The sequence below is a fragment of the Mus caroli genome, unplaced genomic scaffold, assembly GCF_978045245.1.
Source record: "Mus caroli unplaced genomic scaffold, Mus_caroli_1 scaffold_7, whole genome shotgun sequence".
Classification (NCBI taxonomy): domain Eukaryota; kingdom Metazoa; phylum Chordata; class Mammalia; order Rodentia; family Muridae; genus Mus; species Mus caroli.
Window position 1 is genome coordinate 106,950,752 of NW_028227262.1, and position 72,089 is coordinate 107,022,840.

General features: G+C 40.3%; 4 protein-coding genes and 1 pseudogene across 4 annotated transcripts; 4 read left to right on the forward strand and 1 right to left on the reverse strand.

The window, feature by feature from the left end:
• The first annotated feature begins 8,841 nt into the window (after positions 1-8,841).
• LOC110296912 (olfactory receptor 2F1-like) lies at positions 8,842-9,780 on the forward strand. The gene has a single exon (XM_021165717.2). It carries the CDS (start codon positions 8,842-8,844, stop codon positions 9,778-9,780), a length of 939 nt encoding a protein of 312 aa, XP_021021376.1.
• A 21,345-nt stretch (positions 9,781-31,125) lies between these two features.
• Positions 31,126-32,067, forward strand: LOC147004000 (olfactory receptor 2F1-like). The gene has a single exon (XM_085839699.1). It carries the CDS (start codon positions 31,126-31,128, stop codon positions 32,065-32,067), a length of 942 nt encoding a protein of 313 aa, XP_085695825.1.
• A 10,172-nt stretch (positions 32,068-42,239) lies between these two features.
• Positions 42,240-43,181, forward strand: LOC110296914 (olfactory receptor 2F1-like). Its single transcript, XM_021165720.2, has one exon. The coding sequence runs from the start codon at positions 42,240-42,242 to the stop codon at positions 43,179-43,181; it is 942 nt and encodes a 313-aa protein (XP_021021379.2).
• Positions 43,182-52,831: 9,650 nt separating this feature from the next.
• On the forward strand, positions 52,832-53,060 carry LOC110297127 (cyclin-dependent kinases regulatory subunit 1 pseudogene; annotated as a pseudogene).
• Positions 53,061-61,337: 8,277 nt separating this feature from the next.
• Positions 61,338-62,264, reverse strand: LOC110295549 (taste receptor type 2 member 41). The gene has a single exon (XM_021164038.2). The coding sequence runs from the start codon at positions 62,262-62,264 to the stop codon at positions 61,338-61,340; it is 927 nt and encodes a 308-aa protein (XP_021019697.1).
• Positions 62,265-72,089: the final 9,825 nt, after the last annotated feature.

Here is a 72,089-nt window from a genome sequence, read left to right on the forward strand (position 1 = left end):
TGTGTTGTAATATGTATAGGGCTATATGGGTTCATACATACTGTCTGTACACATAAGTAGGGCTGTATGGGCCCAGTAGGCTCTACTGCCATCTGCCTTATTCCCTTGAGATGAGATTTTCTAACTAGAGTGGTTCTCAAAAAGCTCCAACAATCCTCCTGCCTCAATTCTATTATAGCACTGGGGTTACAGGCTTTTGTATGGCATGCTCATATTTTTTATGTGGGTTATATGGATCTGAACTAAAGTCCATATGATTGCATAAAAAGCACATTTACCTGTTGATCTATTTCTACAGTTCCAAGAATGTTAATTTTAATTTGTACTCAGAATTTAAATACATGTTTATTGTGGACAATTTTTAAACAATGATAAGCAAAAGAAGATGGAAATTATTCTTTTAGAAACATTATACTCTTAGAAGCCAGCGATAACCCACAAATACTTTCTGGACTTCCTTCCAATTCTGTTGCGGCCTGCCCGCAGTCCACAACACGAACGGTTCAACTGAGAATGGCAGTTCAGGCTGAAAAGAGAGGAATCTAGACGGGGCGGAAGAAACAATGGAGCTAAGACAACATCTTGATCAAAGCTCAATTTTACTATTTCCAGACACTCAGTTATAAAGGAAGGGGGAGGGAACCCAATATCCCGCCAAGTAACTCAGGGTCCAGTAGCAGGACGAACACGTGTGTGCCTCCAGGCAGCAAAGGCAGGTTCCAGCAGTGGGCGTGGCAGGACGAATGAGCCGGTAGCTCCACCCTTGAGCAAGCAGGTTCCAGGCTGGGGGAAGGGAGGCCACACAATTCTTTTTTGATGTATCATTCTTTTGTTAGCATAATGCTTTTTTTATAACCTCATACAGGGGCACAATGTAGCTTGACCTATTCACCCACCTCTGGTTTCTCCCTAAATTCTTCCCAGATTCCACCCATGCCCCACCCCTTCCTAACTTTATGTCCTCTGCTTTTTTGGTAACTCATCAAACAAAAAAACATTTAAATTATATGATAGTAGAATGTAATCCGAAAAATGGTACCCAACAGCTCTTCTCTTTCAGTTTTGGTATGAACTATAGCTGCCCATATCAAGCCTACTTCTGGAAGGTCCACTTCTCAGACATTCTTTTCTCATACACTTTTGATTCCTTCCAACTGTTTTTCACCTTTGCTCTCCCTCTCAGTGGAAATTCCTATCAGAATATTCCTCCATGGACCTTAAGGTTGAGAAGCCTTCCAGGATCTGATAATTAGGCAAGTGGCAGAGAGAACAAAGGTGAACTTCAGATTGTCCAAGAGGCGAGAGCATGAAGTCAAATGACTGTCCCATAGCCTATTGTCATTATAGGGATAAATCATAACTAAATATCAGGACATCTTCATCTGCCTAGCAATGGTCAAATAATATAAAAATTGTTCTGTCATAGAAAATATTATCTTCCCAATTGATAAATAATACATTTTTATTGAATCATATTTGTAATTTTGATAATAAAAATCTTATCATGGGTTTGTTATTCTTTCACAGGACCTGAGTTTGATTACCAGTACCTATGTTAGGTATCTCATGACTACCTATATTTCTAGTTCCAGGGGGGATATAAAGCTCTCCTCTGGACGCTAAAGTGCAGGCATATGTGCATTTGCATAAGCTATGTAAATGCACATATGCCTGCACAGACACACACATGTGCATATAATTTAAATTATTATATTTACACTTAGAAATTGTAAAAATGACAAAATCTAGAAGAGGAAACTTCTATGATGTGTAAATACACAAAGGAAACAACAATACAATAGATAGATAAGACAGGAACTCACCAAGAATGCTTTGGGGAATAAATGAGTCTGAACATGAGATTTCTCAATAGCTCGATGCCATGGAAATAACTGCTCAACTATGTGATGTGCACAGACAATTCTCTTGTCACCCCCATGAGTTATTGGATATAAAAGAAAAGGAAATTGTATCTTTTTCCTCTAGGACAGAGTCTAGCTTCTACAATTTAATTTCTTTTTCCTTTCCTTTTTCCAATTACTATAACCCTTTTCAAAACCTTTTTAAATTAATTTTTTAAAGTTATCAGAAAAGTACTAAATGTCATTGAGGCAGTTTCAATATGTGTGCCACTATATTCTGTTCTGATTATCAGTCACCCAAGGCTCCTGCCCCAAAATAGTCATTCCTTAAGCTTTTATGATACATATATTTGATTACCCTCTCTCTCTTTCTTTCCCCCATTAAGATCCTTTCCTCTATTCTCATGATTCTTTTTCTAGTTTTATGACCTACTCAGAGACACTTATAAGTAATATTTACACATGTACATACGAATACACAGAAGTACATAGAATGAAACATGTAGCACTTGTGTTTCTCAGTTTGGCTTATTTAATTAACAAAGTGTTTTCCAGTTTCACTTATTTTTCTGCAAATGCCATGATTTTATCTTTCTTTATGGCTGACTAAAATTCTATCATTTATATGTGCCTCTTTATCCTTTCAATTGCTGAGGGACATTTAGTTTGGTTCTGTATCTTAGTTATTGTACGTAGACCATCAATAAGCAGAGGAGCAAGTATTGCTGTGGTCTTTTAAGTTATATTCCTTCAAGTATACTACCAAAAGTAGAAGATAGCTGGTTGCCCTGATAAGTTATATTTTCAGGCTTTTAAGAGAACTCCACACTGATTTCCATACAGGCTACATGAAGCTTTTACTTCGAATAGCAGTGTTTAAGGGCTCTTCTTTCTCCGAAAGATTTGTCAGAATTTATTTTTTGTTTATGTTTGTTTCATTTGTTTTTATAATAGCATTCAGACTGGGGCAGGACAGAATGTCAAAGTAGTTTTAATTTTCATGACTTTGATTACTAATGATGTTGATCACTTTTGCAGTATCTGTTGCCATTTGAATTTCTCCTTGGAAAACTGTTAATTCTGTTAATTAGCTCATTTATTGATTGGAAGATTTATTTCATTGATGCTTAATTGTTGTAGCTAGCTACATACCCTATAGAGTTGCATATCCTATATGTAACAGACTTAGTTGCCTGTTAGACAGACTGTTAGACTGTTAGACTGTTAAACAGTGAGCAAAGGTTTCCAAACAGTCTGTCAGCTCTTCCCCCTGCAGATTGTTTCCCATGCTATACAGAAGATTTTAATTTCTTTCCATCCCATTTGTCAGTTCTTTGGGTCATTTCCTGTACTGTCCATGTCCTTTTGGAAAGTCCCTGCCTGTGCCTAGTCTTGAAGGGTTTTACTATGTATCTATCTAGCAATTTCAGATATTATATTAAGTTTCAATAGCTTTCAATCCCTGTAAATCAGGCTACAGAGACAAATATCCCTGTCTCCTGACCATAGGAAAAGTGCCCAGCAATGCAGCAGCCTTGGAAGGTAGTGAAAATTTCAAAAGTCAGAGAAGGTCTCTTTAGCCTAGGAACTGGAACAATTAAAAGTTCATGTAAACTACTTTCAGCATGTTCATTCCACCGGGAACTTAGAAGACAGAAGTGGGATTGTAGAGAAATAGCTAGGGGAAGAATAGATATTTTTTTAAAGTAAATAATTGCCCTCTAGAGATCTATAAACTCTGAAAAGTCATCACCTTAGACTGACAAAGAAAACCTCCATACCCAAGAAGAGAAAACACTGTGTTCCAAGGACTTGCAAAGGACCGTGCCACCTGCCCAACCAAAGTGAGTCTTGCACATGAAGCTAGCACTCTGCCTCAGTGGTTCCCGACAGCGAGGGTTTAGAGAGGGTGGTGATAGTGCTTACCAGTTGCAGCTATGGAGGCATTTTGAATTCCTCCAGTGACTTACTGATAAAACTCATTGATTTCTGGCCACTAAAGACTCCTTCTAGGTCTGATACCCAACAATTAACAAAATGTTCTGTGCAGTCAGGCATTTACAGAATGGAATAGTATAAATCAAAAGTTACTGCCTAGTCTTGAAGCATCTGTCCAATGTTGGAGTGAGCAGGGATGGAGGAGATATAGGGTTGGTAGAAGACCCAAAGGCAGATGTAGAGCCCTCCCTCTCTAAAATGCAAAGTGGTGAACCATCTCAGCGTTCAGGAGAATAATTCCTATACAATGGAGGAAAGTTTAATTCTTTATCTGATAGGACAATTGTTGCTATAATGGAGTTTTTACCCTGGATTTTATCAAGATTGGACTTTGGATGAAAATTTGTATTATGGAAGATTGTAAGCTTTGGCTTAACCCAACAGTTTTGTTCTATCTAATCGCATAGCCACATCATTTCCTTGGTTCCTGGTTTTAAAACTCATCGCCGTAAACAGTTGTATGCTCATTCTGAATACTTCAATAGGAAGCCCTGTGTCATTAATATTGCCTGATCTTATGATTTCATTAGGTGTGCATAGAAGGCAGGAAGACAAAATCCTTTATTTATATTTTTTGTTGCTTAGACTATAATTTATATGTCTTAACTTATGATAAACCGTTAGGACTACAAGATATTTTAATGCTCACTAAACCTAACACTTTGACTCTGCAGATGAATGGCACATACTTCACATACAGCAGCTAACCAGAGGATGTGTAAATGGAATTTAATGCATGCTGCAAGGATGTCTTACCATACCGTAACCTCAAACATATCTTCAAAGAAACAGAAATATTAGCTGTTTCTTTACTTCTACCTTATATACTGTCTAAAGTATTTGTGCTCCTATATAAAATACATCTACTGCTTGCTGGTATAGGCAGTCTGTCTTCAGTTAGTGCGATGCTACTAAAGCTTCCTGTGTAAGAGAGGAGTTTAACAACTCACTCTCTCTAGCTCCCCTGCCAGGGTGAATTTGTAGAGCATGAGTCCTCTTTTGATGGTACCTGGAGCTCATGTTCCTCCCACTGACAAGGATCTACCAAGCCCTAACCAACTGCTTATGACATTGAGAAAAGTGGAATGAAACTCTTCTCTAATTGTCCAAAAAATGTTTACTATAAGGTCATCCAACAAGGGAAAAAAAAAGTTTAATTTTGGTCTGAAACAGATATCAGGATGTTACAGGAATAAGAAGATGAGGGGTTTCTGCTGTGTGCAATGGGCACTGTGTGTGGATGGACTAATATAATTTCTGAAATGTATTGCAGCAGGAATTCTGTAATTAGGCTTAGGCACTACAGTTTATTGCAGATTGTCTTGAGGCCACATTCTGTTAACTTTCTGGCCTTAAAAGCACTTGTTCCTATCGTCACTTGTCTTCATATTGGTGGACAGAATTGGCCTCAGTAGACTTTCTGTAGTGTAAGGATCGCATCCTTTAAGATTTTACTGATATGTAGCAGAAGATGGCCTAATCGGCCATCATTGGGAAGAGAGGCCCCTTGGTCTTACAAACTTTATATGCCCCAGTACAGGGGAATGCCAGGGCCAAGAAGTGGGAGTGGGTGGGTAGGGGAGCAGGGTGGGGGGAGGGTATAGGGGACTTTCAGGATAGCATCTAAAATGTAGATGAAGAAAATATCTAATAAAAAATTGGAAAAAAGAGATTTTACTGAATACTCTGCTGAAACAAATTGATATTCATTAGTTCATCTAATATATATGCAAAAACTCAGAGGAAATATGTCATCATCCACACATTTCAGATGAAGAATCTGAAGTTATGCAGGTCAAGTGATTCATTCATGAAGCAGGTAGACTGCAACTCAGATTTTCTAACTGTTCATTCAAAGTTCTGACTATTGCCCAAAACATATATCTATTGGTATCTCAGGATACATTCCTAGGTTTGCCATCTAACATGCCCAGGAGTCTCCTTCCATGAGTCATGTCTGGCCAAAGACACTCCTGTCTGTCAGGCAGCCTGCCTTTATCTTGGTCCCTAGATGGATCTAAGACAGAGACGGATGATCTCTCCCTGGCCCTTGGATTCCCTGTACATAAGATGGAGGAAATTCTGACTCCTGACTCCATGGTTCCTTTCATCTCTACACTTTTGACCACATTTGGGGGGAATCTGAATCACTCATACCAATCTGAAAGTGAAAATTCTGTCTGTAAGCAATAAGCAGCCTAGGATTGGTAACAAGTCCAAATTGAGGCACTCCCTCTGCTGACTCAGAGAGCAAGCTCTGTGGACTGTCACAGGCCACCTGGACAGTGCTTAGAATCCCAACAAGCATCTCCCTAGGAATCCCAACAGCATCTCCCTAGGTTCTGACCCTATTCCTTAACTTCTACCACTGAGAATCTAACGCCACCCTTCATGGTTTCCATAGAGATACCTTTTGCCAGAGGTAGGTTCTTGTTGAGAATGGAAATAAGATTAAAGAGGATAATGGGGTCACGGGTCAAGAACGTTATATATGTAAGTAAAACTGGAAAATAATGAAGAATACACTCTGGATCAGCCAGGGTGGGGAGGCCAGGGTCCTGTTCTATCTATCACTCTATTCTCCCACTCCAACAATTAGGTAGGGCTCCAGCACCTGTTAGTAGATAGGGAGATCAGGATGGAATTATGTTCTTCAGAACTCTTATATTTGAAGCTGTGTCTCTGTTCTGGATGCCGTGATGTCAATACACTGAATGTCCTCTGTTTTGTTACAGTGGTTTACATACACTGAAGTCATTGATCTCCACAGAATATTCCAAGGTCCAATTTTTAAATTTTCTTATTTTATTCTGTGAAACCACTGATGGTTGAAAATGCACACTTTATATCAAAAGAAAGTATACAGGTGAGTTGAAAAAAAATGGATTAAGCTTTCTTCAAATCCCCTTTTCCTTCCCCCACAGCCACCCATATTTCTACTCAAACGTTTCCATCCCTAGTACTCATCTGCTCTACTTCTACATCACCTGTGCCCTACCATCCCACCTCCTTTAATGCATCCTCCATGAATACCCACTTTCTATCATCCTGGCATCTACAGGTAGTTAAATACATGAAACTAAAGATTCAAAACTAATATACACAAAAGAGGGATGACATCGAGGGGGGCTGTGTGACCTCACTCAATATATTTTTTAACTTCATCCATTTATCTGAAAGTTTACAATTTTAGTTTTCTTAGAAGCTAAATATCATTTCACTGTGTACATGTACCACATTGTCATTATCCATTCATTTGTTAATAGATATCTAGGCTGATTCTATTTCCTAAACATTATAAATTAAGCAACAATAAGCATAGTGTTTTGTCCCAACTCAAGCAAATAATCCCTCCATCAATGCTCATGCAGGGAATCCTAATTAAATTCAGGAGGGCACATACACACAGTAAGATGCATGAAAGTAGGAGGCAGAGGGATTTGGAAAGAAAACAAAAGGTGTTGGTAGGTATGAAGAAAGGCAAGAAAGGAGAGTAAGGAGGGATATTTGATTAACAAATGTTATATATGTGAATGAAATTTAAAAAGAGGAAAAGAATAAATGATGTATAGATCTGGCAAGATAAATACTTGAGAGAAAGAAATACACCTAAAGATTGGAATTTCAAAACTATATGATGACACTGACTTATACAAGGAACAATTAATCACCATAAAGGACAATGACACAGAACAAACTCAGCTGAGAAAGGAGAATTCACAATAGTGGAAAGGTGAAGACTGTTCCAAACCCTTCATGCTCAGTATGAATATGAATGCCACTGTTCACCAAAAACTCTCAGCAACTACTTTTTCATTGCTAATTTAAAGATCCTTAAAAATGCACTATATAGGTTGCATGTCATTGAGATATAAGGAATATTCATCAAAATTAAAATTTAAATGACTAAGATCTAACCTTGTATTTATCCATAGTACTTAGCAAAACTATACTTATTTTCAACTTTTTAAATTAACTTCTCTATTCCTAAATTTTAAGATCGAAGAGAGAAAGTCCCATATCTCCATCTTTGTGCTCACAGACAAGTACAAAATGCCCTGCACTCATCCTGGAACGATCAGCTCCTTAATGGATGTTCATCTCAGGGACATAAGCCTCCTCGAAACAGATACATGAATTGAAGAATATGTGAGAGGATTCTGTGCAAGGCCATGTCCTAGACTTTCAAGAAGCATGAATAACAATAGAATTGAGATGTTGGAAATGATGCTAACAATCATGAAGGCATCCTTATTCTTCCCATAAGTTTGATAGGAAGGCGTGACCAGTGCTATACCACATTGTACAACCTGCCTTTCTGTCATGTTTACTTTCAATACTACTTTCCCCATGCCCAGCCTTCCTCCCCACCCCACCCCCGGGTGTTAATTTTACCTTACTGTTGCTTTATATCAGTGATACTTTATTTTTTCTTTTCCTCCACCCCTATTATGGATCATATTTCCTTCTACAGTGATTAATTACTTTTAACTGTTATGGCACAAGATGCTAGATATAAATTAATGGACAAATCAAGGATGTTAACATTCAGAAACCTATACTTTAGTATTAGAAGCCAAGTCTCCCTTCCTCCTTTAGTTATCTGCTTGTTTGTTTGAGAAAGATTCAATAACGACTACTGGCTTCAAACCCCCTTTTGGAGCTCAGACCATTCTTGATTTCTGATCCACCTGTCTCCAACTCTCACATGATAAGATTACTGGGAAATGCCACCATGCCTATCTGTAGGTTCTTCCCCGTCAAACCCCCTCTCCACTTTTTATTCTTTTTTTTTTTCAGGAGAATAAATTCAGTTTCTTCATTATTCCCTCCCCTAACCACCAAGGTTAAAGAAATAGACGATGTCCCAGCTCTAGTTCCAGTCTTAGCCTAGGACTTAGTGCAAAAAGTAAAAGATATTTTAACTTGCCTGTCCTTGATTCTATTTCCTGTACTTCTGGCTAACTGACCCAACTGCACCATGAGAGAAAACATGACCTGGGTAAGTGAGTTTATCCTTATGGGTTTAACAAGTGACAAAAACATCCAAGCTGGACTCTTTGTCCTCTTTGGGGTCACCTACCTGCTGACTCTGCTGGGCAATGGGCTCATTGTCCTACTGATTACACTCGACCCACGACTCCACCTGCCCATGTATTTCTTCCTCTGTCACCTGTCAGTGGTGGACATCTGCTACACCTCCAGTGGGGTTCCCCAGATGCTGGCACACTTCCTCATGGAGAAAAAGACCATCTCTTTTGCCCTATGTGGGACCCAGCTCTTTTTTGCTCTGACTCTTGGGGGAACTGAGTTTCTGTTGCTGGCTGCCATGGCCTATGACCGCTATGTGGCTGTCTGTAATCCATTACGGTACACAGTGGTGATGAGCCCAAGGCTCTGCATGGGTCTAGCAGGTGTCTCTTGGTTTGTGGGTGTAGTTAATTCTGCTGTGGAGACAGCAGTCACCATGCGCCTTCCCACCTGTGGGCACAATGTGCTCAACCATGTGGCCTGTGAGACACTGACACTGGTCAGACTGGCCTGCGTGGACATCACCCTCAACCAAGTGGTGATACTGGCTTCTAGTGTGGTGGTGCTGATGATACCCTGCTCCCTGGTCTCTCTGTCCTATGCCCACATTGTGGCTGCCATCATGAAGATCCGTTCTACCCAGGGACGCCGCAAAGCCTTTGAGACCTGTGCCTCCCACCTGACTGTGGTCTCCATGTCTTATGGGATGGCCCTCTTCACCTACCTGCAGCCCGCCTCCACAGCCTCTGCTGAGCAGGACAAGGTGGTAGTGATCTTCTATGCTTTGGTCACTCCCATGCTGAATCCTCTCATCTACAGTCTGAGGAACAAGGATGTGAAGGCTGCTTTCAGGCGAATTCTGATGAAGAACTTTGAGTCAAAGAATTAGAAGAAAATTTTCAAAAGGAGAGGTGCCCTGTGGAAGATTGTGAACACATTTAATTGGTGAGTCATGTATACAGCCCATACACCAATGCCTGTCACTAAAGTTACTTTCCCAACGCTAGTCAGTATTGAACTATGTGCCACTCATATATCCTGCCTTTAAGTGTCCCTGCGTATGTGTGTAAGCGAATAGTTATCAGGACCTAAATCTACATGATACTCCTTTGAGATAATAGGGAGCAGAATTTAACCTCTAGTCTTTATTGTGGCCTCTGCTTTAGTTAAAAAAAAAAAAAAAACAGAGACATTAAGATGTAAATGCCATGTATAAAGTTAAATGAAATGTGTATATTTTCTTAACTGAAAGGAAGAGAAAAACAATATAACAATGTGTATGAACCAGAAAGAAAGGTTAGTTCAGACATCAGAGTAATGCACATTACTTTATCAACATTCTACTTCTGAGATAGCAAGATGGAATAGTGAGTTAAGGTAATTGTGATCAATGATGATGATCTGTGTTTGGTATCCAATACTCCCATGATGAAAGAAAAGATCTGACTCAGAAGTTATCCTCTGACATATACACATTTACCATGGCACACTTGTACCAGCCCTAATATGCATTCAGAGGACACACCTGAACACAAGGCTATATACTACACATAATCAGAGGTCAGCCAAGGTATTAAACAAGACAAGAATTCTGTTTCTCCACCAGAAGCAATTTAACAAATACCAAAATGAGTGAGTTCCAATCAGAGATAGTAAAACGAAACAGTGATGATCTGTTATTAACATTTTACAACAACTTTTAAAAACCATTAATTATTTAAAAAAATAATTAAAAATAACAGATCTCTCATTTGTGTTTTCAACAAAACCAAGAAATACTTCAGCTTAATTTTAGGACAGTTCAAACTTTTACTCCCTGCATTGGGAACAGTTTGAGTAAAGGAGCAAGATAGAGCCAAACAGATATTAAGTTTCTAGTGAAACTTTTGTTTCAGTGACATTCAGCATTCCCACAAGGTCATACAAACTCACATCTTTCCATCTTTAGACCATTCTTATCATACCCACAACAAAACACAATTGCAACAAGGCAGTCACGCTTTCTACCAGCTCCTAAAAATCCACTGCAGTGTTTTTCCATCTATGAACCAGTCAACTTTGAGTCTTTTCAATAAACACAGCAGTAAAGGTGATTCCCAACTAATTGGATCTGAATTTTTCACTTAATGTGTTTTGTGTGCTCTATCACTGTGGTAATTTGGGTTGTTTTACTTCTTTCAGGCTGAATCAGAAACAAACTCACAGCTGGAAAAGACAACTCAGCTGCTACAGGCTAAAGCTCACAAGAAAAATGACAAACATAAACACAAGTAATGTCAGCCATCAGATTCTTGACACGGGTCAAGAAAAGACAGTCTATTTAGCAAATGCTGCTGGCAAAATTGGATACACATGAAGAAAACTGAAACTAGATTCTTATCACTCACCCCTTGCAGCATCAATCCAATGAAACAAAAACTTTAATGTAAGATTCAAAATTTTGAAACTTTTCTAAGAAACAGAGAGAGCATTTCATGACAGAATTTGACTTATTGACTCAACCTCCAGTATACTAGCCACCCCAGCTGCTCTCTTCAGTCCGATCCCTGCATTATCTTGTGGTAGTCAGAATCCTCAACCAACCCACAGGCTGAACACCATACACCAAAACCTTTCCTCACCTTACCCATAAGTTCAACTTATCTTCTGTAGCTCCCCATGAAGTACTGGGACCCATCTCTCCTGTCCTATGAGTGACATCACAGTTAATGTCATTTGAAAATAAAACCATATGGTCCAAATACAGCTCTAGTTCTATTCTAATCTTTAATGTAATGTGTAATGCTGGTTCTACCACTTCTACTCTCTAAGCCACACCCAATCCATTTTTTTTAATGGAAAAGAGGTTGAAATGGTTTCCCAAGTTTCTGCCAGTTTTTAAAAAGATCTCTACAATTCTCATATTGTCCTCATCAATAAAATTAGTTTTGGTGATTACACTGGGCACTCAAGAGTCACTTCTGTGACTGAAGCTTACTGAAATAAATAAATAAATTATGATATCGGGAAAGCCATGGTGTTGTGGATGGGCCTGGTGCTGTTGTTGTGAACCGACCCCCTAATGAATGAAGGAGCCAATCACTGGGCGAGTAGGAGGGACATCTGGGTTGGACAGAGGAAGAGGGGAAGCAGAAGAGAGTTAGGTCTTTTTGGACATGAGGACAAGATATAATTATGAGTGTCTCCCTGTTTCAATGGCGGATACATTAGGATTCACCACCAGAGGGTTTAGATTTAATAAGGCTTACAACTTAGGATTTTAGTTGTTGAGCCCAGCGATTGAGTTGCTACTGTTTCTAAACTAAGTTTGTGTTGTATTTTCCTTCACTTGAAGGTTCGTCTGGGTTCAAGAGAATAAAGTATGGTAGGTAGCAAAGCATGGGTTTGCCTGAGGTGCACCACAAAGGATTTTGAAGTATTGGGTGTGGTAGCGACCTTCCAGTGGGAACCTAGCAAGCTAGGTGGAGATGTTACTAGAGCTCCTAGCCAGAGAGTCTCCACGAGATAAGAACAGGCCAGTCAGACCACCAGAGCTGAGAGTAGCAGGGCACTAGCACAGGACCATGCCAGTTAGTTTTCATAACATTTCCCGCAACACCATGGCCCCAGAAACTCAGCAGCTGATGTATGGAACCTGTTTCTAGTCTTAACCATTACTACAGAGGAAGAAGAGGGACCCAAAGTAAGATCAACTACTCTGTCCTACATCACTCACGCCTACTATAATCCTATTTTCTAACCCAGCATGCATGAATAATGTGGGTTGGAGAGTATCCGTACTATATATAGTTGCATATATAAGAATAAAGTTATAAATACATGATGAGTCCCATTAGTGTTTCTCATTATATGTTTAGGGCTAACCCCTTTTGATTGGACAATCTATCAAACAGCCCATTGATGAAAGAGACAGGTTTTTTTTCTCCTCTTAGCAGCCATTAATTGGCTATGGCTCTTCACCTAGAGGTTGTGAGATTGCCACATCAAAATTGACATGTCAGCTGAGGTTCTTATTATATGGTTGTCAAAAAGAGGCCTGAAAATTGACAACACCAGTTGGCATACCAACATGTTTTAACTACACCTATTCCTCCTTTGATACATTCTTTTTTTTTTCAATAAAAGGTATTCATGAACAATATAATGAATGTTATAATACATTCTAATTATTCTCACCCTTCTCTTATCTTCTTCCCACCCTGTTCAAACTCCTTTTTTCCCAAAACATCTTTCTCACATTCATGTCTTCAAGGGGTTTTTTGAGGGGAGCCATTGAGTGACAGGGGGCAACCTGTGTAGTCATAAGCTTAGAACTATCCACTGAGGCCTGATGGGCTTACCATTGATTACTGAAGACCATGACTACCTCTCACCCAGATTCTATCAATAACCAGTAGTTCAGTGGGTGGGAAAAGGGAAGCACTGATTCCTCCCTCATCAATGAAACGTTATTGTCAGGCACAATTTTGTTCAGGCCCAGGCCAAGGTACAGTACAGCAAAATACAGCTGTTGTGAGTTAATGCTTGCAATTGTTATGCTGTGCCCTGAAGTTGTACACTTCTTTTAGCCCTTCAGAAGTCAGTCTGTCTCACAAAGATAATTTACTAGTGCTGGGTATGAAAACAGTAGGCTGGGCTGGTGAGATGGCTCAGTAGGTAAGAGCACCTGATTGCTCTTCCAAAGGTCCGAAGTTCAAATCCCAGCAAACACATGGTGGCTCACAACCACCCCATAATGAGATCTGATGCCCTCTTCTGGTGCATCTGAAGACAGCTACAGTGTACTTACATATAATAAATAAATAAATCATTAAAAAAAAGAAAACAGTAGGCTAATTTCTTAATATTACTGTATCATTACATAAGGATAGACCATATCAACAGATATTTTTTATATCATTTGGATACATATTTGATAATATCTGCCTTTGTCTTGGCTCTAGATGATAATATGTATTGATAATCATAGGAATACAAAAAATAAATTATGATCACATTACCCAGAAATAACCTGTGGATTCTTCCTAGAAACACTACTTTTCAACATTTGAGCATTCTCAAGTCATCCAATTGTTTGGACACATTTTTGACTATTTTCAGACCTACATATTTCATGGAGTTATATGTCATCTATCATCACAATTTATCAAAAACTAGACAAGGTGCATTGTTATGAGCAAGAAAGCATTTTAATTATATCCAGTCATATTTATTCTGGAAAATGGTACCTAATAATTCCCATATATATTTGGTAGAGTCCCATCAATTCTTGCAAGGGATGTATTTTGAAGTCCAAATTCTCAGCATCACTCTTCTTTCCTTTTCTCTCCTATGATATTGTCTAATTTATTTTTTTATTTTTACCTTTCCTCTTTGGCTTCACTACTATTCTTTTTTTTTCACTGTTTTTTTTTTATTACATATTTTCCTCAATTACATTTCCAATGCTATCCCAAAAGTCCCCCATACCACCCCCCACTTCCCTACCCTCCCATTCCCATTCTTTTGGCCCTGGCATTCCCCTATATTGGGGCATATAAAGTTTGCAAGTCCAATGGGCCTCTCTTTCCAGTGATGGCCGACTAGGCCATCTTTCGATACATATGCAGCTAGAGACAAGAGCTCCGGGGTACTGGTTAGTTCATCATGTTGTTCCAACTATAGGGTTGCAGATCCCTTTAGCTCCTTGGGTACTTTCTCTAGCTTCTCCATTGGGAGCCCTGTGATCCATCCAATAGCTGACTGTGAGCATCCACTCCTGTGTTTGCTAGGCCCCTGCATAGTCTCACAAGAGACAGCTATCTTTGGGTCCTTTCAGCAAAATCTTGCTAGTGTATGCAATGGTGTCAGCGTTTAGAAGCTGATTATGGGATGGATCCCTGGATACGGCAGTCTCTAGATGGTCCATCCTTTCATCACAGCTCCGAACTTTGTCTCTGTAACTCCTTCCCTGGGTGTTTTGTTCCCAATTCTAAGAAGGGGCACAGTGTCCACATTTTGGTCTTCATTCTTCTTGAGTTTCATGCGTTTAGCAAATTGTATCTTATATCTTGGGTATCCTAAGTTTTGGGCTAATATCCACTTATCAGTGAATACATATTGTGTGAGTTCCTTTGTGATTGTGTTATCTCACTCAAGATGATGCCCTCCAGGTCCATCCATTTGGCTAGGAATTTCATAAATTCATTCTTTTTAATAGCTGAGTAGTACTCCATTGTGTAAATGTACCATAATTTCTGTATCCATTCCTCTGTTGAGGGACATCTGGGTTCTTTCCAACTTCTGGCTATTATAAATAGGGCTGCTATGAACATAGTGGAGCATGTGTCCTTCTTACCGGTTGGGACATCTTCTGGATATATGCCCAGAAGAGGTATTGCTGGATCCTCCGGTAGTAATATGTCCAATTTTCTGAGGAACCGCCAGACTGATTTCCAGAGTGGTTGTATAAGCTTGCAATCCCACCAACAATGGAGGAGTGTTCCTCTTTCTCCACATCCTCGCCAGCATCTGCTGTCACCTGAATTTTTGATCTTAGCCATTCTGACTGGTGTGAGGTGGAATCTCAGGGTTGTTTTGATTTGCATTTCCCTGATGATTAAGGATGTTGAACATTTTTTCAGGTGCTTCTCTGCCATTTGGTATTCTTCAGGTGAGAATTCTTTGTTCAATTCTGAGCCCCATTTTTTAATGGGGTTATTTGACTTTCTGGAGTCCACCTTCTTGAGTTCCTTATATATATTGGATATTAGACCCTTATCTGATTTAGGATAGGTAAAGATCCTTTCCCAATCTGTTGGTGGTTTTTTTGTCTTATTGATGGTGTCTTTTGCCTTGCAGAAGCTTTGCAGTTTCATGAGGTCCCACTTGTCAATTCTCGATCTTACAGCACAAGCCATTGCTGTTCTATTCAAGAATTTTTCCCCTGTGCCCATATCTTCAAGGCTTTTCCCCACTTTCTCCTCTATAAGTTTCAGTGTCTCTGGTTTTATGTGAAGTTCCTTGATCCACTTAGACTTGACCTTAGTACAAGGAGATAGGAATGGATCGATTCGCATTCTTCTACATGATAACAACCAGTTGTGCCAGCACCATTTGTTGAAAATGCTGTCTTTCTTCCACTGGATGTTTTTAGCTCCCTTGTCGAAGATCAAGTGACCGTAGGTGTGTGGGTTCATTTCTGGGTCTTCAATTCTATTCCATTGGTCTATTTGTCTGTCACTATACCAGTACCATGCAGTTTTTTTATCACAATTGCTCTGTAGTAAAGCTTTAGGTCTGGCATGGTGATTCCACCAGAGGTTCTTTTATCCTTGAGAAGAGTTTTTGCTATCCTAGGTTTTTTGTTATTCCAGATGAATTTGCAGATTGCACTTTCTAATTCGTTGAAGAATTGAGTTGGAATTTTGATGGGGATTGCATTGAATCTGTAGATTGCTTTTGGCAAGATAGACATTTTTACAATGTTGATCCTGCCAATCCATGAGCATGGGAGATCTTTCCATCTTCTGAGATCTTCTAGAATTTCTTTCTTCAGAGACTTGAAGTTCTTATTATACAGATCTTTCACTTCCTTAGTTAGAGTCACGCCAAGATATTTTATATTATTTGTGACTATTGAGAAGGGTGTTGTTTCCCTAATTTCTTTCTCAGCCTGTTTATTCTTTGTGTAGAGAAAGGCCATTGATTTGTTTGAGTTAATTTTATATCCAGCTACTTCACCGAAGCTGTTTATCAGGTTTAGGAGTTCTGTGGTGGAATTTTTAGGGTCACTTATATATACTATCATATCATCTGCAAAAAGTGATATTTTGACTTCATCTTTTCCAATTTGTATCCCTTTGATCTCCTTTTGTTGTCGAATTGCTCTGGCTAGGACTTCAAGTACTATGTTGAATAGGTATGGAGAAAGTGGACAGCCTTGTCTAGTCCCTGATTTTAGAGGGATTGCTTCAAGCTTCTGACCATTTACTTTGATGTTGGCTACTGGTTTGCTGTATATTGCTTTTATCATGTTTAGGTATGGGCCTTGAATTCCTGATCTTTCCAAGACTTTTATCATGAATGGGTGTTGGATCTTGTCAAATGCTTTTTCTGCATCTAACGAGATGACCATGTGGTTTTTGTCTTTGAGTTTGTTTATATACTAGATTACGTTGATGGATTTCCGTATATTGAACCATCCCTGCATCCCTGGGATGAAACCTACTTGGTCAGGATGGATGATTGTTTTGATGTGTTCTTGGATTCGGTTAGCAAGAACTTTATTGAGGATTTTTGCATCAATATTCATAAGGGATATTGGTCTGAAGTTTTCTATCTTTGTTGGGTCTTTTTGTGGTTTAGGTATCAGAGTAATTGTGGCTTCATAGAAGGAGTTGGGTAGAGTACCTTCTGTTTTTATTTTGTGGAATAGTTTGTGAAGAACTGGGATTAGATCTTCTTTGAAGGTCTGATAGAACTCTGCACAAAACCCATCTGGTCCTGGGCTTTTTTTGGTTGGGAGACTATTAATGACTGCTTCTATTTCTTTGGGGGATATAGGGTTGTTTAGATCATTAACCTGATCTTGGTTCAACTTTGGTACCTGGTATCTGTCTAGGAACTTCTCCATTTCATCCAGGTTCTCCAGTTTTGTTGAGTATAGCCTTTGGTAGAAGGATCTGATGGTGTTTTGGATGTCTTCAGGATCTGTTGTTATGTCTCCTTTTTCATTTCTGATTTTGTTAATTAAAATACTTTCCCTGTGCCCTCTAGTTAGTCTGGCTAAGGGTTTATCTATCTTGTTGATTTTCTCAAAGAACCAGCTCCTTGATTGGTTGATTCTTTGAATAGTTCTTCTTGTTTCCACTTGATTGATTTCGCCCCTGAGTTTGATTATTTCCTGCCGTCTACTCCTCTTGGGTGAATTTGCTTCCTTGTGTCCTAGTGCTTTTAGGTGTGTTGTCAAGCTGCTAATGTGTGCTCTCTCTAGTATCTTTTTGGAGGCACTCAGAGCTATGAGTTTTCCTCTTAGAAATGCTTTCATTGCGTCCCATAAGTTTGGGTATGTTGTGGCTTCATTTTCATTGAACTCTAAAAAGTCCTTGATTTCTTTCTTTATTCCTTCCTTGACCAAGGTATCATTGAGAAGAGTGTTGTTCAGTTTCCACGTGAAGGTTGGCTTTCTATTATTTATTTTGTTATTGATGATCAGCCTTAGTCCATGGTGATCTGATAGGATGCATGGGACAATTTCAATGTTTTTGTATCTGTTGAGTCCTGTTTTGTGCCCAATTACGTGGTCAATTTTGGAGAAGGTACCATGAGGTGCTGAGAAGAAGGTGTATCCTTTTGTTTTAGGGTAAAATGTTCTGTAGATATCTGCCAGATCCATTTGATCCATAACTTCTGTTAGTTTCACTGTGTCCCTGTTTAGTTTCTGTTTCCATGATCTGTCCATTGGTGAAAGTGGTGTGTTGAAGTCTCCCACTATTATTGTATGAGGTGCAATGTGTGCTTTGAGATTTACTAAAGTTTCTTTAATGAATGAGGCTGCCTTTGTATTTGGAGCATAGATATTCAGGATTGATAGCTCCTCTTGGAGGATTTTACCTTTGATGAGTATGAAGTGCCCCTCCCTGTCTTTTTTGATGACTTTGGGTTGGAAGTCAATCTTATCTGATATTAGAATGGCTACTCCAGCTTGTTTCTTCAGACCATTTGCTTGGAAAATTGTTTTCCAGCCTTTCATTCTGAGGTAGTGTCTATCTTTTTCTCTGAGATGAGTTTCTTGTAAGCAGCAAAATGTTGGGTCTTGTTTGTGTAGCCAGTTTGTTAGTCTATGTCTTTTTTCGGGGAGTTGAGTCCATTGATATTAAGAGATATTAAGGAAAAGTAATTGTTGTTTCCTGTTATTTTTGTTGTTAAAGTTGGCATTCTGTTCTTGTGGCTGTCTTCTTTTAGGTTTGTTGAGGGATTACCTTCTTGTTGTTTCTAGGGCGTGGTTCCTGTCCTTGTATTGGTTTTTTTCTGTTATTATCCTTTGAAGGGCTGGATTCGTGGAGAGATAATGTGTGAATTTGGTTTTGTCGTGGAATACTTTGGTTTCTCCATCTATGTTAATTGAGAGTTTGGCTGGGTATAGTAGCCTGGGCTGGAATTTGTGTTCTTTTAGTGTCTGTATAACATCCGTCCAGGATCTTCTGGCTTTCATAGTCTCTGGTGAAAAATCTGGTGTAATTCTGATAGGCTTGCCTTTATATGTTACTTGGCCTTTTTCTCTTACTGCTTTTAGTATTCTATCTTTATTTAGTGCATTTGTTGTTCTGATTATTATGTGTCGGGAGGTATTTCTTTTCTGGTCCAGCCTATTTGGAGTTCTGTAGGCTTCTTGTATGTTCATGGGCATCTCTTTCTTTAGATTTGGGAAGTTTTCTTCTATAATTTTGTTGAAGATGTTTGCTGGTCCTTTGAGTTGAAAATCTTCATTCTCATCCACTCCTATTATCCGTAGGTTTGGTCTTCTCATTGTGTCCTGTATTTCCTGGATGTTTTGAGTTAGGATCTTTTTGCATTTTACATTTTCCTTGATTGTTGTGCCCAAGTTCTCTATGGAATCTTCTGCACCTGAGATTCTCTCTTCCATCTCTTGTATTCTGTTGCTGATGCTGGCATCTATGGTTCCAGATTTCTTTCCTAGGGTTTCTATCTCCAGTGTTGCCTCATTTTGGGTTTTCTTTATTGTGTCTACTTCCCTTTTTAGGTCTAGTATGGTTTTGTTCATTTCCATCATCTGATTGGATGTGTTTTCCTGTTTCTCTTTAAGGACTTCTACCAGTTTGGTTGTGTTTTCCTGTTTTTCTTTAAGGACTTGTAACTCTTTAGCCATGTTCTCCTGTAGTTCTTTAAAGTCCTTCTTGATAACCTCTACCATCATCATGAGATATGCTTTTAAATCCAGGTCTAGTTTTTCAGGTGTGTTGGGGTGCCCTGGACTGGGTGAAGTGGGAGTGCTGGGTCCTGATGATGGTGAGTGGTCTTGGTTTCTGTTAGTAAGATTCTTACCTTTACCTCTCGCCATCTGGTAATCTCTGGAGTTGTTATAGTTGTCTCTGTTCAGAGGTTGTTCTTCTGGTGATTCTGAGTATCCTCTGTCAGCAGACCTGGGAGACAGGCTCTCTCCTCTGAGTTTCAGTGGTTAGAGCACTCCCTGCTGACAAGCTTTCCTCTTAAAGGGAAGGTGTACAGATATCTGGCGTTTGGACCTCCTCCTGGCTGAAGAAGAAGGCGGAAAACAGGACCTTTCCCAGATGCTGTGTTGCTTTGGCAGGTCACAGAAGCTGTAGGCTTCTGTGGTACACACTCTCAGCTGTGCAGACTAAGTTCCTAAGTTCAGTGGAGTCCTGGATCCAAGATGTGCTCCCTGCTCCTGAGGCAGAGGGCTCCTGTGAAGGGCAGACCACTGTCTTCCAACTAGGAAGGTGCCAGATGTCTGTGGCCCCAAAAGGGTGCTGCCTCAGCGGCTCTGTGGCTCCCGCCTGTCCCAGAAGCTGTCTGCCTCTGTGGTCCTCAGTCTTACCTGTACAGACTAAGTTTGGCGGAGTCCCGGAGCCAAGATGGCGCTCCCTGCAGGGCAGGTCACTGTCCTCCGGCTGGGAGGGTGCCGGATGTCTGCGGCCCCAAAAGGGTGCTGCCTCAGCGGCTCTGTGGCTCCCGCCTGTCCCAGAAGCTGTCTGCCTCTGTGGTCCTCACTCTAACCTGTACAGACTAAGTTCGGCGGAGTCCCGGAGCCAAGATGGCGCTCCCTGCAGGGCAGGTCACTGTCCTCCGGCTGGGAGTGTGCTGGATGTCTGCGGCCCCAAAAGGGTGCTGCCTCAGCAGCTCTGTGGCTCCCGCCTGTCCCAGAAGCCATGTGCCCCCGTGGTCCCCACTCTGACCTGTACAGACTAAGCTCGGCGGAGTCCCGGAGCCAAGATGGCGCTCCCTGCAGGGCAGGTCACTGTCCTCCGACTGGGAGGGTGCCGGATGTCTGTGGCCCCAAAAGGGTGCTGCCTCAGCAGCTCTGTGGCTCCCGCCTGTCCCAGAAGCTGTCTGCCTCTGTGGTCCTCACTCTGACCTGTACAGACTAAGTTCGGCGGAGTCCCGGAGCCAAGATGGCGCTCTCTGCAGGGCAGGTCACTGTCCTCCGGCTGGGAGGGTGCCGGAAGTCTGCGGCACCAAAAGGGTGCTGCCTCAGCGGCTCTGTGGCTCCCGCCTGTCCCAGAAGCTGTCTGCCTCTGTGGTCCTCACTCTGACCTGTACAGACTAAGTTCAGCGGAGTCCCGGAGCCAAGATGGCGCTCCCTGCAGGGCAGGTCACTGTCCTCCAGCTGGGAGGGTGCCGGATGTCTGCAGCCCCAAAAGGGTGCTGCCTCAGCGGCTCTGTGGCTCCCGCCTGTCCCAGAAGCTGTCTGCCTCTGTGGTCCTCACTCTGACCTGTACAGACTAAGTTCAGCCGAGTCCCGGAGCCAAGATGGCGCTCCCTGCAGGGCAGGTCACTGTCCTCCGGCTCTTCACTACTATTCTGAATTAGAATTACTGTACACCTTGAAGCTGGGAAACCTTACAGTCCTCTGGGGTCCTAAATTGAACTGAGCTGTAAAGGGAGCATGGATGAGCCTGAGATTGTCTGAAGGAGAATAAGAAAAATGAAAGTATTCAGGTCTCTTATCACTAAAGGGATGGTTATGCATACAAGAAAAGCATTATCTTTGTGTGCAATCTCAGCAGACAGTCCCATGGTTTCCAGAGGAGAGAAGTCTCCACTCACAGGCACTCTATCTAACATGCCAAGGAACTTAGGAGCACCAATGAGTAAAACAAAACATCTGCTCCAACACCACTGAGAGTAACTGGGACCAACAGATTCCAGGAACACAGGAACCCTGTCCTAGCAGTGGCTCAGGATCCTTCCGGTTCACACCACTATAACTTGGGCAAAATCCAGAACACAATGAAAAGACCAAACCCAAGAATAATAGGTATAGAAGAGTGATAAGATTTTCAACTTAAAGGGTCAGTGAATATCTTCAACAAAATTATAGAAGAAAACTTCCCTAACCTCAAGAAAGAGATGCCCATGAACATACAAGAAGCCTACAGAACTCCAAATAGATTGGACCAGAAAAGAAAGGACTCCCGACACATAATAATCAAAACCCCAAATGCACAATACAAAGAAAGAATATTAAAAGAATGAAGGGAAAAAGGTCAAGTAGCATATAAAGGCAGACCTATCAGAATTACACTAGACTTCTCACCAGAAATGATGAAAGCCAGAAGATCTCTGGCACATGTCATACAGACCCTCAGAGAACCCAAATGCCAGTCCAGGCTACTATACCCAGAAAAACTCTCAATTACCATAGATGCTGTAAACCAAGGTATTCCATGACAAAAGTAAATTTGCAAAATATCTTTCCAGGGATCCAGCCCTTCAAAGGATAATAAAGGGAATACTCCAACAAGGAGGGAAACTATGCTCTAGAAAAAGCAAGAAAGTAATCTTTCAACAAACCTAAAAGAAGATAGCAACATGAAAAGAATTGTAACTCTAACAACAAAAAAAATCAAGTAGCAATTACTTTTCCTTAATATCAATGGACTCAATTCCCCAATAAAAAGACATAGTCTAACAGACTGGTTATATAAACAAGACCCAACATTTTTCTCCATACAGGAAACCCACCTCAGTGACAAAGACAGACACTACTTCAGTGTCAAAGGCTGAAAAACAAATTTCCAAGCAAATGGTCCCAAGAAACAAGCTGGAGTAGCCATTCTAATATCAAATAAAATTAACTTTCAATCTAAAGTTATAAAAAAAAGATAAGGAGGAACACTTCATACTCATCAAAGGTAAAATACACCAAGATGAATGCTCAATTCTAAACATCTATGCTCCAAATGCAAGAGCATCCACATTAATAAAAGAAACTTTACTAAAGCTTAAAGCACACATTGCACCACTCACAATAATAGTGGGAGACTTTATACCGCATTCTCATCAATGAAAAGACATTGAAACCAACAGAAGTTATGAAACTAGTGGATTTAGTATATATCTATAGAACATTCTCTCCTAAAACGAAAGGATTTACTTTCTTCTCATGTACCTTCACCTCATGAACCTTCTCCAAACTTGGCCATATAATTGGTCACAAAACAGGCCTCGAGAGATACAAGAAGATGGAAATAATCCCATGAATCCTATCAGATCACCACAGACTAAGGCTGATCTTCAATAACAACATAAATAATAAAAACTCACATACACATGAAAGCTGAACAACACTCTACTCAATAATAGCTTAGACAAGGAAGGAATAAAGAAACCAAAGACTTTTTAGAGTTTAATGAAAATGAAGCCACAACATACCCAAACTTATGGGACACAATGAAAGCACTCCTAAGAGGAAAACTCAAAGCTCTGAGTTCCTTTAAAAAGAAACTGGACAGAGCATACACTAGCAGCCTGACAGCACACCTGACAGCTCTCACCAAAAAAAAAGCAAATTCACCCAAGAGGAGTAGATGGCAAGAAATAATCAAACTCATGGATGAAATCAATCAAGTGAAAACAAACAAACAAACAAAAACTATACAAGTAATGAACCAAACGAGGAGCTGATTCCTTGAGAAAATCAACAAAATAGAAAAACCCTTAGCCAGACTAACTAGAGGGCCCAGAGACAGTATCTTAATTAACAAAATCAGAAGTGAAAAGGGAGACATAACAGCAGAAACTAAGGAAATCCAAAACACCATCAGATCCTACCAGAAAAGGCTATACTCAACAAAACTGGAAAACCTGGATGAAATGGACAATTTTCTAGACAGATACCAGGTACCAAAGTTAAATCAGGATCAGATTAATGATCTAAAAAGTCCCATATGCCCTAAAAAAGAAATAGAAACATTCATTAATAGTCTCCCAACCAAAAAAAAAAAAAAAGCCCAAACCAGATGGGTTTAGTGCACAGTTCTATCAGACCTTCCAAGAAGACCTAATTTCACTGCTCCTCAAACTATTCCACCACATAGAAACAGAAGGTACTCTACCCAATTCATTCTATGAAGCTACAATCTGATACCTAAACCACAGAAAGACCCAACAAAGAAAGAGAACTACAGACCAATATCCCTTATAAATATTGTTGCAAAAATACTCAATAAAATTCTCACAAACTGAATCCAAGAACACATTAAAACGATCATCCATCATGATCAAGTAGGCTTCATCCCAGAGATGCAGGGATGGTTCAATATACAGACATCCGTTAACATAATCCACTATATAAACAAACTCAAAGAAAAAAAAATATGATCACCTCATTAAATGCTGAGAAAGCATTTGACAAAATCTAACACCCCTTCAAGTAAAAGTCTTGGAAAGATCAGGAATTCAAGGCCCATACCTAAACATAATAAAAGCAATATACAGCAAAAGCTTACTATCCAACAGCAAACTAAATGGAGAGACACTTGAAGCAATCCCACTAAAGTCAGGGACTAGACAAAGCTGTCCTCTTTCTCCGTACCTATTAAATACAGTACTTGAAGTCCTAGCCAGAGAAATTACACAACAAAAGTAGATCATAGAATACAAATTGGATAAGAAAAAGTCAAAATATCACTATTTGCAGATAATACGATAGTATACTTCAGTGACCCAAAAAATTCCACCACAGATATCCTAAACCTGATAAACAACTTCAGTGAAGTAGCTGGATATAAATTAACTCAAACAAATCAGTAGACTTGCTTTACACAAAGGATAAACAGGCTGAGAAAAAAATGAGAGAAACAACACCCTTCACAATAGTCACAAATAATATAAAATACATTAGTGTGACTCTAACTAAGAAAGTGAAAGATCTGTATAATAAGAACTTCAAGTCTCTGAAGAAAGAAATCAAAGAAGATCTCAGAAGATGGAAAGATCTCCCATGACCATGGATTGGCAAGATTAATACAGTCATAATGGCCATCTTACCAAAAGTAATCTAAAGATTCAATGAAATCCCCATCAAAATTCCAACTCAATTATTCACAGTTAGAAAGGGCAATTTGAAAATTCATCTGGAATAACAAAAAGCCTAGGATAGCAAAAACTATTCTCAACAATAAAAGAAACTCTGGTGGAATCACCATTCCTGACCTCAAGCTGTACTACAGAGAAATTATGATAAAAACTGCATGGTATTGGTACAGTGACAGGCAGGTAGATCAATGGAATAGAATTGAAGACTCAGAAATGAACTCACACACCTATGGTCACTTGAACTTTGATAAAGGAACTAGAACCACCCACTAGAAAAAAAGACAGCATCTTCAACAATTGGTGTTGGCTCACCTGGCGGTTATCATGTAGAAGAATACAAATTGACCCATTCTTATCTCCTTGTACAAAACTCAAGTCCAAGTGAATCAAGGACCCACATAAAACCAGATACACTAACCACTGGGGAAATCAGTTTGGCAGTTCCTCAGAAAATTGGACATAGTACTACCAGAAGATTCAGCAGTACCACTCCTGGGCATATACTCAGAAGATGCTCCAACTGGTAATAAGGACACATGCTCCACTATGCTCATAGCAGCCTTATTTATAATAGCCAGAAGCTGGAAAGAACCCAGATGTCCCTCAACAGAGGGATGGATACAGAAAATGTGGTACATTTACACAATGGAGTACTACTCAGCTATAAAAAACAGTGAGTTTATGAAATTCTTAGGCAAATGGATGTATCTGGAGGATATCATCCTGAGTGAGGTAACCCAGTCACAAAAGAACACACATGATGTACACTCACTAATAAGTGGATATTAGCCCAGAAGCTCAGAATATCCAAGAAACAATTTGCAAAACACATGAAACTCAAGAAGAAAGAAGATCAAAGTGTGGATATTTAGATCCTTCTTAGGTGGAGCAATATACTCATGGAAGGAGTTACAGAGACAATGTGTGGAGCAGAGACTGAAGGAATGACCATCCAGAGACTGCCCAACCTGGGGATCCATACTATAAAGAACCACCAAACCCAGACACTATTGTAGATGCCAAGAATGCTTGCTGGTAGGAGCCTGATATAGCTGGCCCCTGAGAGGCAGAAGGAAATGCTCACAGCCATCCAGTGGATTGAGCACAGGTTTCCCAATGAAGGAGCTAGAGAAAGTACCCAAGGAGTTGAAGAGGTTTACATCTTCATAGGACGAACAACAAAATGAACTAACCAGTACCTCCAGAGCTCCCAGGGGCTAAACCATAAACCAAAGAGTACACATGGTGGGACTTATGGATCCAGCTACATATGTAGCAGAGGATGGTCTAGTCAGTGATCAATGGGAGGAGAGGCCCTTGGTCCTATGTAGGCCCTATGCCCCAGTGTAAGGGAATGCCAGGGCCAGGAAGCAGGAGTGGGTTGGGGAGAAGGGGGAGGGGGAAGGGAATACGGTGAGGGGACTTTCAGAAGGAGACCAGGAAAGGAAATAACATTTGAAATGTAAATAAAGAAAATATCTAATAAAAAATTATTTAAAGAAAAAAAAAAACATCAGCACCAAGGAGACTGAGATCATTTTAGTGACTATGACCTTGGGACTTGTCAATAGCTCTTCAGTCCTTGGTCATGGCAGTTCTACTGTGTTGCTCATACTTCCAACATCATAGTAGCCAACTTGGAGTTTGAAGGAGGAAGGAAGGAGATATTTTTTGTCATCTTCCTATAGAGCATAGCAAGTGTCTCAAATTTCCTTAATCCTTTTTTTTTTTTCAATTTATCTCTCAAGGTCAGGGAATCAGTTCCTTGCTCCAGATTCCTGCCAAAAGTCTAAAATGAGCCATAGACAATCTCATTACCCAGAAACTACAAGGACAATTAAAAGTTGAGTTAAGATACTTTCAAAATGTGGATCCCACAGAGAACTTTAAAAGGGGAGCCAGGTAACAGAGATGTAACTGGAGGAAGGGTGTAAAAGAACACGCCAAAAGTAAATAATTGCCCTCTGGAGATTCCCAAGCCCTGAAAGTTATCAGCCCAGACTGACAAAGTAAAACCTCCATGCCTAAGAAGACAAATAATAATAATAATAATAAGTTCTTTAAGGACTTTGTTTGAGAGGAGCCACATGCCCACCCAGTTGAATCCTTTACATGAGGTGAGTACTCTGCTGCAGTGACTTACCCACTGGGAAAGTTCTGAGGCGGTGGTAAAATTTTGGAAGCATCCAGGACAGCTATTGTAGCCTCTACTATATTTTTCTTACTGAATGCAGCTGGATGTTTTAAATTGTGACTTTTTATGTAAGTCATTCCTTAAAATCTCCCTTTGCTGTTAGTCATTCAATATGCAATTCAACTACAATGCTCTAAATACCATAGATAAACATTCCTATAACAAAATATTGGAGCCCAAATGCTATTTTCTTGCCCTTGAAATATCTGTACTGTTACGATAAACAGAAATGAAGAAAGGATGGGGTTGATAGCACATCCGAAGGATGATGTGAAACTCAGCATTATCCAAAAGGAAAGAAGGTAAATATTCTAAACTGTCCAATGTCAAATGCATAGTAATTAAGGAACTAAAGTAGGTTTAATCCTAATCTGGTTTTTAAAAAGTTAGTAAATATCACAATGTAAAAATGATTTAAAAAAAAATACTTCGGAAAGAGGCTCATGTATCATAGGACAAGTGTTTTTATTCTTAGCTCAACAGATTTCCCAGTATTAATTATATGTCCCTTTATCCATTATACCTTTGGTCTTTAAGACAAGAAATGTCATTTACTGAACTCTGTCCCCAAACTAACAAAAATAACAGTTTTTGTGTGACCTAAATGTTATGACAAGAAACTTAGAGATCCTCCATCTCCATTTTACATATATTTTTCATTTTATTTATTTATGTGGACACACACATGAAAATGGCATGCAAAGGAATGTCAGAGCACAATTTGCAAGAGTTTGTTCTCTCCTTCTATCTTGTGGGTTCCAAGGCTTAAATTCAGGTTGTCAAGCATGATGGCAGGATTCTTCACCCACTGAGACATCCCACTAGCTCTGACATTTATTTCTTGCCAGAATTTTCCTATGTATACATATGGTGATGAAACGCCAGAGTAGTGTTTTTCCTAATATGATGTTTTAAACTACCATACAAGTTTTTAATTTAATTTATCACAAACTATAAAGAATCATAATGTTTACCAAATCTAGTATGCTAATCACAAAGATGGAAAAAGGCTTAGCTACAGAAATATTGCAATTCACCCTATGAAACAAAGACTAGATTTTATATAGGCAGAAAGTTCGTCCCATTGTTCTGCCATTCTTGTTATTGCTCTGAATTTTGAGAAGGAAACATTAGTTATTTATCTACTTCAACTTTATAATTTCCATGTTTCTACTGCCTGAGGACACACCAGGACTTGTCTTCAGTTACTGAGGGCTTGTTGGGACTTTTCTCTGATAAGAGCATAGTGACACAATCTTTCCGTAATTTTTGCAAGTATAAGTTTCTGGAAACAGAGAGGTCAACTTAGGACCCTGATAATTTCTACTCCTGTGACTGGTCGGTCCTACCAAGTATATGATATGTGTTTATCAAATATAAAAAGGTGAAATTAAATTTTCTAAATATCTGAATAAGGTCATTGATCAAAGAAAGAGTTGGTCTTTGTATAAAACCAAGATTAAATATTACTAAAATAAGTAGGTGGTAAGTTCATACAGCAATGATACTGACAGTGACTATATATACATTTGACCTAGGTTTCTGAAATATCTTGTACACAACTAAGTCTAATCATTGGGAGATATTATACATGACCTGTTGCTCCTCCCCCATTCTATTAACTTTCTGATCTTCTGTAGTTCCCACTGTCACTTGTCCTTATACTACTGAGTAAAGTTACCTAATGATATGAACTCTCTTGAGTGCAGGAACAATGACCAGTAAGGATTTACAGAATACTTTTTCAAAATGTATTTGTGTTTACTGGTTCATCTGACCTTACGTGACAGACTTTGCAGAAAGCTGCATTTGTTTATTGTCGCTCACATGACTCCAATGAGGAAAATAGGGATACAAACACCAAGAAGCTTATAACAGAGCAGGTTCCTTGCTCAAATAGGCAAGCTGGAGCTGAGATTCCCTGTCTCACTGTGAGAGCATTCCCTGCTCTTGAAGGCAAGATGACAGTCTGAACCCATCATCCATGGTCCACAAGCATCCTCCCCCTTGAACTTTATCTGTCAACAACCCCCTGTGTCTCTCAATAATAAGCTTCAAAATAAATAAGATCATGAGGACAAGGCTTCAGACTGGTTCTCAGGTGGATTTGAGACCTGCGCAGGTGACTTCACCTTACCGCTTGCATTCTTTAGGTAGAAAATAAGAGGGAGAAGTAATTCCTTCAATTTCTAGCAGGGTTCATTGCTTTCTGGATGAAATATAAAACCTTCACACAGGGTACAGATGAGGATTCTTTCTACAGTCACAAGTGACCTGGGAATGGTAGCAAGACCAAACAGAACTACTCCCTCTGAAAACTCAGAGGAAGGGACCTGTACTATTACAGTGCTCTGAATACCAGATAGCACCTCTCTAAGCCTGACCCTATCCCTTAACCTTCACTGGGAACCCAAAGCCACTTTCTAACTTCATGGTTCCCACTGTGATGCTTTCTGGTCACTGCAGAGTCAGAACCAAAGGGAGGCCAGAGCTGTCTGCAACACCAAGCAACATTCTACTCTCCCCATCCAACAATTAGATGGCACTCTAGCCTCTGTTTCCACCATGGGGAAATTAAAGCAGAATTATGCTTTTCAGAACTTTCATGTTTGATGCTGTGGCTCTGCTCTAGTTGTATTAATGATAATTTACAATATTTATATTGTTTAGCTATACATGCACAAACTGGCTCATTGACTTCCAAGGAATACATCAAGGTCCAATATTTTTTATTTCCTTGTTAATTCTGTAGAAACACTGATGTTCAAAGCACAGAGTCTTAGTATTGAAAGGTAAGTTTTCTTAAAGATAGGATGAAGGCATGAAGCCTGCTATAGTTAATAAATGAATTATTTACCCACTAAGAAGAAGCAAACTTAGAGATTATACTGCCAATGAGTAATCTGAGGGCATTTAATTGGATTTTCTCAAGAACCAGTCAGCTACCATGGACTGTTGAGAGTCTAATGCAAATTCATATGAGAAAGGAGAATCCCCACAGTGAGAGGATTGAGATCTTCCTCATTACTTCACGCTTGGTGTCAATATGTCTGCCTCCTTTGCTCACCAAAAACTCATACTTTCTTAAATATCTAAATAAAGGCTGAATTTTAATTATTATCTAATTACTGACCTTGTTCCTTTCATAGAATTTAACACAATTTAATTAATGTGTGTAATTTTCAATTATACTTTGTGTCCGTGATTACATTATATGAATGAAGATGAGGGGACTTGTGATTCTGTCTTGTGTATCACACAGAGAGGGACCCCTACAATACTCCTAGCACACAGAATATATCCATCTCAAAGAGACACACATCCTAAAGCCTGATGGTTACAGGGAGGAGTATGTAGGAGGATTCTCTTCTACACTGTCACTTACACTGGAGTTTATTGGGAACAAGAATAGCAGCAGAATGGATGCTTTCAGAATGTTTCAAAGGAATGCTGAAGTATCCATCTCAGGCCCAGTGGCACCCAAAAGACTTTAGCTGCTACTGTCTGATAGGGAAGAATCTGCTTTTCATTCCAATTTTCCCATTGTAATTAAAACCTTTCCTTTTTCATGCGTTCCTTACTGAGTTTTGTTGTTGTTACTGTTGTTTGCCCTCACTTTCATTTTAAATCTTGTATTATTCTCCTTTTTCCATCATTCATTTTATTTGTTCTCAGTCCTACATTGGCAGACTACCCCTTATATTGTTTCAATTGAAGAATGCTAGAAATTTTTTAAGGTAAATTGAGAGTGGAGAGTTGGCCTTCGCAATCTCATGTATTTGTGTCAGTGGCCAAATCTTCCTTTCTCCATTGTTTTGGATATGTCCTTCCCTAATCACCTAGTTTAAAGCACCAGGCTGTGTCCCAAGTACAACTGCAATCCTAGCCTAGGATTCAGTGCATAGCTTATGCTGACACCTGTACTTGCCCTCTCTGACCTCTCTTCCTCTACTCCTGGCCAGCAGTCCCAACTGCTCCATGAAGAGAGACAATGCAACCTGGGTAAGTGAGTTTATCCTCATGGGTCTCTCCAGTGACAAACACATCCAAGCTGGACTCTTTGTCCTCTTTGGGGTCATCTACCTGCTGACTCTGCTGGGCAATGGGCTCATCGTCCTGCTGATTGCACTCGACCCACGACTCCACCTGCCCATGTATTTCTTCCTCTGTCACCTGTCAGTGGTGGACATCTGCTACACCTCCAGTGGGGTCCCCCAGATGCTGGCACACTTCCTCATGGAGAAAAAGACCATCTCTTTTGCCTTATGTGGGACCCAGCTCTTTTTTGCTCTGACTCTTGGGGGAACTGAGTTTCTGTTGCTGGCTGCCATGGCCTATGACCGCTATGTGGCTGTCTGTAATCCATTACGGTACACAGTGGTGATGAGCCCAAGGCTCTGCATGGGTCTAGCAGGTGTCTCTTGGTTTGTGGGTGTAGTTAATTCTGCTGTGGAGACAGCAGTCACCATGCGCCTTCCCACCTGTGGGCACAATGTGCTCAACCATGTGGCCTGTGAGACACTGGCACTGGTCAGACTGGCCTGTGTGGACATCACCCTCAACCAAGTGGTGATACTGGCTTCTAGTGTGGTGGTGCTGCTGGTACCCTGCTCCCTGGTCTCTCTGTCCTATGCCCACATTGTGGGTGCCATCATGAAGATCCGTTCTACCCAGGGACGCCGCAAAGCCTTTGAGACTTGTGCCTCCCACCTGACTGTGGTCTCCATGTCTTATGGGATGGCCCTCTTCACCTATATGCAGCCCCGCTCCACAGCCTCTGCTGAGCAGGACAAATTGGTTGTGCTATTCTATGCTGTGGTCACTCCCATGCTGAATCCTCTCATCTACAGTCTGAGGAACAAGGATGTGAAGGCTGCTTTCAGTCGAGTTCTGATGAAGAACATTGAGTCCAAGAATTAGGAGAACATTTTCAAAAGGAAAGTACCCTTCCGAAATTTACAGACCCATTTAATGGGAAGATTTGGTTGGACCACATACCATTGTCTGTCACTTCCTTTAATTTTCTAATCCTGGCCACCACTTGCGTATGAGCCAGTCATATAACCTGCCCTTAAGTGTGCCTGTGTATGTGTGTATGGGAATAATTATCTGGACCTAAATCTATATGATGTTCCTTTGAGTTAATAGGAAGCAGAATTTTACCTCTAGCCTTTATTTTAGTTTCTGCTTAAATCAAAGAACAAATTACAGCAACTTTAAGATGTCGATACCATCCAGAAGGTTAAGCGAAGTGTGTTCATTTTCTTAACTGAAAGGAAAAGTGAAAACAGAATAGCGGTGTGCTTGAATCAGAAAGGACATACACATAAGTCATTTTCTTAATACTCTATTTCTGATGCAAGACAACTTAGCGGGTTAAGGAACTTGCCATCAAGCCTGATGACCTGTGTTTGAACCACAGGAACCACATGATGAAAGGAAAGGTCTGACTCACAAGTTATTCTCTGACTTCCACATGTCTACCATGGCACAATCTCACCTTCCCCAACACACAGAATGAATGAATGAATGAATGAATGAATGAACAAACAATCCAAGTCAACTTTCTTCCTAAAATCTGTAAATATGTATTTAACTTTTCTTCAGTCTATAGGAAAAGAAATATCTACAAATTTCAGACTTGTCTATGCCCAAGCAATTAAATAGATGTTAAGCCAGAAATACAAAAGCTGAATTGGGAGTAGAAGTCAGTCAAGCACATGCTGGACAAGCATGAGAATCTGTTTAATGCCAAGAACTGATATCAAATGATTAGTGTGGTGCCTTAAGAGATGGCTCAGAAGTTAAAACCACTTGCTGCTCTCCCAGAGGACCTGGCTTTGGTTCCAAAGCATCCACAAGGCAGCTGACGGCTTTCTGTAACTCAAGTTCCAGGGGATCTCAGACTCTACTCAGGCATTTGTGGGCACCAGGTACACATGAGGTACACATACTTACATAAAGGCAAAATACCCATACACATAAAATAAAATTAAAATAAACAATTTATTTTAAAGTCATTGTGTTAGAACACCCTAGTAATTGTGTGAGCTGGCTAAGCAGGTTATTCAAATAGGCTAACAACCAAGGTTGTCCTCTAGTTTTCATACACTTGCACATGTCTTCACACACAGTGCATGTACATGCACGCACGCACGCGCGCACACACACACACACATACTTATATACACTAAGAGAAGTGCTCAAGTTATATGGTCCACCTTTGTAGTAGGAAAGACACATGGGATCTAAGGCTGGTGACATCAGGATTCCTGCAGATATGGGCATGTGCAAGTCACACAGGCATCACTTTCCTTCTTTTTCCAAATTTCGGGGAGGACAAACGGCTGTTCAGCAAGTCACATATTAGAGATCTCAGACAAATGTCTAACAATGGTGTCTAATCATATACTCTTGCTAACCCTCAGGTATACATTCCTAACACACACTTGACCACAAGGCTACACATAATAAGAAGTGAGTTTACATACAAAGCGAGGGAAGAACTCTGTTTCTCTATCAGAAAGAATTTAACGACCACCAAGATGAGTGAGTTCCAATCACCTGAGATGATTAAACAAAACAGTGATGATCTGATCCTAACAAAATGTCTAAAATAACTTTTACAAACCATAATTAAATATCATTTAACAAAGCAAAAAAGATCTCTTGTTTACCTTTCAAACAAAACTAAAGAAACCCTGCAGCATAATTTTAGAACAATTCAAACTTTTACTCCATGCATGGCAAACAGGTTGAGTGAAGGAGCAAGATAGAACAGAGCAGATATTAAGTTTCTAGTGAAACTTGTTTCAGTGACACTCAGCCTCTCCACAATGTCATAAAACCTCACATATTTCACACCCACAAAAAAAAAAATACCATTGTAACAAGTCACCCAATCATTCTAGCTTCTGAAAACCACTGTGGTGCTTTCTGTCTATGGACCTGTCAGCTATGGGTATTTCAAAGAAATGCAGTCCTAAAGGATGGGCACTGTTATATCTGGATTTCTCAATTAGGATAATGTCTTCTATGCTCAATCTCTGTGGTAATACGAGTTGTTTTACTTCTTTCTGGCTGAATGAAAACAAATACATGCTGGAAAAGAAAGTTCATCTGCTAAAAGCTAAGGCTCGAAACAAAAATAACAAAAATAGACCCATGTAATGTGACCGATCAGATTCTTGATACAGGTCAAAAGAGGACAGGCAGCCTCTTTAGCAAGTCCTGCTTGGAAATTTGGAAACACATGTAGAAAACCAAAACTAGATTCTTATTTAATTACCCACTCCAATATTAATCCAAAATGGATCAATAACCTAAATGTAAGATCCAAAATTTTGTAACTTTTCTAAGAAACAGAGAGAGCATTTCATGATTGAAGTTGACTTGTTGACTCAACCTCCAGTACATTAGCCATCCCATGCTGTTCTTCAACCTGACTCCTGCATTGTCTTGTGGTAGTCAGAATCCTCAACCAGCCCATAGGCTGAACACCATAAACCTAAACCTTTCCTCATCTTACCCATAAGTTCAACGTATCTTCTGCTGCTCCCCATGAAGTACTGGGACCCATCTCTCCTGCCCTATGAATGACAGCACATTGGGTATCATTTGAAAATCAGATCATATGGACCAGAGAAAGTTCTAGTTCTGTTCTAATCGAGAATTTAATGTTGGTCCCACCACTTCTACTCTCTAAGCTACACCCAATCTCCTTGAAAAGAGGTTGAAATGGTTTCCCAAGTTTCTTCCAGCTTTTTAAAAACATCTCTGCAATTCTCATATTGTTCTTCTCATTGATAGAAAAGGTTTTAATGACTTTACTGTGCACTCAGGAGGCACCTTTGTAACTGAAGCTTGCTGAAAAAAAATTTTGGTATGGGAAAGTCCATGAGCCTAAAAAGTCAGCAGCTGATGTGTGGAACCTGTTTCTAGTCTTACCATTACTACAGAGGAAGAAGAGGGACCTAAATTAATATCAACTATTCTGTCCTACATCACTCACACCTACTATAATCCTATCCTCTAGCCCTGCATGTATGAATAATGTGTGCTGGGGAATATCCATGCTATATATTGTTGCATATATAAATATAAATTTATAAATACAATGTGCTGAGTCCCATTAGTATTGCTCATGGTGTATTTAGGGCTTTTGATTGGACAGTCTATCAGAGGGCCCATTCCTGGAAGAGACACTTTCTTCCTCTCTCAGCAGCCATTAATTGCCTATAGCTCTTCATCTAAGGGCTTGTGAGATTGTCCTGATCCACACTGACATGTCAACTGATGTTGTCATTTTATTGTTACCAAAACAAGACTTGAAATTTGACAGCACTAGTTGGCATGGCAATATGTGATTCAATCGCAATTACATCCTTTCCCCTCTCAATAATTTTTTCTCAATAAGTTTGTTCTTGGAAATTTTATGATACATACTAATTATCCCACCCTTCCCTTGTCTTCTTCTCACCCTGCTCAATCTCCTTTTTCTCTACAAATGCTTTTCTCACATTCATGTCTTCATGGGTTATTTTTTGAACCATTGAGTCCCAAGGAAGGCATCTGAAAAGTGGAAATTTCTGGTTTCTTTGGACACTCAGTGTGTCATATGATATTTTTCTGGAAACTGTCATATGAAAAGATGTTCTGTTGAGGCAGACATGTGGGAGGATGTTTTGCTGAGAATGCACATGTGGTATTTCTCTGGAAGCTGCCTGAAAAAAAGGAGCATGCGATGTTTTGCTAGAGCAGAAACTGGAGAAAACATGTGATGTTTGGAAAGTGTATAAATACAATTCAACAGATAGTGGATGACATTGTAGCATTGTTTTGCCATGTCACTCTTTGCTGGTCTTTGTTGGGTTTTTCTGATGCTGGTCTTCACTGGCAACCCTGTGGCATTGGTTTGCCTTGCCTTCTTCACTGATCATCATTCATTGTGACTTCATAAAATCAAACACAACAGTGAAATTCTTGTGAGATTCCAGCAAAGTCTTGCCACTTTTGCAGGCTCAGGCCTATTGAAAGAGCCTTGCTGCTTCTTCTGACTTATGGATGATGTTTACAAGTGGATCAAGCTACCACTGCTGATTCATGTGAATTAAACTGCTGATATCCTGATAACCAAGATTAGAACTGCCCCAAAACTATTTCTGAACAGGTCCACATACCCTTTTGCCTTATTAACATTTTCTTTCCAGTATCTCTTGTGGGTATTGGGTTAGAAGAGAGGTTAAAGCATTTAAGAACCCTTATTAAAGCAGGTTGAGAAAAATCTTAACCTACACATTTGTGCAGTCATGAATTTAGAAATATTCACTGGGAGCCTGATGGGCTTACCAATGATTGCTAAAGACCATGACTATCCCACATGCAGAATCTATCAGTTACCAATATTTCAATGGGTAGGGAAAGGATCCCATCAATCCCTCTCTCATCAATGTGTAGGTATTGTCAGGCCAAATTTCACTGAAGCTCAGGACCAGCCTCAGTGCAGGCAACTCTAGCTGTTGTGCATTGATATTTGCAATAGTTCTGTTGCACACAGCATATGCATATTTGTCCTAGCCATTTAAAAGCCACTTAATTTCACACAGATAATTTACTAGTGCTGGATATGAAAACAGTAGGTTAATTTCTTAATATCACTGTATCACTATATGAGGATAGGCCATATCTTAGAATTTTTCATCTCATTTTGGCAAATATTTGATAATATTTTCCTTTATCTTGGTTCATATTTGATAATATTTTTCTTTATCTTGGTTCTAGACATTTATAAGTATTGATAATCAAGGAAGTACAAAGTTAAGACATCACTACTTTTCAACATTTGGAAGCATTCTACAGTCATCCACTTGTTTGGACACATTTTCCACCATTTTCTGACCTACATGTTTCATGGAGTTACATATCATCTGTCATTAAAATGTATCATAAAGTACATAAGGTGCACTTATGGACAAGAAAGCATTTTAATTATATTCTGTCATATTTATTCTAGAAAATGGTACCTAATAGTTCTCATTTATCTTTGGTAGAGTCCCATCAGTTCTTGCAAGGGATGTATTTTGAAGTCTATATTCTCAGCATCACTCTCTTTCCTCTTCTCCCCCCATGATATTGTTCAATTCTTTTTTATTTTTGCCTTTCCTCTTTGTCTTTGCTACTATTCTGAATTAGAATTGCCATAGACCTTGAAGCTTCGAAGTCTTACAGTCCACTGGGGTCCTAATTTGAACTGAAGGGTAAAGTGAACAGAGATGAGCCTGAGATTGTTTGAAGGAGAAGTCAAATAACAGTTCAGGTCTGTTATCACTAAAGTAATGATCATGCATATCAGAAAAATATTATCAGTATAAAGGACACGGAGACTGTTTTAGTGACTGTGAACTTGGGACTTGTTCATGGCTCTCCAGTCCTTGGTCTTGATAGTTCTACTGTGCTGCACATACTTCCACCATCATAGTAATCAACTTGGAGTTGGAAGGAGGAAGGAAGGAGGTATTTTTGGTTATCTTCCTATAAAGCACAAGGGTCTCAGATTTACTTAATCCTCTACTTCTAGATTTGTTTTTCAGTTCCTCTCACAAAGTCATGGAATCAATACCTTTATTCAGACTTAGCCAAAAGTCTAAAATGAGCCATAGACAATCTCATTAGCCCAGAAACTACAAGGACAATTAAAAGTTGAGTAAAGAGGCTTTTAAAATGTTGATCCCATAGGGAACTTTAAAAGAGAAGCTGGGTAACAAGAGATGTAAGTAGAGGAAGAATGTATAACAACACTCCAAAAGTAAGTAATTGCCCTCCGGAGATTCTCAAGCTCTGAAAGTTATCAGCCCAGACTGACAGAGTAAAACCTCCATGTCTAAAAAGACAAAGATAAGTTCTTCAAGGACTTTGTTCAAGATGAGCCACATGCCCACTCAACCGAATCCTTTACATGAGGTGAGTACTCTGCTTCAGTGACTCACCCACAGGGAAAGTTATAAAGAGGTAGTGAGATGATGGAGCCCAAACCTTTGGGAGTATCTAGGACTGCTATTGTAACCACTAGTGCATTGTTCTGATTGGCTGCAGCTGGACATGTTTTAAATTGTGACTTGGATTATATAAATCATTCCATGGAGTCCTCCTTTGCAGTCAGTCATGAACTATACAATACAACTGTGATGCACTAAATATCATAAACACTCCTAGAAAAAATATTGGAGCTCAAAGGCTATTTTCCTGCCCCTGAAACATCTGTACTGATGGAGTGAAAGCTATGGAAAGGGATGGAGTTGATAGATGATACACAGTAAGTTGTGGAACCCAAGTTATCCAAAGGAAAGACAATAAATATTCTCAACTGTCAAATGTCAAAAACATAATTTTTAAGTATCTAAGGCAGGTTTAATACTGATTTGAGAAAAAAGAAGTTAGTGAATGTCACACTATTGGAATGATGAGAGATAGACTTTGAAAAGAGGCTCATGTATCAGAAGACAAGTGTACTATTCTTGGCCAAACTGGTTTTCCCAGTTCTAATGATATGCCCCCTTATCCATTATAACTTTGGTCTTTAGTCATTAAGACAAGAACTGCCATTTATTGAACTGCACCCCTCAAAAACAACAAGTATATGTGTAACACAAATCCTATAACTAGAAACTTAGTGACGCTTGTTTTTAATTTTATTTTTCATTCCTTATTTATTTATTTGGGAACATACATGAAAATGGCATGCAAATGGAGTTCACAGCCCAATTTGCAAGAGTTGGTTCTCTCCTTCTATCATTTGGGCTCCAGGCATCAAATTCAGGTTGTCAAGCTTAATGGCAGGTTTTTTGACACCCATGAGCCATGACAGCAGCTCTGACCCTTATTTCTTGTCAATTATTTTACTACCTGTGTATAGAGTGATAAAATAGAAGAGAATTACATTTCTCATTATATCCTAAACTACCGTAAATGTGTTTACTGTATCATAAACCTCTATACTAGAAGGAAACTTAATGTTTGCCAGATTTAAGGTGCTAATTGAAAAGATGGGAAAAAAGCTTATGCTACAGAAATACTGCAATTTATCCAATTATAGAAAGACTAGATTAATATGAGCAGACAGTTTGTCCCGTTGTCCTACCATTCTTGTCATTGCTCCCAGTTTTGAGAAGCAAACATTGATTGTTTATTTACCTCCTCTTTATAACTTCCATGTTTCTACTGCCTGGAGACACAGCTAGGACCTGTCTTCAGTAACTGAGGGGATGTTGGAACTTCCTCTGTTCAGAGCATAGTGACACCACCTTTCCATAAATTTTGCAAGTATAAGTTTCTGAGGACAGAAAGGTCACCTTTGGACCCCGATAATCTCTGCTTCTTTCACTGGTCAGATCCTACCAAGTATATGATATGTGTTTATCAAATACAGAAAGGTGAAATAAAACTTTCTAAATATCTGAACAAGGCCACTGACCAAAGAAAGAGATGGTCTTTATATAAAACCAACATCAAATATTACTAAAACAAATAGGTGGGAAGTTCATATAGCAATGATGCTGAGAGTGACTATTTACGTATTTAACCTAGGTTCCTGAGATGCCTTTCAACGGGGGGTCAAAATTAAGTTTAATCACTGGCAGTTATTATAAATGACCTTCTGTTCCTCTCCCATTCTATTACCTTTCTGATCTTCTGTAGGTCCCACTGTCATTTGTCCTCATACTAGTGAGTAAAGTTACCTAAGTGATGTAAACTCTCTTGAGTTCAGGAACAATGACCACTAAGGATTTACTGAATACTTTTCCAAAATTTATTTGTGTTCACTGGTTCATCTGACCTTACTTGACAGACTTTGCAGAAAGCTGCATTTCTTTATTGTTGCTCACATGACTCCAATGAAGAAAATTGGAGGACAGAGGTCAAGAAGCTTGTAACAGAGCAGGTTACTTACTCAAATAAGCAAGCTGGATCTGAGATTCCCTGACTGCACACTGAGAGCATCCCTTGCTCTCAAACACAAGATGCCAGTCTCAATCCACCATCCATGGCTCTCAAGCATTATCCTCCTTGGATTATATCTGTCAGCAGTGCCCTCTGCCTCTCACTAAATAAGCTAGGTGATACCTGAAATCATAAGCATAGGCTTCATATTAGTTCCCAGGTGGATTTAAGACCTGTACAGGTGATCTCGTCTTACCCCTTGGATTCTTTAGGTAGAAAATAAGAGGGAGAAGTAATTCCCTCCATTTCTAGCAGGATTCACGGCACTCTGGATGAAATTTGAATCCTTTGCACTAGGATACAGATGAGGATTCTTTGTACAACAACAAGTGACCTGGGAATGGTAAAAAAAAAGTCCAAAAGGAACCACTCCCTCTAAAGACTCAGAAGAAGGGACCTGTACTATTACAGTGCTCTGAACTCCACATAGCATCTCTCTAAGCCTGACCCTATCCCTTAACCTTCACTGGGAACCCAAAGCCACTTTCTACCCTTCATGGTTCCCACTGTGATGCTTTCTGGTCACTGCAGAGTCAGAACCAAAGGGAGGCCAGAGCTGTCTGCAACACCAAGCAACATTCTACTCTCCCCATCCAACAATTAGATGGCACTCTAGCCTCTGTTTCCACCATGGGGAAATTAAAGCAGAATTATGCTTTTCAGAACTTTCATGTTTGATGCTGTGGCTCTGCTCTAGTTGTATTAATGATAATTTACAATATTTATATTGTTTAGCTATACATGCACAAACTGGCTCATTGACTTCCAAGGAATACATCAAGCTCCAATATTTTTTATTTACTTTTTGATTCTGTAGAAACACTGATGTTCAAAGCACAGAGTCTTAGTATTGAAAGGTAAGTTTGGTTAAAGATAGGATGAAGGCATGAAGCCTGCTATAGTTAATAAATGAATTATTTACCCACTAAGAAGAAGCATACTTAGAGATTATACTGCCAGTGAGTAATCTGAGGGCATTTAATTGGATTTTTCTCAAGAACCACTCAGCCATGATAGACTGTAAACAATCGCGTGCAAACTAAGATGAGAAAGGAGAATTCCCCACAATGAAAAGGATCGAGAGATTTTTCATCACTTCATGCTTGGTGCCAATATGTCTGCCGCCCATTGTTCACCAAAACTCACAGACTTTCTCAAATATCTAAATAAATGGTCAAAACGTACTATGCAAGTTCCAAGTAATAAAAATATAAGGAATAGAAACAATGATAACATAGTTACGAAGGCTGAAGTGTAATTATCCATGTAATGACTTTGTTCCTTTCATAGCACTTAACACAATTTAATTAATGTTTATAATTTTTAAAATTAATATCTGCATCCCTGGTTAATTTATATGAACCAAGACTTGTGATTTTGTCTTGTTTTTCTCACAGATAGGAATGTCCACACTGTTCCCAGCACAGCAGATACCCTTATCAAAGAGAAATGCCTCCTAGTGGCTGCAGGTTATGAGGAGGATGTGGGAGGATTCTCTTCAACACTATCACTTACATTGGAATTTATTGGGAGGAAGAAGAACAGCCAAATTGGTGTCTTCAAAGTGTTTCAAGGGAATGCTGAAGCATCATCTCAGGCCCAGTGGTACCTATAAGACTTTAGCTGCTACGCTCTGACAGGGAAGAATCTGCCTTTCTTTCCATTCCTATTATCATTAGGACTTTTCCACTTGGATACCTTCCTTACTGAATTTTTCTTTTTCCTTTGTTTCATTTTTAAACCTTGTATTATTCTCCTTTTTTCCATCATTTATTTTATTTGTTCTCAATCCTTCTACATTAGCAGACACTCCCTATATTGTTTCAATTGGAAGAGTGCTAGAATTTTTTTAAGGTACATTTAAAGTGGAGGGTTGGCTCTTCACAGTCTCATGTATTTGTGTCAGTGGCCAAATCTTCCTTTCTCCATTGTTTTGGATATGTCCTTCCCTAATCACCTAGTTTAAAGCACCAGGCTGTGTCCCAGGTACAACTGCAATCCTAGCCTAGGATTCAGTGCATAGCCTATGCTGACACCTGTACTTGCCCTCTCTGACCGCTCTTCCTCTACTCCTGCCCAGCAGTCCCAACTGCTCCATGAAGAGAGACAATGCAACCTGGGTAAGTGAGTTTATCCTCATGGGTCTCTCCAGTGACAAACACATCCAAGCTGGACTCTTTGTCCTCTTTGGGGTCACCTACCTGCTGACTCTGCTGGGCAATGGGCTCATCGTCCTGCTGATTGCACTCGACCCACGACTCCACCTGCCCATGTATTTCTTCCTCTGTCACCTGTCAGTGGTGGACATCTGCTACACCTCCAGTGGGGTCCCCCAGATGCTGGCACACTTCCTCATGGAGAAAAAGACCATCTCTTTTGCCCTATGTGGAACCCAGCACTTTTTCGCTCTAGCCCTAGGAGGAACTGAGTTTCTGTTGCTGGCTGCCATGGCCTATGACCGCTATGTGGCTGTCTGTAATCCATTACGGTACACAGTGGTGATGAGCCCAAGGCTCTGCATGGGTCTAGCAGGTGTCTCTTGGTTTGTGGGTGTAGTTAATTCTGCTGTGGAGACAGCAGTCACCATGCGCCTTCCCACCTGTGGGCACAATGTGCTCAACCATGTGGCCTGTGAGACACTGGCACTGGTCAGACTGGCCTGTGTGGACATTACCCTCAACCAAGTGGTGATACTGGCTTCTAGTGTGGTGGTGCTGCTGGTACCCTGCTGCCTTGTCTCTCTGTCTTATGCCTACATTGTGACTGCTGTCTTGAAAATCCGCTCTACCCAGGGACGCCGCAAAGCCTTTGGTACTTGTGCCTCCCACCTGACTGTGGTCTCCATGTCTTATGGAATGGCCCTCTTCACACACATGGAGCCCACCTCCACAGCCTCTGCTGAGCAGGACAAGGTGGTGGTGGTCTTCTATGCTGTGGTCACTCCCATGCTGAATCCTCTCGTCTATAGTCTGAGGAACAAGGATGTGAAAGCTGCCTTCAGTCGAGTTCTGATGAAGAGCTTTGAGTCAAAGAATTAGGAAGTAATTCTGTAAAGAAGCCATGTCTCTGTATAGTGGGAATTTTAGTATATAGCTCCTGTTGATGTACATGTATGTGTGATGAGGTATATAGCTCCTTTCATTTTATATATATATATATATATATATATACATATATACATATATATGTATATATGTATATATATGCACATGAAATATGTGTGCATGCATTCGTACAAGTATATGGATCTGTGATATATACTATGCTCTTTTGAGTTAAAAGATAACTCTCATTTTAACTCTGCATTCTTGATTTTTTTTTTCTTGGTCCTCACCTTAATTTAAAGAAAGTGAATCACATGCTTTTAAAATGATCCAACTTATGAAAAACTTAAATAAAATCTATTCCTTTTCTTAAATGAAATGAAGAAGAAATGACACAGTATATATACAGATTAGAAAGGAAGATTACTCTATTGTATGTACACATAATTTATGTCAAAGCCTTTTGATTGCTAAAATTTCCAAATGTATTGAAATCAGACAGAAAGGAAGATGAAATAAGTGGTAAATTACAAACTTTTCAAAGTGGCCTTAGGTCAGAGGAATAAATGTCATATGGTTCCCATTTGATGCAGCCCATCTTAACAGTGTATGGAACTCATACATATGAGGAACCAATGTCATACTCATGGTCTCCAAAGCGCTTTTAGGAAGTCCCAGGGGCTTCACTCGCCTTCCTTCCATTTCCAACTTGCTGGGGAGACAAGTGGTAGATCAAAGAAACACAATATCAGAACCTCAAACTAAAGATTTCTGTACATCAGACATATTCTCTTTTGAAAATTCCTGGATATATTCAGAAACCATCCTTGATTAAAAGGACACAGCACACAAGACCAGAGGTGAGCCAATGAAAGAATTTTTTCCTCATTAAAAGTCATTTGGTTCATGTATTCTAACACACACACACACACACACACACACACTGTACTGGCTATTTTTGTGTCAACTTGACACAGCTGGAGTTATCACAGAGAAAGGAGCTTCAGTTGAGGAAATGCCTCCAAGAGATCCAACTGTAAGGCATTTTCTCAATCAGTGATCAAGGGGGAAAGGCCCCTTGTGGGTGGGACCATCCCTGGGCTGGTAGTCTTGGGTTCTATAAGAGAGTAGGCTGAGCAAGCCAGGGAGGCAAGCCAGTAAAGAACATCCCTCCATGGCTTCTGCATCAGCTCCTGCTTTCTGACCTGTTTGAGTTCCAGTCCTGACTTCCTTTGGTGATGAACAGCAGCATGGAAGTGTAAGCCGAATAAACCCTTTCCTCCCCAACTTGCTTCTTGGTCATGATGTTTGTGCAGGAATAGAAACCCTGACTAAGACAAATTGGTACCAGCAGAGTGGGGTATTCCTGTGACAACCTGACCATGTTTTGGGGAGGACTGCGGAAGGACTTTGGAACTTTGGGCTTGAAGATCCATTCGTTGTTAAGAGCTCTGTCAGATGTTGTGTAGGATCTTGGAAAATAATGTTGAGAACACTGCAGAAGATGGAGGTTTAGTTTGTGAAATTTCAGAGGGAAAATTAAAGACTCTTTTCAGGGCCATTGCTGTTTTGATTGTGAAGATTCTGTAGTTCTGGTTAGCTGGGGCTGAAGAATCAGCTGTGATTAACAAGATACCAGAACTACCAAAGCAAAAACTTTGCATTACTGGGACTATTGATGCTGGTTAGCTGGAGCTAAGAAATTAGCGGTGATTAAGAAGAGACCAGCATCGTTGAGGTGACATCATCTGGGAAATGTTTTCTGAAAGCACAAAGAGGCTGTGTTCCAGAGATAGGCAAGGTTGTACTCCTTCTGCAGCGGGACTTGGTAATGTGTAAGGGTCACCCAGGTGGTACTGGTTTTGAAGGCACGAAGGGGTCACACAGAGCAGCTGAGGCTCGGCACTGTGAGAGGCCATGGAAGGCCATTGGTGAAGGTGCAGCCTCAGTTGCAATTGAAGGCCCAGGATTGAGGGGTCATGCAGTGTTTTGGAGATGCCAGTACCATGAGATGACCACCAAGAGCAGCAGCAGCAGTGGAGTACAGGCATCTGGAGCCCAGAGGACGACGTGTGTGCTACAAAGGGCATGGCTGGAGAAGTGACCCAAGCCCTTGGAGGAGCCCAGAAGATCGTGAGTTGGATCCCAGACATTGGACGGTTGGAGATTGATTTTTGCTTTGATTGTGACTGTGCCCTGATATTTTCCCTCTTGAAGGAAGAAATTGTTTTAGTGGAGCCCACAGTTAAGAGACTTTTAATTGTAAAAAGACTTTGGATTTTAAAAGAGTTGGATATTTTAAAGAGATTGAAAATTTAAGAATATGTAAAGACTGTGGGACTTTTAAAGTTATTTAGATCTTGGGGATGAATAAGAATGTAAGGGTTGAGGCTTACTAGTGATGTGTTTGTATGTCAAGTTGACAAGGGGTCAATTGTACTGGCTATTTTTGTGTCAACTTGACACAGCTGGAGTTATCACAGAGAAAGGAGCTTCAGTTGAGGAAATGCCTCCAAGAGATCCAACTGTAAGGCATTTTCTCAATCAGTGATCAAGGGGGAAAGGCCCCTTGTGGGTGGGACCATCCCTGGGCTGGTAGTCTTGGGTTCTATAAGAGAGTAGGCTGAGCAAGCCAGGGAGGCAAGCCAGTAAAGAACATCCCTCCATGGCTTCTGCATCAGCTCCTGCTTTCTGACCTGTTTGAGTTCCAGTCCTGACTTCCTTTGGTGATGAACAGCAGCATGGAAGTGTAAGCCGAATAAACCCTTTCCTCCCCAACTTGCTTCTTGGTCATGATGTTTGTGCAGGAATAGAAACCATGACTAAGACACACACACACAGGGTGGGTGAGTCTCTTCTAAATATCCTAGCCAATAAAGCGAAGCAGTGGTGAATTGATTCTGACAAATCTTTAAAACAACTTTTTAAAATGCATATTAAGTATCTCTCATCCTGGAGCTGGAGCAATAGCTTGGCTGTGATGAGCTCTTGTTCTTACTTAGGACCTTGGTTTTATTCCCAGTACACACATAGTAACTCACACTCATCTGCAACTCCAGTCCCTTGGGATCTGCTGCCCTCTTCTTTCCTCTTCAGGCACTGCACACATGTGGTGCACAGACACACATGCAGGCAAAACACCCATTGAATTTTATTTCTTTAAAAAAATCAGAAAAGAAAAGCATTTTAAAATTATGAACATTACAAATCTCAAGTTTGTGATGACTACAAAAAAAGAAAAAAAACCACAAACCATAAACTCAGCAATGCAATTCTCAATGGCTTATGTACATAGGTAGGCCACTGTGGCTTAGAGCCAAAAGAAAGTAACAAGGTGGCTGAGTGCTAGAGTGGAAGTACCATGTTAAATTATAGAACAATACATTAAAAATAATATGGCCATTGGCCTTCTATCCTCAGAAATGAAGAAAAAGGGTAATGTGATCCACCATTACTCACATATCATAAGTCTGATGAATGTATGCATCACAGAACTGTGATTATCTGAAAAGAAAAAATAATGGTGGGTTGTCATCAGTACTGAAACTTCCTACAAGTAGGTGGCATCCAGATGGTGGCATTGGGAGGGTAATACCAACAGAACCTAGAAGGCTAGCTCAGATGATGACATAGATGCTAGAGTCTGAGGATGGTAAAGATGGTAAAAGAGCTTCAGGCTGGGAGAAGAAGCAGAGAGGGTCTGGAAATCAGGATTGGAACCTTGGATCATTAAATTGCTTTGATTTATTGGAAAGCAAACCCCCACAAGACTGGGAAAAAAAGAAATTTTGAGAAAAGAAAATTGCCGAAGACTTAAACAACCTCCATCCTTCACATGAAGGACAGATTCATTTCAGCACTCCTCAGCTAAAATGAGGAGGTGTTATTGACTGTGCAGAGCATGTCACAAGTGTGGAAAAAAGCTAAGACATAAAAGTTGAGGAAAAAATATCTCTAAAATGATAAATCGCTTGCATTCATTTTAAAACCATAAAAAGTTTAAACTAACTTACAAATAAGTGAGCCCACACTCATCCCTGGTTTTTATATGCAGGACACTTACAATCTGGCCATGCTCCAGTGAGTACATAGATAACACAAATTTGACCTTTTTCTTTTAATTTTATGGAGTGCCACAAGAGTAGTGGAGATATCATGAAGGACTGGGAATTAAGTATGGTTGGGGTACATGATGGGAAATTTCCCCTCAAAAAATCAATAGAAATATTATGGTATATTCCCAAGAGTGATATAGCTGGGTCTTCAGGTAGATCTATTTCCAATTTTCTGAGGAACCTCCAGATTGATTTCCAGAGTGGTTGAGTTTGCAATACCACCAGCAATGGAGGAGTGTTCCTCTTTTGTCACCTGGGGTTTTGATCTTAGCCATTCTAACTGGTTAAAGGTGGAATCTCAGGGTCATTTTTATTTGCATTTCTCTGATCATTAAGAGCTTTAAACATTTCCTTTTTTTTATTTTTAGATAATTTCTTTATTTACATTTCAAATGTTATCCTCTTTCCTTGTTTCCTCTGACCTTCTGCCCACCAAAATCCACCTATCCCATTCTCCCTCCCCCTACTCACCAACCCATGCACTCCCACTTCCCTGTCCTGGCATTCCCCTACACTGGGGCATTGAACTCTCTCAGGACCAAGGGCCTCTCCACCCATTGATGTCCAACAAGGCCGTCCTCTGCTACATATGCAGCTAGAGCCATGGATACCTCCATGTGTACTCTTTGAGTCGTGATTTAGTCCCAGGGAGCTCTGGGGGTACTGGTTAGTTCATATTGTTGTTCTTCCTATGGAGCTGCAAGCTCCTTCAGCTCCTTGGGTCCTTTCTCAAGCTCCTCCATTGGAGACCTGGTACTCAGTCCAATGGCTGGCTGAGAGCATCCACCTCTGTATTTGTCAGGCACTGGCAGAGCTTCTCAAGAGATGCTCCTGTCAGCAAGGTGCTTCTCAGTCATTCAAGATTCCTCAGTTGTGAAATCTCTGGTTAGTTTTAAACCCTATTTTTTTAACATTTTTTATTAGCTATTTTCTTTATTTACATTTCAAATGATATCCCCAAGGTTCCCTTTTTTTTATTGAGTTGTTTTTTTTTGTTTTTTTTTTTTTTTAGTGAAGTACCTAAGTGAGGATGCCTCAGTCCCACTTGGAAGGGAGAAGAAAAGAATCCACGGTGTCAGGAGGGAGGGAGGGACATGGGAGGGAAAGTGGATGGGGTGGGGGAGGGGGAGAGAGGGTAGTTGGGGAGAGGAAAACCTGATCCGGTAGTGGGTGAGGGAAAAGGACTGAAGCCCTGAGGGCCAGCAGAAAGAATGGAAAGAGGCAGCCTCGGGAGGTAGGAGGTTAAGGGGACATTCCAGAATGTACCAGGGACCTGGGAGGTGAGAGACTCTCAGGACTCAAAGGGATGGACCTTAGATGAAATGCCCAACAGTAGGCAGAGGGAACTTAAGAGCCCACCTCCAGCAGGAAGGCAGAACATCAAATGAAGTGGGGAGAGGAGCATCCCACATCTCTGACCCATAATTGTTACAGTCTGAAAGAATTACAGGGATGGAAATGGAGAGGAGCCTAAGGAAAAGAAGGTCCAATGACAGGCTTAAAGTGGGATCCAGCTCAAGGGGAGACCCCAAGGCCTGACACTATTACTGAGGTTATGGAACGCTCACAAAAAGGGACCTAGCATGACCAAACTCTGGAAGACCCAACAAGCAGCTGAAAGAGTCAGAGGCAGATATTTGTACCCAACCAATGGACAGAAGCAGCTGACACCTGTTGTTGAATTAGGGAAGGCTGAAAGAAACTGAGGAGAAGGGCAACCCTGTAGGAGGAGCAGCAGTCTCAATTAATCTGGACCCCTGAGATCTCTTAAACCCTGGACCACCAAACAGGCAGCATATACCAGCTGATATCGGGCCCCCAACACACACACATACAGCAGAGGGCTGCCAGGTCTGTGTTCATTCAGAGATGATGCACCTAACCCTCAAGAGACTGGAGGCTCCAGGGAATTTAGAGGTCAGGTGGGGTGGGGTGGGGGCATCCAGGTGGAGACAGGGGTGGCAGGGGAGGTATGGAATGTGGAGCAATAGAAGGGTGGACAGAGGGAGTGGAGGGGAGATAAAATATGGAGTGTAAAAAATAAACTAATTAATGAATTAAAGAAAGATGGTAAAGGGGGGAATGGAAAATAACAACTTTCTAAAAAAAATAAACTAAACAAATTAACAACTACAACAACAAACTAAAAACAAAACAAAACAAAAAAACTGACTACAATTTCTTCAGAACTTGTTCACACTGGAGCCTAGGTAGATATCTCAGCAGTATTTGCATCTCTCGTAGAGTACCACAGTTCAGTTCCCAGAACCCACATGACATCATACAATAGTCTGTAACTCTAGTTCCAAAGGATCTGATGCCCTCATCTGGCCTCTGCAGGCATCAGACAAACACATAGTAAACATACATACATGCAGGCAAATATTCATACACATGAGATAAAAATAATAAAATCTTTTAGTGAAGATATTAGCATTTCTTTCAGAATAAGATCTTAACACAAGGAACTCCTGAGAAGCAATCTTGAGGATATTGAGATGGGCACCAGCAAGTGTTGGGACATTTCTACAATCATCTCTCTTCCTTCTTGGCATAGTTCTTTCACTTCTCTGACTACATCTGTGAGGGAGTAGACCTGAAGAAGTGACTTTTCAATGTGGTCTTCACTCAGTCTGTCAGTTCACCAACTCTGTTGTGGAAGCTGTTAAAGGCAAAACAGTCATGTCAGACCCTGTAATACAGTTACATCACCACCAACAAAGGAGGCCTCATGCATATTTAGTTAATAAAAAATTTCATAACAGTGCATGAAACCAAAAGTACAATCTTGCACTTAAAGCCAATATCTAAGGACACCCTATGGGAAAACACATAGTCTAATCTGCAGCCGTGCAAGTCATCTCAACTAACAGTCATTCACCAGTACGAATTTGTTTCCTAGCAATAAGCAGTGTACATATCTGCACCAAGATGTGTACCAATAAATGTTTATTTAAAAAATAGAATCATGTTTTGCTTGTAAAATGCCCCCTTTCCTCAAATTCCTTGGATGTGCTCATGATCCACCATTGCATCCATATCCCACATTGCAATGTCCTATCATCCATTACCATATAGACATTTTTAAGAGCTTCACTGTATGTTAATATTTTATTTTAGTTTGATATCATATAGCAGACTCTGTTTAGAAACTAGGGGAGAAGAAAATAAAAGGAGAGATGTGTTATGTTTCTAAATTAGGTCATTACAAGTCAAAGGAAACAAAAAGAGACTTCGAACAGTAAACTTGGTGAAGATGTTCCTCTACAATTTTACTTACAGCTGCAACAAAGATTGTGGGTCCAGGTGTGTGGGCTCTGTACTTTCATTCTAACTATAGAATAGATGGTTGCCTTTTACAAATAAGACTGAAAGGTGGTCCTATGATTTTACTCACAGTCCACTGTCCATTCTAAATATATTTTAAGCCATTTTCCCATATAACCAAATAGCAATGCAGAAACTCAACCAGCCTCAGAGAAGGAACATCCCAACCACTCAGCTTTTCCAGCCATCCTTCCAGCTCCAAGCCAACCCCTCTGCCACCTCCCATGAGATGCTAAGACCCACCAGTCCTGCCTCATGAGTGACAACACAGTTGGTGTTCTCAGAAGAAACTGGGCATTGTTGGTCCAGATCTATCTAAATGTCCCTGCTTCAATCTAGAAAGTAACCTCAAACCCATCACATCTGTTTTCTGATCTTCAGCTGCATTTTGAGACAGTGAAGTTGATCCTTAAAGTTGTTTCTACCTTTATTCTTCTCTGTGACTCTCTTTTGTTATTACCAATACATGAGAATGTCAGTGTGTATTCCTGGCACTCAGTAGGGACAATGTGGACCAAAGCTTTGTACTGGCTTTGCTGACAAGGAGAGAAAGAGGGAGAGAGAGAGAGGAGAGAGAGAGAGAGGGAGAGAGAGAGAGAGAGAGAGAGAGAGAGAGAGAGAGAGAGAGAGAGAGAGAGAGAGAGCGAGAGCCCTTTAACTAAAGCTCCAACTAACATTGGCCCCAGGTGCTAGGCTCAGAAACTCAGCAGCTGGTGGTATGCAAAACCAGTTTCTAGTCTCAACCATCAAACAGGGAACTCATCTCAGCCACAAAGCAACAACTATCAGGGGGAAGTGAGCAGGTGGAGGGTAGAACCTCCACCAATGTTTGACCCCATCTCTTAACCATATTAGGAAGGCGGGTTAAATATTTCTTTTTATTTCACTGGATTCTATAAACCATGCCCTCTGTAGCATGTAGTTTAAAAAAAACATATTACTGCCTTTGCCCAGGACCTCAGCTGCACTACCAGCCCTTCCTGCCTCCCTTTTGTTCCACCAGGCTTAGCTCTGGAATCAGCCACCACCAGCCATAACCCAGCTTCCTTTTCTACCCGCCTTTGCTCCAGGAGGGGCCACATTACCAGATCATTCCCAAGACCCTTGAATCCATGGACAAAAGACACACAGACAGCTCTGTTACTTTACAACTTGCCCTCTAAGCACAATTGCTGGGTACAAATATCTCCTGCCTGGAAATGCATGCCCTTACCAATTTATTGTCTCCATCTCTCCTTCACATCCTTGGACACCTGCCCATAGCTGAAGCCACAGGACCTGGCCTCCCTGAGGCCTTACATGTTTGCTGTGTCCTTTTTCCTCTAAAGTATGGCAGAAAAGCCCTCTTTCTCCTTCCCTGTGGCTCCTTTGCCTCTTGGGACCCAGAAGTCCCACCTGTACCTTTCACCCAACAATTGATTCCTGAGCTTCTTTATTGACAAATCAAGAATTAATTAGGGAACTAGACCTTAGTATCAGTACCTCCCCTTACATCCCTTCTAACCCTAAAGCTAATCGTTTCCATTACATAATATTCTGAAGTTCATGAACAACTCTTTCATACCTTATCTCATTTGATTCTCACTAGTTCTCACCTGATCTAGAATATTCCAGAACCGTACATGTGAAACAATCCCATAGCAACTACAGCTATGCAAAAGCTAAGATACCAGATTAGTTTCTCATGATTCACCATACATCATTTAAACTCACACAGCATGAATGAAGAATCACGATTTTTTTCCTCCTCTAAATTGATCTCAAAATATATTCCCTTATCAAAAAAAATGTATCTTAAAATAAATCAAAACTTGCAAGTATGGTGGTCTTTGCAGGCAGTCCCAGCACTTTGAAAATGTAGAGCTAGAAAGATCAGTATAATTTTGACCGCAGCCCAGTGTACAAAGTGAGTTCCTGGCCAGCCAAGGCTGCAGAGGAAGCGTCTCCCCACCCACTGCCCAGAGATAGAGACCGAGACAGACAAAGACAGAGAGACAGAAACAGAGAGACAGAGAGAGAGAGACAGAGAGACACAGAGAGACAGAGAGAGATACAGAGAGACACAGAAAGAGACACGGAGAGAGACAGAGATAAGACAGGAAGATACACACGGAGAGAGCAAGGCTGAAGGGTGATTCCTGGTGCTGCTGGGAGTTGTCTGGAGGACAGCGGCAGGGCTGAGCGCCCTCCGGCAGAGCAATCATGTCTCACAAACAAATCTACTATTCGGACATATATGTCAAGGACGAGTGCCAGCATGTCATGTTGCCCAAGCACATAGCCAAGCTGGTCCCTAAAACCCATTTGATGTCTGAATCTGAATGACGAAATCTCGGCATTCAGCAGAGTCAGGGAATGGGTCCACTATATGATCCATGAACCAGAACCTCACATCTTACTGTTCCGGCAGCCACTGCCCAAGAAGCCATAGTAATGAACCAGGCGAACCTCCTTCCGGCCTCAAGCTTTCCACAGCTGTCCTCACCCCCTACCATCTTCCTGATCTTGTGATCATGTTGCTTTCTTATTTCTCGCTTTGATCCGTAAAGGGTACACTGTTTGAATGTGCTGGTACCTGCTTTGCTTCTGGAGTTGAACCACCAATGCCACAGCCCTGTCAGATGAGTGTGACCTCAAAGCCCTCCTGTGCCAGCAGGCCATATTTGCCATTTGGCAGAAGCATGTGAAATCTAGATCATGGCTGTTATAGGGATGGTGTGGATTTGTTGTGGTTTTTACTATTGGGTATTGTTTTTATGATGACTTATATGGATTTATGTTTCAATGTATTGAAAACTTTGCATTTTATCTGACAGATCTCTTCCATGTTACAAACCTTGATTAAAGGAAGTTTTTTATTTTTTAAAAAAAAAAAAAAGGTGATTTCTACACTGAATTTCACAGTCTATGAAATTCACTAATATACTCATGTGTGGGCCTCCCCCACCTGAGATTCTTATTGAACTACTTTTTAGAATGATCCAGGCTTTTTGAGTTTCCTGGTGATTGTAACGTGCAGCCAGCATTGATAGCACTGTTCTGTAGAGTACTCAGGCAACTCCTGACTTCTGGAGTTTTTTCTTTTCGAACCTCAAGTTATAAGAACCAGGGTGGGTTGTCCAGCAGGCAGAGTCCTCTCTGTGTCTCTGTTGTCTCTCCTTATTCTTGCAATAGCCATTTGAACTCCTCCAATCAAATTAGAAAACAGTAGGAGATGCATATTGAAATGCCCTACAGCTAGAGCCCTAGTTCAGTGGCAGAGCAGTCAGTCATCTAGCATATAGGAGGCCCTAGGTAGGAATCCTGGAAATGTGAGCTAGGGACTTAACTATAAACAAAAGAAACGATCACTCATAGAGGAGAGAGAGAGAGAGAGAGAGAGAGAGAGAGAGAGAGAGAGAGAGAGAGAGAGAGAGAGAGAGAGAAACAATGAGATGTTTGGAAGGCAAACATTCCTTTGCTGTAACAGAGAGTTTACCCATAACAAAGCCAAAAGATTTGAGAGGCACTCCCTTGCTGACTTCATCTGTGGGCACTATCAGCTTCCAAATGTTGTCATTGAACGTAATACGCACATTTGTTTTTTATTAATCATTTTGACAGTCAAATAAATGCCAACATTTCACCAAGGAGATAGCAAAATTTCAAAACACAGATATAATTGTAATTGATATAATGTCCTATATTTGACCCTGATCTTATTAGCAGAAGATTAAGCCTGATTAATCACTGGGACCCAAACGAGCAATTTTCTATTGTCATTGACCTACACTGAATTATGGAGGAGCAAGAAAGAACCTCTTCCTCTTCCTTTGCCATGACTCACCCCCCAGCCCCCACATATTGGGGTTCTCAGACATACAACACACACACACACACACACGAAAGAAAACAAACCTCAGAGACAACTTAGATGAGTTTATTCAGGTACTCAACAAATATTGTACTGGGAAGCACACGTTAGGAATGTTTGCATTTAAAAATTCAGAGATTCCCTGACTTCAAGTAGCTTAAAATCTGGTGAAAAACGTGTTCTCGTGTTCAGAGTCCTTTTCAAGGTCCTTTGCTCAGACTCAGACCATGAACTCTGACTAGGTTTCTCTAACTCCCTAAGTAGACTGACCCACCTACTCCATGAGGGTAATGATTTAAGCTGGGTCAGTGATCTCACTCTAATGCAGCTCTTCAGGGACAAGCTGACCTCTTTGTCCTGTTTAAAGCCACCTACCTGCTGACCCTCCTGACCCTGCTCACCCTCTTCCTGTACCCTCTGCTTCCTCTTCTCATGTCCTTCTTCCTTTGACCCAAAGTGCATTTCACACACACACACATACACACACACACACACACACACACAGGGATGGGGAGAGAGATGTACACATGACCAGGTCGTCACACAGAGCAATAAAATAGTGGTGCTGCCAGACAATTGAGCTGAACAGTGGAGTAAGAACTTAAGTATAAAAACTCAAGAATAAAAAGGAAAGGCCTAATCCTGGGATAAAACAGCCTATACTGAGGCCAAAAAAAAAAAAAAAAAAAAAAGTGCAACTGCACAAAGAAGTGACAGAGTGGGTGGGGGATACTCATTTAGAGTCTGAATAATAATGACATGTGCCTCGGAATCTTTTTTATAATGCTGTCCTTTTCCTAATAAGATTCAAAAGCAGTTTATGCCATCCAGAAACTTAATGCACATATTTGCTGACTCAGTGAACATCAGGATAATTGCCCTAGTCATTTTCATCACTGCCCTAAATATCAAGTTCTTCACCCACAATCAGTCAACCATTCAATCAAATTCTACATTCAACAAATATCTTTTTTGTGTCTAACCCTTACTCCTGTCATCACCACTCTTGTGAGAATCTTCCTCCTCCTGTGTGTTGCATGAATCACAGGATCTAGAATACCATATGAGACTTAGAAACAAATACCACATCAAGCACCCAGTGTCAGGTGCAACAAGAAACAGGTCCTCCCACAGCCTGAAGAGTGTGATGAGAGATAAGAAATTAATGTTCAAATAAATAAATAAAACCAAGTTCCAACATCATCCTGCAGTACAAAAAAAAAAAAAAAATACTGTGTTATAATCAGTTAATGGCCAAGCTAGAGATAGAAAACTTTACAACTTAATGTAGTTTCATTAGAGAGTTAAGAGATCCTTGTGGTTTAAAATGAACTTTAAAAAGAAGAAAAACAGGGTGAATCCTGGAAATGGACAATTTTCAGTAGATGACTAAGCAGAGGAAGATGGGCTGTTCCTATGGCATGACCCAGGTGAGAAATCAGAGACCAGGAAGGAGCTATTGAAAGGTGAGTAAACCAATTTGACAAAGATCTCATTCTCAGGAGTTATGGGGAGGAGCTGGGACTGCAGAGGAAGGGGTATATACAGTAGATCTTAAGATAAGGCCAAGGAATTTGCATTATAGGCAATGACCACATTGCAGAGTTTGGGATCCTGGAGAAGCCCATTACCACAGTAACTAAAAGCTGTATTCCTCCATGCCTGTACTACTGATAAGGACAGAAAAAATGGTATGTTTTCTTCTATGACTTCAAGGACTCTCTGTCATGCTTTGAGGGAAGGAATGAGGGAAATAATGTTTATAATTCAACTTCCATTAATTGAGGTGGATTTCATAACTTCATAGTGCTTTAGGGAAGAGTTCAAAGAACAAAATATTGGTGAGCTAGAGCATACGGACTGGAAGTTACTCAGAACATCAAAAAATATTAGAAGTAAAAATGAATTTTGACATTGATAACTGAACCAAATATACAAGTATCCACAAAGTGCCTTCTACTTTGCAGTATCCTGTTTTGTTTTGTTCTGTTTTGTTAATATGAGAAGACATCATGGCATCTGGGCAGCACTCTGAAAGCTCAGCAAAAATAAACAGAATCCCCTTGGTGGTCTCCCTGTCATCTGTGATACCAACCACATCTGACCTCATACCATGCTTCAGAAAGGTAGCTCCTGACGAGGTAAGCCCCATCCAGGTGAGAGTGGTATTGGGAACTTGCATTTCTGATACTGATCCACACAGGAGTTAGAAATCTTACCAGGTCCTAGCCTGAAAAAGAGTTCAAACCATTTTAATCATAAATAAATACATACATACATACATACATACATACATACATACATACATACATAAATAAAAGTCAATGTATGACAGCCCCAAGGCAAAGTTCAGCATCAGTGGTCATAGTAATGAGCAAGGAAGGACTCAGTCTCCTCAAGAGCAGTGAGGAGACAGGCAATAGGGACTAGAATTAGGTAATATTTACAGAATTTCTTAGAGACAAAAAAGAAAGCAATTGAACCTTTCCTGACAAGCTTGATTAACCCACAAACAGGACTTCCCCAAGATAACATAAATCCAAACTTCTGTCCAGAACAAAATCTCCCCATTCAGCACTTTCCACTCCAAATAGCCCCCTCCTGGGATTTCCACTGCAGAGAGCAGGAGATCTTAGCTGGAGCTACTGTCAGACTTCTGGGTGTGTCTACTCCTGGACTTGTATTTCCAAATGTAGATCCCATGCACACTTATCATCTCATTAGAGAGCTGCTTCTTGATGACAATCTCATCCTAAAGTGTCTACCATATAAAGCCATGTTTTCCCACTGTATGCACTGATAAACCATGTGCCATCCCTTCCAGGCACTTTTTCCAATGTGTAACAATATGATTACTCGTCAGACACGTAATTCCTGACTCCCACAAGACTGCTGATTCCCTGAGCAGGAGGCTGCACCTGTGAGTCCACTGTATTAACCTCTGACATAAGCATTGACTTTACACGCATATCCAAAAGTGTTAACTTAAGCAATCATCAACAATTCTAATCTATAGATCATTCTATATGAGCATGCTTTTCTATTTTATAGACTCTTTATCAGTGCTGGGTGACTTTAATCCCAACACCCTAGAGACAGAGGCAGGTAGATACCTGAACTCAAGGGCAGCTTTAGCTATCAAATAAACTCCAAGCAAGCCAGGGCTACACAGTAAGACTTGGGAAAAAGAAAAGGAAGGGAGGGAGGGAGGGAGGGAGGGAGGGAGGGAGGGAGGGAGGGAGGGAGGGAGGGAGGGAACTCTTTACCCTTGAAGTGTGGAATTTGTTGCTGGTGAGATGAAGGCTGCAAAAAGACATTAACAACACCAAAACACTGGATACCATAGACATGAAAGGACAGTGGATATGACCAATCCTGGTCCAGAATCCACCCAAACATCTGATTTCTCATTGATAAATCTGATTTCAGAAAAGGGTTTAAAGAAATATATGGCTCTATTTGGAAGCTCTTGATTTTCTTACAATTTTCCCTTCAAAAGAATAAAATCTCTCTTAGATCTTTTATTTCGCCTCCATTGGCTGACATTAAAATACTACTTGGGTAAGGTTTTTCAATTAGAATCCCACCCACAAACAGCTGTCTAGTGAATTCTAAGCATGTTACAGTATCAGAATCCCTCTCCAGCAGCTTCCCAGCTGCCACAAGAGTTTTCCTCACCTCTCACACACAGTGTTTCCCTGTTTGACAAGGAGACAAATGGAACACTGGCAACAAAGATCAGAGTTAGAGAAAATCTTTGATCATGATCAGAAAATGCCGTTGCCATACTCTGCCTTCCTCATACTAACACAGATACAGAAAATAATAACAGCATTAATTATGAGTTATTATAATTATTTTTAAATTATGGTGAGTACTACTTATGTGTCATGAGTACATTGTGCACACATTACAACTATTAGAAAGTAGCCACCCCATTTAACATACCAGGAAACTGAGACACAGTGGATTAATTATATTTAGGATTATGCATTTCCAGTAACATTGAAGTTCTGCATGTTTGTTTGGTTTGACTTTGCTTCTTTTGCTTTTTTGAGACAGGTTTTCTCTGTGTAGTCTCGCTGTGATGAAACTCAATCTGTAGATCAGAGTGGCCTCAAGTTGATATCCACCTGTCTCTGCTTGCCACGTGCTGGGACTAATGGCATGCTCAAAGGTTTTCAGTTTTAAAAGTTAAAACACAAGTATGTATATAATTTCCTATGAATCATCATTCCTCCAAGTGAGTTTTTAAGTTATAACTAAAGTCAAGAAAGAAATGAAACCCCAGGACTTAGGGAGTCTTTTACTGCTCCCTACTGTGAGAACTTACTGAATCAAAGGAAGATTTGATTTCTCCACAAGAAGATCGCCAGCAATCAACAAGAAAAAGGTCAAAGACAAAATTAAAAACAAAACAAACAAAAATGCTTCAAAACATGTAAGACAATGACAATTTCATCATAATGAGTCATTTAAAGTATAAACATATAATGGACATGGGTTTTTTTTAACCTAACAGGTTGATCAAAAAAGTGTAAAAATATGCTGCTTGCTCATGAAAAAAATACATTGTTGCAAACCTAGTGAAGACAATTTTATACAAAGCAGATAGTTGCATGCCATTTGACTAAGCACATGTCATAGAATATGAACATATGCAAGATTACAAAGTGTGTCATGTACACATTTCTTGGGGAATATATATATGATACATGCACATGAGTATGCAGGTACACACATTCATGTGTTTACATACAAATGCCAGAACAAGACATTATGTGCCTTCCTGTTTCAGCTCCTCAGCTTTGAGATAGGGCCTCTCACTAAACCGGAAGCTCTCCCTTTTGCCTAGGCTAGCTTACCAGCAGCGTTTTAGGAGCTTTTGACCTCCTCCCCCCAGCACCATGGTTATAAGCAGGCCAAGCCATGCCCAGCTCTTTATGGTGTTGCTGAGAATTCAAATGTAAGTCCTCATGCTTGCTGAGCAAGCCCTCTTACTTGATGACCTAGATCCTCAGTCCCTATATTGTCATAATACCAAAAGATAAGAAATAACCTGGATAACCACAGTCAGGTGACTAAATCATGCTCCATTATACTAAAGAAGAAGGAGAAGGAAGAGGTGACAGAGGAAGAGGAAGGGAAGAGGAGAAAGAGGAAGAAGAAAAGAAGAGGAGGAGGAAGGAGAGGAGGAGGAGGAGCAGTAGCAGCAACAGCAGCTCAAGCATATCTCTGAGATACACTGTGAAATGGAGAGAGCAAAGAACTGAGCAACACACATATTGTACAACCATTTGCATAGAAAAACACAGACACAGCATAGTTAACAGCACATTTGGTTAGGAGTCTAGAGTTACTGGTTTGTAAGTCAATGGACTGGTTCTTGGGGCAGGAATTAATACAAAATAAAATATCTATAGAAGCACAAACATAAAACTGATAAAAAAAAAAGTGCCCTCAAAGAGGATAAGTAGAAGGAAGATTTTTCCATATATACTCATCAATACAGCTTGAATTCTTAGCAATCCAATGTATTATGCATTTAAAATGTTTAAATTTAATATGTAGAACCCCTTTCTTCAATACTAAGGTCCACAAGCCCATGTTTACTTAGCTACATATAACCGAGCCAACAAGGCAACTGCTTTTAATCTCCAGGGAGAGTGCAATCTCTATTAGAAGTCCAGTTGCAAAATAGTCTCTGAAATTTACAAATTGATACCTTTTGGAAAAAGTTCTCTTTCTCTATAATGCCAGAGAGAGAGAAAGATCTGCAGAAAGGCTACAAAAGGGCATAAGAGGTTACAGGATTCAGAGAGGCCCTACTGAAGGCAAGACCAATGAGCTGGCATGGACTTCCAAGAGCTTTTTGTTCTGTCTTACAAATATCCATGTCTAATCACACTTTTTTTCCAAAGTTACCTTTCAAAACATTTGTATAATTCTTAGAGCAAGTTATTTTTATAAACAGTATTTAGAAAAATTAATACTGTGCTTTTCTTTTTAAAAATGGAATTTGAATAAAATAAGTGAGATTCTTTTAAAAAAAACAGTGAGATTCTTAAGTCTTTTTCTGAATGAAAGATCATGTTTATTCAATGCAGAAGTGGCTTTGTAGCATATACCTGGGGGAGTAAAAGGGATCCCAAAGACAGGAAAATAGAACTGATCTTATTTATTTATTTATTTATTTATTTACAAATAACAAGCAAGGGAAGCTGCAGATAGGAGAAAATTAAAGGCAGGAAAAGGAAAATATTATTGAGAAATGATACAGGGTAGAATTAAGAATTTCCCCAGTCATCTTCACAAAACTAAAGCCAGAGTTTCCAAATTTGGCAAGAGACAAATAATCCCCATACAGTGAAGAGTGATCAGGACTCCTTGCCCCAGCCCCTGCATGCACAGCCACCTGTTCTTTGAGGTTCTCATACTGAGTGCTACTCTGCCTCAAAGACACTTGCTTCCCACCCATGTACATCCCAATGCAGCAGTGACACAAACTTCTTTTACCTCCCCAGTAGCCAGCCAAGATGAGATGATTCAGTTGGTCAAGACTGTTCCCTAAAGAATGAATCAGTAACAAAAGGAAAATAGACATGAAAGGAACAGGACATATTGTACTTTGCACTTAGATCAATACTGGTCCAGGATTCAGAATCTCCATTTTCCTAATGTCCTAAGGTAAGGAAGAACACTCTGCATTTCCTTCTCCTCTTTCCCAATGAGGAACCTCACAGTATGACCCCATACCTGCCTACAAAGACATTTCCACGTAGATGAGCTCACTTCCAAGTGAAGTTACCCTCACCTGAGTCTCTTCAAACGGTCTAGATAAAGAGACCAAGCCTTCTAGGCCACCCAGAATCCCCTGGCCAACAGGAGTAGCTGCCTGAAGGTGCCGCGGAACCTGAGATTATTGGTGATGAGGATAAATGGATGTACAGACATGCCCAAGTAAAGTATAATTTGCCAGGGCCAATACCACACATTATCTGAGGAGATGAAGACTGTAGCATCAATGATCATGGACACAAAGGACAGCGCATAAAGAACCAGGAATGAGATGAGTGACTTCAAGGCTCTGCTGTGAGCCTGGACGTTGGGGTCTTGCAAGCTGTGGGCATTATGCTGCATTCTTAGCGAATGCCTTCTGAGAGAATTGATCAACAGCAAAATTGAGACCAGAAAAAGAGAGCAAGGAATTGACATGGTGACAACTTTCAGAGGCATGAAATAGTTTATTTCCAGCCTTCTGTTCCACTCCTTAAAGGTTGTGTTCCCAGTAAACTTTCTCCTTACGAATGCCTGATATATAGTGTGGTTTCCCCAAAAGAACAGCAGAGTTACAATGAAGGACACCAAGATAGAGCCCAGCAAGAGCCAGGGCACCAACGCTGGCAATCTCCACTTCAGCCACAGGAAGGCAGGATGGGAGAAGTTAGCAATCTTGATACAGAACAGGACGCTGAGCCAGGTGCCAAACCAGAACGTGGATGAGTTCAAGAAGTCCCAGTGAAGACTAATGAGCTGCCGGGCAAGGCTCCCGGAGTACTCAACAAGATGGAGGAAGTAGTAGAAACTGTTCACCAGCCCAACACACTGCTGAAAGAATCGGGAGGTGCCCAAACTGAAGAGGATCATGTCCGAGGGGAGCAGCCTACCGCGCAGTAGCCATTCCCTGCTCAGCATCAGCACAATGAAGCCGTTGGCCAGGATCCCCAGGAAACAGAGCAGAACAAAGATCAACATGAAGAAAACTGATAGTGTTGGTAGCATTTCAGTCCCTCCTCCTGTCACCACTGGTTGCCTTGGTTCCTGGCCTCCTCCCTGCCCCTACCCACAGTCCCTGACACTCCCTTCTGGAGACAGAAGATAAAGGGTTGGGTTCTGCATGTGAGCTAGAACTTCAATGTGAAAGATGCTCAGGCAGTAGATAAAAGGTATGCTTTGGGCTCAGATATGATGCAAATATTTCCTGGGCTCGGGTACCATGGGGCAGCAGCTGCTCATGATTTGCCTTCTCTGATTTTGCCTACATGCTGCCATGCTTGCAATAGCATCAGTGGGGAAGGTATTTTAGTCTTGGTAACTGAGTTCCATCATTCTTATCCCATCATTGCATTATGTGACCACTTGTCTCTTCCTATTAGGTGTCAGTAGGTAGGGTAGGTAGGTAGGTAGGTAGGTAGGTAGGTAGGTAGGTAGGTAGGTAGGTAGGTACATACATAGATGCATAGATATCTGGCACAAGGAGATACCTAGGAAAAATCATGACATTAATGAAGTCTTTCTTATCTGAGTTTCCCTGCCATACATCTACCCCAACTCATGAATAGCCTAAGTTAATACTTAAGTCTACCTCTCTACCCAAATCTCTACACAAATCTCCTATGGCGTCTATGGATTAAGTAATTTATAACCATCTAAACTGCTCTTCTTCCAGTGAAAGAACCTATTTCCTTGTGGCTGCAGGACTGAGTGCCTAGATTTCCTACTGGATATTTGTTGGAACACAAAGAGGTTATCATTAGTATTTGCCATGTAGTCATATTTAAATATGGCCACTGACTTATTTCATTAGACCAGCAGAGGGAGGCATGAGCAAGATAGAAACAACACAATCCTAGGAATGTCAACGTATCCTTCTTTGCCTGTGTTATTAACTAGAAACACAAAGCACTGTTACAGGATAAACAACACGTTGGACTCCTTTGATTAGACTCAAGTCACAGCTCTTATCCACTTCAAAAGTGAGGGATCACAGAGTCACAAAAGTCTGGGTTGGTATTCATGAAGGCCACCTTAGATTTGTCTACCACAAAGACACTTGAGAGTCCCACATCAACTAGCACAAACATTAAAGGGACCCCTACTGGAGCAGGTTGAAAAGTAAAACCATTTTAACATATCTGTCATCTCAGAGAGTTACTTTTTCAATTACTTTTATGTGTGACAAGGACCATAAGATCTACTCTTTCAGCAAGAGGCAAGTGTATACTCTGGTATGGCTAGCTGCTGTCTGTCACACAGCTATACATTCAGCCTCCAGGACTGAGTTCTTAGCTGAATTTTTGTACTCTATGACCAACATCTTTCCATTCATCCCCTTATCCTAGATCCCTAGTAACATCAATGTGATTGTGACTTATTTTGGTTATTTTAGGTCCCACAAGTAAAGTTGTTTAGTGTGTGTCTTTCTTTGTCTAGAGTTCTTTGCTTAGCTTAATGTGTTCTCAAACATAATGCCCATTTGTATTGTTTCACATAGTAGTGTGTCATTATTTAAGGCTGAATAATATTTTATACTGGTTATATATCTTGTTTCTTCACTCATTTACATATTAATACTTTCTTAGGTTGCCTCCATGTCTTGGCTACTGTCACTGATATTGTAATGGACATGAAAATGCTGATATCTCTGATGTATGATTGTACTTCCTTTGGGTATTTGCTGTTCTGGTTTGAATATGCTCAGTCCACACCAAAACTCATGCTGAACATTGGTTCCAGTGTAGCCATATTAAAAGGTGTTGAGAACTTTCAGAGGTGAGAGTTCATTAAGAGAGGTTTTTTTTTTTTTCATGTACACTCGCTTTCTAGCAGGACTAGCAAGGATTGGTTTCCTTGAACCAATGTCAAGTGATGGCAGTGTCTCCCTGGCCTTTTGATGTCTTCTGCATCCACCCACTTACCTCACATGACACCTTCCTTTACTAGAAGCTCCACAAACACCAGAGCCATAATCCTGAGCTTCTAAACTCTGAGAAGGAATAACCCATTCTTTTTAAAAACTACCCAACCTAAAGTATTTTGTTAGAGTGACAGAAAAGAAACTAAGATATAACATACACTCAGGAATGGGACTGTTGAATGATAAACTAATTTCTCTCTCTCTCTCTCTCTCTCTCTCTCTCTCTCTCTCTCTCTCTCTCTCTCTCTCTCTCTCTCTCTCTCTCTCTCTCTCTCTCCTTCTCCAGTCAACATCTATATTATTTCCCAAACTGCCTATACCAATTTACATTTTAACCAGTACATACAGGAACTTGTTTTCTCTGCCTCCTCCCCACCATTTATCTCCTTTTGGTAAGCACTAACAGGTGTGAGGTAATGCTTCTTCATGGTTTGATTTGCATTTCTCTGAAGTCAATCGTGCTGAGCCCATTTCAGACATTTCTTGTCTGTTTGTGTGTCGCTTTTAAAAACTATCATCATCTCAGATCCTTTGCTCACATTTAAATCAGGTTGTTTGGGGATGATTTTGCTATTGAGCTGTATAATTCCCTTACAATTTTCTTCTTTCTTAGTGAAGAAACCATTCTTCCCACATTGCATATTCTTGGCACCCGAGTCAAAGTTCAGTTGCCTGCGTATGTGTAAAGTTGAGTCTGAGCTCTCCGTTGTGTCTGGTTGGTCTGTATATCTGGTTTTATCACAGTACCATGTTGTTTGCATTCTTTTGGGCTTGTTACTGGAAATTTACTGCATTCCTTCTGTTTTGTATTTCTTTGATCTTCCTTGTTGCATATAACCTTGTGTGTAATGTTTGTATGCCTGAAGGAATAATTATCTTTACCACTGTACAGATTGCTTCCTTTACAGTACATAGACTTTTTAGTCTGATATAACCCTCCTTCTCTATTTTAATTTTCCTTCTCTGTATTTTCTGTGTGATATCACAAAGCTCAGTGTCCATATTGATTTTAGGAAGTGTTCACTTGTCTTCACTTCTTACAGTTTTATGATTTAAGATCGTAGGTTTGAGTGTTCAACCTATTTTAAGCAAGTTTGTGTATCAAGTAATATAAGGGTCTGGCTTCATTTTTCTACGTATTTATATCTAGTTTCCCCCATTTCCCCCAGAATCATTTATTGAGGAAACCATCTTTTCCCCGATGCATATTCTTGGCATTTTAGTCAAAATTCAGTTGACCACACATGTGTAAACTTGAGTCTGATCTCTCTGCAGACTCATTATCTGTATGTCTGGTTTTCAGTACCATATTTTATTCATTCCTTTAGAATGGTTACTGAAACATTGTTATACTTCGTTTAATGTTGTATTTCCTTTATATTTTTTCTGTTCATATAATCTTATGTGTGAATTCTGCATAATCAAAGAAGCAGTTATCTTTCACATATTCTACAAACTTGAGTTTAAAGAAACCAAACAAAACAACCCTGAGATCCCACCTAACACCAGTCAGAATAGCTAAGATCAAAAATTCAGGTGACAGCAGATGCTGGAGAGGATGTGGAGAAAGAGGGACACTCCTCCATTGCTGGTAGGATTGCAAGGTTGTACAACCACTCTGGAAATCAGTCTGGCAGTTCCTCAGAAAATTGAACATAGTACTACCGGAGGATCCCGCAATACCTCTCCTGGGCATATATCCAGAAGATGTCCCAACCGGTAAGAAAGACACATGCTCCACTATGTTCATAACAACCTTATTCATAATAGCCAGAAGCTGGAAAGAAACCAGATGCCCCTCAACAGAGGAATGGATACAAAAAATTTGGTACATTTACACAATGGAGTACTACTCAGCTATTAAAAAGAATGAATTTATGAAATTCCTAGGCAAATGGTTGGACCTGGAGGGCATCATCCTGAGTGAGGTAACCCAATCACAAAAGAACTCAAATGATATGTTCTCACTGATAAGTGAATATTAGCCCAGAAACTTAGAATACCCAAGATATAAGATACAATTTGTGAAACACATGAAACTGAAGAAAATGAAGACCAAAGTGTGGACACTTTGCCCCTTCTTAGAATTGGGAACAAAACACCCATGGAAGGAGTTACAGAGACAAAGTTTGGAGCTGAGACAAAAGGATGGACCATCTAGAGACTGCCATATCCAGGAATCCATCCCATAATCAGCTTCCAAACGCTGACACCATTGCATACACTAGCAAGATTTTGCTGAAAGGACCCAGATATAGCTGTCTCGTGTGAGACTATGCTGGGCCTAACAAACACAGAAGTGGATGCTCGCAGTCAGCTATTGGATGGATCACAGGGCCCCCAATGGAGGAGCTAGAGAAAGTACCCAAGGAGCTAAAGGTAACTGCAACCCTATAGGTGGAAAAACAATATGAACTAACCAGTACCCCGGAGCTCTTGTCTCTAGCTTCATATGTATCAAAGAATGGCCTAGTCGGCCATCACTGGAAAAAGAGGCCCATTGGTCATGCAAACTTTATATGCCCCAGTACAGGGGAACGCCAGGGCCAAAAAGTGGGAGTGGGTGGGTAAGGGAGTGGGGGTGAGGGTATGGGGGACTTTTGGGATAGCATTGTAAATGTAAATGAGGAAAATACCTAATTTAAAAAATGGTACATTTACACAATGGAGTACTACTCAGCTATTAAAAGCAATGAATTTATAAAATTCTTAGGCAAATGGATGTATCTGGAGGATATCATCCTGAGTGAGGTAACCCAATCACAAAATAACTCACTTAATATGCACTCACTGATAAGTGGATATTAGCCCAGAAACTTAGAATACCCGATACAATTTTCAAAGCAGAAGAAAATCGAGAAGGAAAATCAAAGCATGGATACTTCATTCCTCCTTAGAATAGGGAATAAAATACCCATGGAAGGAGTTACAGAGACAAAGTTTGGAGCTGAGACCAAAGGATGAACCATTCAGAGACTGCCCCACCCAAGGATCCATCCCATAATCAGCCACCAAACACAGACATAATTGCATATGCCAGCAAGATTTTGCTGAAAGGACCCTGATATAGCTGTCTCTTGTGAAGCTATGCCAGTGCCTGGCAAATACAGAAGTGGATGCTCACAGTCATCTATTGGATGGAACACAGGGCCCCCAATGGAGGAGCTAGAGAAAGTAACCAAGGAGCTGAAGGCATCTGCAACCCTATAGGTGGAACAACAATATGAACTAACCAGTACCCCCAGAGCTCGTATCTCTAGCTGCATATGTAGCAGAAGATGGCCTAGTAGGCCATCACTGGGAAGAGAGGCCCCTTGGTCTTGCAAACTTTATATGCCCCAGTACAGGAAGGTCAGGGCCAAGAAGTGGAAGTGGGTGGGTAGGGGAGCAGGGTGGGAGGAAGGTATAGGGGACTTTCAGGATGACATTTGAAATGTAAATGAAGAAAATATCTAATAAAAATTGAGAAAAAAAAACAAACAAAAATGAACAATGAAAAACCAAGCCAGACACAGTGACTAATACCTGTTATCCCATCACTTTAGAGATAGAGGCAGGAGGATTAGGAGTTCATAATCACCCATAGCTATACAGTAAGTTCAAAGTCAGCTTGAACTACACAAGACCCTGTGTCAAAAACAACAACAAAATGTTAAGATATGAGCAGGTATGAAGTCAGGCTAGATAGGACATTACTCTCTAGTTATGAGGAGGACAATGTTGGCTCCAGTTCCAAATGACATAATGTCTTTGGCCCCAAGGCAGAGGGACCACAGAATTCTGGGCACCTCCATTAGCTGAGATTGGGGTTGGTGAACACTGCAGGAAACCTCAGTGGAAAGAGCTTCAGGCATCTCTGATGGTTAAAGGCTGCTAGAATAAGCAATGGAGGCCATGAAGGAACTACTCTCCACTTTCCCCTTGTGCCAGCAACCTTTCTCCCACCTTGAGCTGTCATGATCACTGACAAAGGCCGCATGCATTAAATGTTCCCTATCCCTCTCTGGGTAGCCATCCTAGCTTTTCACCTCTGGTGCAAAGTCGAAGGTTATATTCTGGAGCTCTCCCAGGACAACGGTTATCAGTGGGAAGTTACTACTGTTTTGTGAGAAGGCATTGGATTATGATCCTTAGTCTGCCATCTTGTTCCAAAAATATTCTCTGGAGAAAAAAAATTCAAGTTCATTTATATTAAGTATTTTCTATTTAATAGCTCAAATGTGTTTTAATTTGTCTGTGGCTTCTTTTTTTAGCATTCAAATATTCTTTTAGAATAAGATTTTATTATGAAAGAGTCACCTTAGAAAATGAGTCCAACTAATAATCTGAAAATTGTTATCCCCATAGCATAATTTCACTTGTGCACATCCATATGCTTTGAGCATCTCTAGATGCTTAAAATGTATAGTTCCCTGTAAATACTGCATCAGCAGAGTGCTAGATTTGTTTTAGGTAATATAATGACAAGGAAAAAAAGTCTTTAAATGTTCATTACAGACACAGTTTTTGCTGTGTTTTCCCGTTGCTATTGGTCGAATCCATAAATGCACAACCTGGAGCCATAGGTCACACCTACCACTGTTGAAAATTGGTAATCTACAATAATACAAGCAATTCCACTGAAGTCACCTGGTTATGCACTCTTATTTGTATCATGTTTCTTATATTGATTTATTTCTTATATTGATTTGATTTCTTATATTGATATATTTCTTATATCAATCTATTTGTTTACCTACTAAATAACATATGTATAGATGGTGTGATTCGGGGCCTTTGACCTAGAGCCATGCACACACTAGGGAAGAAGTCTAGCACTAAGCTACATCCCTCACATTCACACAGTATTCATAAGTACTTTCACTTGCTGCCACGATTCTGGTCCCTGAGCCTACAGCAGCTATACAGATCCTAGGTTTTATGGAAAATGAAGTCCTATAGAATGTTAGTGGCAATAAGCAAGCAACAAATATTTATTAGTGCATTGAGGAAAATAAAGGGATGCTCGTGGAGATTGCTGGAAAGTTAAGATTGCTCTTTCTAGTTACAGGAGAGGATAAGGAGAGCATTAGGTGAAATTCTCTCAGGACAGTATGTATAAGCTGAGAGGCCCAGGAAAGCAGAGCCCTGCTCTCTACCAATGTTCTTTCTTGTAATCTTATCTAATTGTAACTATATTTATCCTCTCTCACTATTATTTTAAACTTGATTCCAAGAGAGAATATGAACCAAAAGCAGAATGCACAGGTTTTCTTTTCATTCTGATCACATAGAGTATCAGAAGGTCACCTCAAGTAATAAAGCTGCCTTGGAGCATTCATCCCAATATTTAAATTCTAAGTGCCAAGGTAGCAGCAGCTTCAGCTCCTCTGAGATGGACTGATGCTAAGGGACAATAGAGAAGGGACCAAAAGAACCAACTGGCACCAGTACCAAGAATCTGACCTTTTGCTTCCCACACCTGGAAAATGATTTATATAGCTTTCTCCTTCCTGAGTTTCTTTCACATATAGGAAAATTTCCTACTGGACCTTTCTGCATGTGCATATTTCAGTTTTGTCAGCATAATTTATTGTGAAAGCTGTCGTGACCACATTGGATATCCCTGACTATAAGGGATGAGCCAACCCACATCAATCATTGAGAAAATGCACTATAGATTTGCTCACAAGCCAATCTTAAATTCAGTTCAGTTAAAGGTATCTGTGTCCTCCAAAATCTAGCCAATCATCCTGTGTCTTACCCTATGTCTTAGTCTGGGTTCCTACTCCTGTCATTAACATGACCAAAGAAAGAAACTTGGGATAAAAGTGCTATATTTGGCTTACGGGTTACAACCCATCACTGAGCAAAGTGAGTGCAAAAACTCAAGGCAGAGACCATGGAAAGGAGCTGCTTACTGGCTTTCTTGTGATAGCATGCTCAGTCTGCTTTCTTGTGCTATTCAGGACCAATTAGCATCAGTCTCCATGGGATGGGCCCTCCCACATCAATCATTAATTGAGAAACTGCACCGAGACCTTGACTTTAGGCCAATGTTATGGGCACATTTTCTCAGTTGAAGTTTCCTCTTCCAAGATGACCCTGGCTTGTGTTGAGTTAACAAAAATTAACCAGCACACCCTCTATGTCCTTCTGACAAAGCAAGACCCCAAATTTGTTATGACTCCCAAATGAAGGCATAACACACTAAGCATTGTTGATATCATGATGGAAACTCCTGATCCCCACACATTTTGAGGTAAAAGAAAAGAATTCCTTGACTCTCTTCATAAACTACAAGATGCAACTCAGTAGAGTTTCATCAATTATTTCATCTATACAAAATATTCTCTCCATAACCATCTCAGCATTTCAGGCCTACTTGTTTGTTTTATTAGAGGGCTTCAGAAGTGTTTGGATAAGTTTTTGTGCACGTACTTTGAAAGTATGGAAAGGCCAAAGTGGAGGAAATTTCATGAAATCAAGTGTTTTCTCCTCATAGAAATATCAATGTTTAGTATCATGTAGCTAAAAAGCAGCATCAATAAATTTATGTTGGCCCTGGGAAGGAATTTGGATAGGATATAACTGAAATTCACTTGAAGGTTTAAAATAAGGAATGATTGATCAAATTTGTCTTTTTAAGTAGATCCCCTGGACACTATGTCACTAACAGATCTGGGGGGGTTAGAGTGGAAAAAAACAGTCAGAGGAAATACTCTGGGCTGTACAAGCTGATCAGAGCTTCTCCTCAGGTAGAAACCCAAGGGGAGCAATGCTATGGTAAGGTAAGATGGTAGTGTATTATGAAAGTGGAGCTGATATAAATATTCTGATGGATAGAACTAAAAAACAGGAAAAATGTACCGCCAATTCTAAAGTTTCAACTTTAGTCACTGGAGAGACTTTCACAGAGTCATTTTCTGGGATGAGAAGGAATGGAAGAACAAGTCTGTGGGTGGAAATCTGTTTTGGTCGTGTAGCACTTGAGATGCTTGTTAGATATCTAAGTTGAGACATGAGCTAGACAATTGAAATGTAAGTCTGGATTTCAGTAAGCAGCAAAGGCTGGAGTAACAGGTTTGGAGACTCAACACTTACATAGTATTTAAAGCTATTAAACTGGATGAGATCATCTGAGCAGAGCATGTTGGTAGAGACTGTAAAGCGTTATACCTTCAGCTTTTAGAAGTTGAAATCCCCAGAATCCAACTGGGCTGAAACTAATATTAGAGAACTTCCTCCATCCTGAGATTACACTGAGAACAAAGGAAAGAGGACACAGAAAGGTGGGGGTGGCAGTACTGGAGTGGAAATTATACCTAAGAACTTCTATCCTAGGTCCTATGGTGATCTACACCCAGAGATTATAGGCTATGCTCTCTGGGATGATATTTCAAAAGAACATGTGGCTAACATGTCCTAAGGTTTGAGTAACCTGTGAGCTTCCAAAAAAGTCAATGCTGATGATTTTATTGTTTTAAAAAAAAAGGCCTGTTTATTAGCCAGCTATTCTACAAAATCATTTCATCACATCTTTTGAGACAAAAGATCTGGCATCTTGGTATAAAGATTAAGATAGTCTCTTTGGAGAGAAAAACAATCTAGAAGTATAATAAATGATAAAAATAATAACTACAAATTTTTACTTGTGATTGCTTTGCCTCCTCCTGCCCTATTTGAACTGCTTCAAATATATTAATATTTTCATTTTCATAAAAACTCAGATGGCTCCAAAAACTTAAAATGGATCATGGCTCTAAATGCAAGAACTACAGCTATAAAATTCTTAGAAAAAACCATAAGAGCATTTCTTCATTATCTGGATAAAATAAAGTATTCTTGGAGATAACACTGAATTATAAAAGTCTAAAGAGAAAAAAAAAATTGGACCTAATCAAACCTAAAAATATTTTTGCCATCATAAC

Bases quoted from the DNA above. Each gene is read 5' to 3' on its own strand.
- LOC110295549 (XM_021164038.2), bottom strand. From the start codon at position 62,264: ATGCTACCAACACTATCAGTTTTCTTCATGTTGATCTTTGTTCTGCTC.
- LOC110296912 (XM_021165717.2), top strand. From the start codon at position 8,842: ATGAGAGAAAACATGACCTGGGTAAGTGAGTTTATCCTTATGGGTTTA.
- LOC147004000 (XM_085839699.1), top strand. From the start codon at position 31,126: ATGAAGAGAGACAATGCAACCTGGGTAAGTGAGTTTATCCTCATGGGT.
- LOC110296914 (XM_021165720.2), top strand. From the start codon at position 42,240: ATGAAGAGAGACAATGCAACCTGGGTAAGTGAGTTTATCCTCATGGGT.